Source organism: Canis lupus, chromosome 8 (genome assembly GCF_011100685.1).
Source record: "Canis lupus familiaris isolate Mischka breed German Shepherd chromosome 8, alternate assembly UU_Cfam_GSD_1.0, whole genome shotgun sequence".
NCBI classification, from domain to species: domain Eukaryota; kingdom Metazoa; phylum Chordata; class Mammalia; order Carnivora; family Canidae; genus Canis; species Canis lupus.
This window is the reverse complement of record NC_049229.1, coordinates 7,185,035-7,257,123: the sequence shown is the minus strand read 5'-3', so window position 1 is coordinate 7,257,123 and position 72,089 is coordinate 7,185,035. Positions and strand designations below refer to the sequence as shown.

At 34.8% G+C, this 72,089-nt stretch overlaps 1 protein-coding gene across 1 annotated transcript; it reads left to right on the top strand.

Annotated features, from left to right (window-relative positions):
* The first annotated feature begins 23,654 nt into the window (after window positions 1-23,654).
* LOC608853 (GTP:AMP phosphotransferase AK3, mitochondrial-like) lies at window positions 23,655-24,908 on the top strand. The gene has a single exon (XM_038544374.1). It carries the CDS (start codon window positions 23,682-23,684, stop codon window positions 24,327-24,329), a length of 648 nt encoding a protein of 215 aa, XP_038400302.1. The 5' UTR covers window positions 23,655-23,681; the 3' UTR covers window positions 24,330-24,908.
* Window positions 24,909-72,089: the final 47,181 nt, after the last annotated feature.

Sequence of the window (72,089 nt, the reverse complement as noted above, 5' to 3'; positions counted from 1 at the left end):
ACAAAGGCATGTGTTAGTAATTTTGAAATACTTCATGTGTATTTTAGGCTTGTATACACAAGTAAGTATAATATACATAATAGGATGTGATTTCTTACTGTTAGAAAAAGGAGTTATAAATAGAGAAGGGGAAAAGACTAGAATAAACTCTGGGGTTTATTGGATTATTATTTGAATTCATGGTTGGAATTATTATGAATTCATGGTTTTGTACACAAATACAGATGAGATGTAGAAACTTCTCTTCTGTGTGTGTGTAACAATAAATACATTAGGGGCTTGCAGAATTTTATTACTCAGTGGAGAAAAATTATGGAAATACAAAATTGCAGTAATTTCTAGGGTCAGTGTGGTAATGGATGAAGAGGTTGGATCCTAGATTATTTCAGATGAAATCCAACATAAGGTGAATATACCTTTCTCTATTCTAACATTAGAATTAGGCAGTGCCCAGACACCCTTGAAGTAAAGGATGGGAAAAGAGTGAAATACACAGAGTATTAACAATACCTGGGTTTCTCTGAAGGTATTTAAATCTGATAAATTTAGGAAAAGTAGGTCATCCAGAACAGTTAATTTTATCATAGTTCACTACAGTAGAAATTTGTGACAATTGATAAATTGTTTCTCCCTTGCATCTACACTTGGAACTTTACAATCTTTCCATAGTTTGTTAAGAGAAGTGAATCCTTTGTGGGTAGTTGCTATCTCAATATATGCTAATTTATAATATCTGGTATTAAATGACTATTTTAAAGCCAGCTCTTTCCAGGCCGCATTAAGGTATCAGTAACATTGTTGGTTCATGTAAATAACAGGATAATAGATTTAAAAACAGAATTACATAACTAACTGTCAGTGTCAGTCTCTCTTTTTCTATTTATTTTCCCTAGTCTATTCTTTCAATTTTATTATGGTATGTTAATATGTTTTGGTTTTGCTTTAAATGGTTGTTAAACACTATTAGCTCTGAGGTCAAATAGATGTGGATTCAAATCCCAATTTTCCCACTTATATGATGTCCTAAATTATGTTAATTTCTTCTACTGTAATGGTCAATATGAAAGGAGTGAAATGATATTACATTCTTTCTATAATTGCTTTCAAATAAGAGCTAATATTTAGTGGGAATCACTGTGTGCCAGATATTGTGATAACAATTTCAATATAAATTTTCCCAAATAATCCTCAAAATAATTTTAAACTAAGTACCATTTTCATCCCCATTAAGCAGAGGAATCCAATTATTAGAAATTGAGGTAACTTACTCAATATCAAATGTCTTGAAACTGTAACGGAGTGTGGCTCTTACTGCTTATCAGAGTAATGTATTTCCAAAATTATTAATTTATTCATGCATTCATTTACTCACTCAAAAAGAATATCATATGTTAGAATCTGTGCTAAATGCCTTCTAAAGATACATAAACTTCGTATTGTAAAAGTATTAACCCTAATAATAATAAAATTTGCAATGATGGAAAATAACATAGTAAATTTCTATAAATGAGAACATACAAATGAAAACTGTAAATACATATCCTCTTCCTCATTCTGCAAATTTCACATACCCATTAGTTAAAATCAAAGCATTTTTTGTTTTTCAGTTTCAAAGAAAAGCATTATATAATTTCTTCAATAAAATAAAATAGCAAGTTCGAGATGGGACTTAAAAAAAAAAAAAGAAACCTATTTGTGGTAATCTTTCTTTCATGCCCCAAGGATCACAAGTTCAATTTCAGAAATTTTAGAAATTGTTAAAAAGAAAGTTAATAACTGTCACTATCACAAATGGAGAGAGATCTAGATGACATTCTTTACAATTTCTGAAATGAATTTTAATGCTGTATATTCTCATGATCACCAAAAGATTGTCATTTCACTCATGTTTTTATATATGAGAGAATGTATTACTGCAATATATCCTCTGTCATTTGGCTATTGACTAAGCCATGAATTTTATGCATTTATAATAAAATTGAGATATTACTTGCACAAAGACAAGGTCAGCAGATTATTCTATTGAAGGATACTGATCCACAAGGAAAACATCTATCAAACACCACACAAAATAAGAAACTTGAGTAATGACTTTATAGTGTGCTCAAAGAACAAATGAGGAAAACAGTTAATATAGAAAATTTATGTTTATCTTAAATAATATTTTGACATGGATCTTTAACTTTTTACCATGAACAGATAATTTAAAAATAATATGAATTATGGTAAGATAAATTAAAAATGTAGACTACAGAAAAAAGAAATAGAAGGTAGAAATAGGTAAAGACAAATTTGGTAAAGAAAAAAACAAGAAAAAAAAGAAAAAAATAAGAAAATGACAGTTAAAAACACAAGAAACAATGATAAATATAAAGTTAGATATGGGGAGAAAAATTAAAAATGAAGCAAATAAAGACTTCCCTGTATCCTCAATAAAGCTTATGGCATTAGTAATTTACTCATAAAATTTCATTGAAGATTCCAAATGTAATTACTCTGTATCACTTCCCTTTAGGAAACTGCATATTTTAGTTGTTATTATACAGTTCTTCAGATATTTTTATCTAAAAACATTTGTAAATAGATTTGGAACGACTCACAGAAATTGACATTTTACACATTTATGTACTATACTGCAATGATAAATTGAGTGATTACAGAGGTGAGAAAATCCTAATTCTTTCTATAATAGAAGCAATACAAAATGAATACAAAGTTTTATATTAAGGCTCTAGCAAGTTGCTTGGCATAGATGAGTCAAAGTCTAATTTATTGCTGACTGGGAGTGAGGTAGTAGAAGACTGCCCATAGATCATCTATATGCCCAGGATGGTGTATGGAGTTAATGTTGCCACAGCCTACTGTCAGGTTAAGAGTTTGTTACTGAGATAAAAAGGCCTAGTAGTCCTTGCTAGAACCAGAGCTATCATTGTTGTTGAGTTGGATGCTAACTCCAACACCTTCAGGTCAACTAAGACATCCAGGAAGCAGAGACAGGTCCCTTGAACAGGCCCATAACGGACCACCAGGAATTTATTTGGTAAACATCCAAAGGATAAAAGTAGTCAGGGGTGGACAAGAGACTAAAACAGAAAGTAGAAATTTTACTGGCCTAGAAATACAAGCCATTCTTCCTGAATCCAATATTACAATATATGTTAACTAACTAGAATATAAATAAGAACTTGAGGAACTCCTGGGTGGCTCAGTGGCTGAGTGTCTGCCTTTGGCTCAGAGCATGATCCTGGGGTCCCAGGAAAGAGTCCCACATTGGGCCCCCTGCAGGGAGCCTGCTTCTCCCTCCGCCTGTGTCTTTGCCTCTCTCTCTGTGTCTCTCATGAATAAATAAAATCTTAAAAAAAAAAAAAAAGATTTTGAAACAAAGGAAGGAAGGAAGGAAGGAAGGAAGGAAGGAAGGAAGGAAGGAAGGAAGGAAGGAAGGAAGGAAGGAAGGAAGGAAAAAGAATGAAAGAAGGAAAGAAAGAAAAGTTATTTTAAAAAGATTTGTTCAAAAAGACAATGAAAATGCACTGATACTTGAGACATGGGGCTAACAGTGCTGTTTCAAGGAAAGGCTGCTATAGTGGTCTAAATGCAAATCACATTCCCTGGGAGGTAGACTGAGAAAGCTTGGAAGGCAAGACTGTTGCCTATAAGGTAGGCTATTGTGCCCCTTTCCCTCTCCCCACTGCCACCTTGACCTATAGCCATTTAGAAAGTCTGCACTATGAGTTGTCTGACAAAAACAGAAACTAAAAATCATGTCTTCAGGTAACTTAAAACAACAACAGCAACAACAACAAAAAACAGACTTAAAAAAACTAGATATAGGGGGAGAAAATAAAAGGTAAGTGTATAAAACAAATTACGTATAATATAGGCAATTTACAATATTGTTTATATCATATATCATATGTTGTATATGTATATGCTAGAGAAGATCACCCCACCTAAGAGCCTTTGGCTACAAAGGGCCCCTTGAGATTAACTGAGTTAACAGCAATGGGAATTCATAGTCTATACTGCTGACAATGACACCATCATTAATACTAGAGCTCAGGGGACACCTGGGTGGCTCAGCGGTTAAACAACTGCCTTCAGCTCGGGGTGTGATCCTGGAGTCCCGGGATCCAGTCCCACATCAGGCTCCCTGCATGGAGACTGCTTCTCCCTCTGCCTATGTCTCTGCCTCTCTCTCTGTCTCTCATAAATAAATAAATAAATAAATAAATAAATAAATAAATAAATACATAAATAAATAAATAAAATCTTTTAAAAAATAAAAAAAAAAAAATACTGGAGCTCAGTGGAATGTTGCTCCTTTTTGTCCCTTAGCCACGATGTCTCTGGTAAGGGATGAGATTCAAGGGTCAAAACAATTGGTCAAACTTTAGGCAGTGATCATAGCATTGGATGTTCTAGACAACAAATGGCTGTACTTTCACATTTATTCTAAACTATTGGTCTAAGAGTTACCTAAGAGTTTTTCCCTTTAGGGTAAAGAACTCAGGAATGTCTTGCCTCATACATAAAGTAAGTCTCCTAAAACATCTCCTTTTTAAAGAACAATCAAATCCACCCCTAAATGGATCTGTATCTTGCCTCAGGCATTAATGTTTCTTAATTTAAGGCCCCTTGGTGGACTCACACCTCATACCAACTGTAAAAAGTCTTCCCATAGCTCTTTCCTGTCTAGATTTAAAAAGAATACATCTGCCCTCTATGTAATATGAAGACTTACTATATAGTAGGCCTTTAAATAATATCTATTCCTATTTTTATAAATTTGCCATCTTGCCTATAACCCATAAAGGATAGAGGGTAGTTAGATACATAGTCTCCTAAGACCCTTAACTATAGATGGCACCACAGGCTACACAGCTATCTATCTATTATGAGACCCTAAGCTTGGTCTCATAAAAACAAACAAGCAAACAAATAAAAACAAACAAACAACAACAACAAAAAACCTTGGTATTTGGGTTATGAGAGATGAATAATTAATTCAAACTCCCTTTTTAATCCCCTTCAGGAAATTAAAATTGGTACTATAGGGCTATCTCTACTGAAAGTATAGACTACCAAAAGGGGAGATAGAAACCTTAGTAAAAAAAAAATCATATTCAGAGATAATAAAATCAATACCATATCTCATAATGATGAAAGCAGACAATGCCTCCTTAGCAATAATACATGCTGAAGGAACACCAACATCAAACAGCAAAAGCCTAAGAAGTGCAGCTTATCTGCTGGTCTTACTACTATTGATCTGGATGCTTTCATTGGCTTGCAATACAGAAGCCTAAACCCTCCAAGTAAGCTATTGTTTCAGCCAAAATGGCAAATGATGAGATACTTATGCCACTGAATTTGGCCAATACAAGCCCTATAATCCAAGACCTCTCTGGCTTGTGCATCACCAACAAAATTACCACATCAAGGAAAGGGCCCATACTATTGGCCAAATTAGTGGGCCTGCCTATAGGTTAATAATCCTGGAGCTCCAACTTGGGTAATATCACAGAGCCAAAAACAAAATAACAAAAAACAAAACCCATGCCAACTTGAGTGGGTACTCCCTGGGAAAGGTTCCTCAGTCTCATATCCTAGATGACATCAATCAGCTCAGGACCTCAGTGCTGGAGATGACATCACATCAGATGACACCACTCTAGCCCAGGACTTTGAGATCTACCATTGGAAATGACTTCACATTCTGTGCCAAAGACAACTCCAGACCAGACACTAAAACCTTTAACAAAACAGTGATCTACTGTCTCCTCTCTTCCCACCGCCTTACTCTCTCTGGCTTGTTCTGTCTTCTTCTTTTTATCCCCCTCTTCCACCCCATAGTCATCACTTCTGGGGAGTAAAAAACTTGACTTAGTGCCAGAAAAACAAACAAATATTGGTAACAACAGAGAAAATATCTATCAAATATACACAAAAGGGACCCAAAGGGGAAATGAAGCCTGTCACTATCAAAAACAAAAACAAAAAGACCCAAAAACCAAAAAACAAAATTAATAAAACACAAAGGAAAGCAGTAAAGAAGAAAGATACAAGGCAAAACTATGAGACAAATAGATAATAACTAACAAAATGGCAATAAGAAGTCCTTCCATCTGGATAATTATTTTAAATGTGAATGGATTAAACTCCCCAATTAAAAGACATAGATCGAATATTAAAAAAAAACAGGATCCAATTGTAATGTAAATGTATTAAATGTAATGTAATGCAAATGGATTAAACTCTCCAATTAAAAGACACAGAACAGATTAAAAAAAAAAAAAAACAAGATCCAATTACATGCTGTTCACAAGAAACTCACTTGGGATTTATGGACACTGGTTGAATCAGTTTGCGCTACCATAACAAAATACAGTCAACTGGATAGCTTAAAAAAATAGACATTTATTTCTCAAAATTCTGAAGGCTGGGGAGTCCAAGATCAAAATACTGCTGATTCTGTTCCTGGTAAGAATCTTCTTGCCCAGACAGCCAACTTCTTCCTATATCCTCACATGGTCTTTCCAAGTTGTTTGTGAAAATAGAGAGACAGAGACAAAGAAACAGAGAGAAAGCAAGCTTTCTGGTATCTCCCCTTATAAGGTCTCTAATCTCATCATGAAGGTGGAAACTTCATGACCTTATCTAAACATAATTACTTCCCAAAGGCCACATTACCAATTACCATCATATTGGGAGTTAGGGTTTCAACATTTGAATTTGAGGGGGAGAAGGATTGGGAATATTCAGTCCCTAGAAGACTCAATATGAGCTGAAAGTGAAAGGATGGGAAAAAGTATTCCATGCAAATGGTAACCAAAAGAGATCAGTGGTGGCTATAGTAATATTAATTAAAATAGACTTTAAGTCAGACTGTTAACAAAAGACCAAAAAATATATTATTTAAGGAAAGTATTTTACATACTCCCCCATACACAAATTAACATCTATTAATTTTTTTATCTTAAATTTAAGAAGTTGCAGACGATTTGATTTTCAGTTTACTTCAAATATCACATTTTAAAATAAAACAATGCCATCATTTTTTAAACGAATCCAATATATCCAATATAACAATCTGATATATTTATCCATTTGGAAATAGTGCATTGACAGGGTCTTCTTTAACATTGGAAATTTAACAATATTCCTTTTCTCTTTCAGCTTGTCTTTTCATTCTAAGAACCCAGGCAATTCTATAATACAACTCTTCTTTCTTGAAAATCCTTATTAATCATTTTGTCATTTTATCTATAACAAAATAGATATATACATCAAAATTCAAAATTTTTAAAAATAAAATTAATTTATTTTTCTGTAAACCAGCAGCTTTTATGAAGGACACACCTTGGAATGTTTCACAGAATTAATATATAATTAAAAGAACAAAGTAAACAAAAAGAAAAGATTTATTGGTGATAGCATTTTATTTATTTAAGATTTTATTTATTTATTTGACAGAGAGAGAGAATAAGCATGGGGAGTGGCAAGCAGAAGAAGAGGGAGAAGCAGGCTGCCCATAGAGGAGGGAACTTAATGCAGTACTTGATCCCAGGACCCTGGGATTATGACTTGAGCTGAAGGCAGATGCTTAATTGACTGAGCCACTCAGGCAACCAGTAATAGCATTTTAATATAAGTAAAAAATAGTAAAAAAAAAAAAAAAAAATAGTAGTTATACTGTATTAGGTAATACTATTTCCTTCATAGCACAAACAAAAGTTTTTATTACTGCAAGAAATAATGGATCCCTGGGTGGTGCAGCAGTTTGGTGCCTGCCTTTGGCCCAGGGCGTGATCCTGGAGACCCAGGATCAAATCCCACGTCAGGCTCCCAGTGCATGGAGCCTGTTTCTCCCTCTGCCTATGTCTTTGTCTCTCTCTCTCTCTGTGTGACTATCATAAATAAATAAAAATTAAAAAAAAAAAAAGAAATAAGTTCAAACCTAAAGGTTAAAGTTTTTAGTGCAAAGCTTACACTTGCTCTAGTAAGTTAAATACAATGATTTAACAATGTAAGAATTCCATTTTTTTAAACTAAATGAAGAAAATTGCAAAAGAGGAATTTTGCATTTGAAATACAGAGCATGATATAGTTAAATATAGTCTTTGGGGAGCATTGCTTCAATGTGATTAATCAACTAATCAAAACCTGTTTTGTTTTGGTTTCTTTATTAGCTCAAGATAGAGTTTTCCACATACCATCTGGATAAAGTGTCCAGGGTCAAAAGAAAAAGTTTCCTTTCTGTGAAAGATTCTTTGTCTTTGATGCCTCTTTTTGAAACAATGCTGGAGAAACTTGTATAATCCTTTACATTAAATTTTCACTTGACAAACAGAAGACTTTACAGTTTCCCTGGTTAGGACATTTGAAGGAATCTACAGCTCTTAATTGATAGACTATTAAGATTTATTATCTATGCAGAGAAGTGGAATTGTAAGCAGCTAATATAAATAGCTCAAAAAATTCTTAGAAAATGCAATATTATATGGCCTTGATTTTGGGAGGATACATTTAATGCTCTGATAAAATTATACATATATCAAACAGCTCTATATTCATCACCAATTCTTGCTTTCTAAACATTCCTATGTCACAAGTAAGTTACTATGACTCAAAAAGGGAGGAGGGAGGAGAACCACCTGGAATCCAGACTTAGCCCAGTAAGTCAGAATTCTCTTGGATTGTTGGAATGGGTAGAAGAATGAACTAAAAATTGGCCTATAGGCTGAAAGTAGAACAAAAAAAAAAGAGAGAGAGAGAGAGAGAGAGAGAGAGAGAAGAGAAGAAAGAAGAGAAGAGAAGAAGGAAGTGAGAGAGGGATGGAGGAAGAAAGGAAGGAGGGAGGAAAGAAGGAAAGGAGGGCAAGCAGAATGGAATGGATTGAAGGTTTGTGTCCCTCCAAAATTCATGTTGAAATTCTAACCCCCAAAGTGATGATATTAGCAAGTGAGGCCTTTGAGAGGTAATTAGGTGGTGAGGATGGAGCCCTCATGAATGGGATAAGTGCTCTTACAAAAGGGACCCCAGAAAGCTCTCTCATCTTCTTTGTGCCTTGTGAATTTACAGTAGGAAGATGGCCATCTGTGAGCCAGAAAACAGGCTATCACTAGACACTGAATCTACTGGCACTTTAATTTTACATTTCCCAATTCCTAGAATTGTGAGAAAGAAATGTTTGTTAATCCATGTAGTTTATGGTATTCTGTTATAGGAGCCCAAACTAAAATCAAGGAAAAGAGGAAAAGAAGAATCATTACAAGTTAGTTTTACTGTGTTTCAATCAAATTCTGTATTTCTCTTGGAAATATAGTATAATTGATTTCTAAATATTTCTGTTCATATATGTAAATTTGCTGTACTCTCCTATGGAGGCAGAAGTTATGTTTTCTTTTATTCAGAAACTTGATACTGCCTGAGGGGAAGAATTATATTTTAGGGTATATAAGAAATATGAATGCATAGACATCAAGAGAACATAACATGTCATAGTATCTATTGATCATTATTAAGAACACATGTTATATCAGGTATATTTAAAAAACTTTCCAAAATATCCACTCCTTTGTACTTCAGTTCCCTTCTTCATGTAACAGAAGTGATAAAAGAACCTATCTCAGTGTGTTAAGTGAGTTAAAAGTTAATAAAAGTGATATAGTAGAAGCATTTTCCATTTACAAATATTTTCACATTTTTTCATGTATTTCTTCAACTTGACCTTTTAATTGTGGAAAAGTTATAACTTTGTTACATACAGATTGATATACCTTTTTCCTCTGTGACACTGCAGGTATATATTATTATTTAATCAGCATAGTATTAACATTTGTTCTTTATCATTTTCTTTGCTATCTATGTATTTATTTATGTTCTTACACACAATCTTATTTTTTATATTACAAAACATAAAACTGCTATATAAAGATCTAAAATTTTGATTCTGGTACAAAGGTATTTTTGTACATTGTTAACTTTTATAGCTCTCAATCTTAATAAATCTAAGTCATAAACAACATGGACTCTGAGGAATTATGCTTAACAAATATTTTATAATTTGATCTCAATGGTATACACATTTTTAGTATACTCATAGGGCTTTGTTTACTATATGATGTTTATGATAGGTACAAGATCCAGGTAAGTATATTTAGTGGTCAGTGAGACAATAAACATTCTGTGTAGGATACTTGAAAAGATTTATTTATGTTTAACATATATAAAAATGATTTTCATATCGCTACAAATATGTTCTCATTTTTCTTCTCTTTGGTTCATTTCAAAACCTTTCAGACACCTTTTATTTTAGATATACATTTGGTGGGTAAGTTAGTATGAAGCTGGAACTAGTAAATCAATAGAATGGTGAAATATCTTTCATATTCTTGATTTATGTTCTCATCTTGTTCTTAACAGGGAGGGTGTCAGAGGTCTATTTTTATGGAAAAAGAGAGCTATTATATTGCCATCTTAATTCTTACTTACCTGCTCAAAGGATTTAAGTTTGTGGCTGACTAATACATCTTACGGCAACAGTAAATTATGCTTTTCTGTTTTTCAAGGCAAACTCAGATAGTCAGAATTTCTTGAGTTCTCAGAATACATTTCTAATTATATGGTGTGTGGAGTAAAGAATGTGGGAAAAGGACAACTATGGAATCAAACCTTGCTAATATTTAGTCTTAGTGCTATACTCCGTAAATGTCATACGATGCATATTTCTGAATATTTACTATAGTTCAGTTACTATCCTAGCCACTCAGGAAAATCTTTTAAAAAATGCCTTATTGGGACTTATATTTTAGCAAAGAAAGACAGACATTTGTCAGATAAAATGTAAAGTATTACTAGGACACTTGGGTCCTCCAAAAGCTGAAACTGAGATAGAGTTAGCAACTCAACCAGTTTTAGGGTATGCCTGTGACATAACAAGTAAGATATCACAGTTGAACAGGGAAACTTTCAGACACAATGCTAATCTGACTCCAATGATAGTGAAGAAGGAAAAAATCAAGATTGAGGTAGGATAATTTCAAATCACTAGTCAGCGATAAATAAATCAAATCCACATTGAGATATCACTTCACATCAGTCAGAATGGCTTATATCAAATAGACCAGAAATAACAAGTGTTGGAGAGGAAGTGGGGAAAAACAACCCTCATGAACCATTGCTGGGAGTGCATATTGGTGCAATTCCCACAGAATACAGTACGAATATTTTTAAAAAATTAAAAATAGAAATACAATATGATTCAGTAATTTCACTTCTGGGCATTTACCTAAGGGAGAAGATGTTTATAGCAGAAATATTTGCCCTAGACAAAATTGGGAAACAATCTAAGCATCCATTGATAGATGAATGGATAAAGAAGATTTGGTATGAGCAAAGAAATTGAATCATTAATCAAAAAACTCCCAACAAACAAAAGTTCAGGACCAAAGGTCTTCACAGGTTAATTCTACCAAACATTTAAAGAAATTAATACCTATTTTTCTCAAACTATTCCAAAAAATAAAAAAGGAAGGAAAACTTCCAAAATTCATTCTATGAGACTAGCATTACCCTAACATCAAAACCAGATAAAAACACCACAAAAAAAAGGACAACTACAGGCCAATATCTCTGATGAATGTAAATGCAAAAATCCTCAACAAAAATACTAGCAAACTGAATCCAACAACACATTTTAAAAATCACTCACCACAATCAAGTGGAATTTATTCCTGGGTTGCAATGGTGGACCAATATTTGCAAATCAATCAGTGCGATACATCACATCAATAAGAGAAAGGATAAGAACCTTGTGACCATTTCAATAGACACAGAAAAAGTTATTTGACAAAGCACAACATCCATTCATCTATTCATTATCACGAATCATGATAAAAACTCTCAACAAAGTGGATTTAGAGAGAACATACCTTAACATAATAAAGACCATATATGAAAAACCCACAACCACATGATCTTTAATGGGGAAAAACAGAGCTATTCCTCTAAGGTTAGGAAGAAGACAAGGATGCCTGCTCCCAATATTTTTATTCAATATAGTACTGGGAGTCTTAGACACAGCAATCAGACAACAGAAAGAAATAATAGGCATCCAAATCAGTAAGGAAGAAATAAAACTTCCACTATTTACAGATGAAATGATACTACACATAGAAAACCCAAAAGAATCCACCCCAAAACAAATAGAAGTGATAAATAAATTCAGTAAAATTGTAGGATACAAAATCAAAATATATAAATCTGTTGCATTTCTATACACAAATAATGAAGCACCAGAAAGAAAAAATAAGAAAACTACCCCATGTACATCTGCAACAAATATAAGCAGCATTATTTAAAATAGCTAAATTTAGGAAGCAACCCAAGTGTCTATCTAATGAATGGATAAAGAAGTGGTATATATACATGATGGAACATCATCCAGCCATAAAAAGGAAAGAAATCTTGCCATTTACAACAACATGAGAGAGCTAGAGAGTATAATGCTAAATGAAATAAGTTGGAGAAAGACCAATACCATATGATTTCACTCATATGTGTAATTTAAGAAATGAGAAGAGGAGAGAGAGAGGGAAAGAGAGAGAGAAACCACTAAACAGGCTTTTAATTATAGAGAATAAACTGATGGTTACCAGAGGAGAGGTGGGTGGGGCATGGTTTAAATAGGTGATGGGAATTAAGGAATATACCTGTTGTAAAGAGCAGTGGATGATATATAGAATTGTTGAATCACTATATTGCAAATCTGAAACCAATATAACACTATATGTTAACTGGAATTGAAATAAAAACTAAAAAAAAATAAAAGATATATGCACACACACACACACACACACATACACACTGGAATACTAATTAGACATAAAAAAGATGGAATCTTGCCATTTGTGATAATGCAGATGGACCTAGAGGGTATTATGCTAAGTAAAAGTCAAAGAAAGACAAATACCATATGATTTCACTTATATGTGCAATCCAAAAAGCAAAAGAAGTGAACAAATGGACAAAGAAACAAAAAACATAATCTTAAATACACAGAACAAACTGTTGGTTCCAAATGGGGGGTGGGGGATAGACAAAATAGATAAAAGGGATTGAAGTGCAAACTTCTATTTATAAAATCATCAAGTCATAGAGATGAAAAGTATGGCATGGAAATATAGTCAATAATACTGTATAATATTGTATGGTGGCAGATAGTGACTATGTCTATGATGAGCACTGGGTAATGCACAGAATTGTGAAATCAATATGTTGTACATCTGAAACTAATATAACATTGTATGTCAATTATGCTTTAGTAAAAAAGCTAATAGAGATTCAGTTTAAAAAATGAACAAGAAACAATACACATACAAAAGGAATGACAACAAAAAATTCAGTTTTAAAATAATTCAGAAAAGACAATATTTTCAACAAATGGAGTTGTGGCACATAAATAGATATAATAGCAAAAACGGAAATGAATGTTCCCCTATCATAGTACTATAGGATTAATGCAACTTGATTAGAATACTAAATTTGCAAACATTTGACAACATTCAGGGGCTTTTTTTTTTTAAAGATTTATTTACTTATTCATGAGAGACAGAGAGAGAGAGAGAGAGAGAGAGAGAGGCAGAGGGAGAAGCAAGCTCCCTGCAGGGAGCCTGATGTGGGACTTGATCCCAGATCCTGGGATCATGCCCTGAACTGAAGGCAGACGCTCAACCGCTGAGCCCCTCAGGCATCCCAACACTCAGGGTCTTAAAAAAAGTAAAGCACATATACCTTTGTTTTCAATCTTGGTTTATGACTTGTCTGTTACCTTATATGATTCCTGGAGGAAGTTTGAAATACCAGAAAGTAAGTGGCATATCCAAAACTCATACAACATACAAGTATAGACTGGGGCACAACCTTTAAAAAGAAATTAGCTGCCCCAATTTACAAATGAAAGCCATGATCTATGACTTATGTCATGACTATTAGCATACAGACCATTGATATTTGAATAAAGAGTTGAACCGTATCTCTCAAATTGAAGTCCAAAGCCCTTTTCATTATAAAAGGCCAAAAAGAGCTAACTACATAAGAATTTATATATGATACTGCTTGTTTAAGGAAACAATGTTAGAGGAGTCTTAACCTATTGCAGCATAACATGACTGCATATGATTTTTTTTTAAGCTTTCAATCAGATTCCAGTTAGTTAACATACAGTTTAGTTGTAATTTCAGGTGTACAATATAGTCAAAGAATGAAATCTTGTCATTTACAAAGACATGGACAGAAGTAGAGAGTGTTATGCTAAGTGAAATAAGTCAGAAAAAGACAAATATCAGATGATTTCAATCATATGTGGAATTTAAGAAACAAAACAAGTGAGCAAAGGTGTGGGGGGTGGGGGGAGAAAGAGAGAGGCAAACCAAGAAAGACTTTAAAATATAGAGAATAAACTGATGCTTTGTTCCAGAGTGGAAAGAGAGATGAGGGGATGGGTTAAATAGGTGTTAGGGGTTAAGGAGTGTACTTGTCATGAGGGTTTTTTCTTGTAACTAACACAATTTTGCTGAGTCATAAAGTTAATTCTCACTTCATTTCTTCCTAATCATCTTATCTATAGAAATAGTTCTTTTATTAGAAAAGTTTTTAAAAACCTTCATTCACATTTTCTGGTCAGCAGAAACTAACTTTGTATTTCTTATTTTGAAAATTAATCAAATTTTTAACCTAGACTATTGATAGATTTAATTTCTTATAATGAGATGCACCCAGAGTTCCAATATTGTGTACCATCAAATAGGGTTTTTATTTATTCATCATTTTCATTATGAGTACTCTTCTTGCTCAATATTTTAGTCATCTGAATAAATAGCAGAATTATACTGTACAATATCATGAAAATGAGGTTAGTCTATGTACAAGTCAAGTGAAAAGACATTGTCTCATCTCAACTGAATTTGTGAACTAATAAATAATGTAAGAGGGAAAAGATTGGCTGCTGAAAATCAATTCCACTATCTAAAGTATATTAATAAGTTGAAAATACAGAAAACTATAATAAGGCAAGTTATTGCAGAAGTGGGAGGAAAAAAAAAAACCTGCAGTAACATGTAAGCTAGAATTTCATTATATATGATATTCCACAACACATTTGGTCAAAAAATCATGATCCAAGTCAAACTTTCTAAAATAAGGCATAAATCTCCAGGAAGCATTGTTATAAATAAATTTATCAAGTAAGATTTGAAGAGTATTTAAAGATTCAATATAAACCCTCTTTAATTTTGTGTCTGGGTAGTCTTAAATTGTAATTTTATGACATATTTTTTATTACAGTGCCTCTCATATGAAAAAAATACATTGTAATACTCTCAATGAAAAACTGTTTCTCTTATTTAATATCAAAATTACTTAGAAGGAATAAAAACATCAATATTTTTTCTCAAAGCCAAAACTAATTTTTAAAAACTTAAAAATGTGTGTCTATAACAATGGCTTTCCTCAAAATTAAATATAAAAATTGTTTTAAAATTTCCAATGGAATATGGAATGTTAAAATATGTAAATTTAGAAGGAGGAAAAATTTCAGTGTCAAAGTCAAAGGTATATACTTACATGCACACACACAAACACATACACAATGAAATATTATTCAGCCATTACAAAGGGAATGGAGTTCTGATTCTCATGCTCTAATGTAGACGAACCTGGCAAAAAGTACATTCAGTGAAAGAAGCCAGACACAATGGTCACATAGTGTATGATCCCATTTTATATGAAATATCCAGTATAGGTAAATTCATAGAGACAGGAAACAACCTGGTGTTTGGTAGAGCCTAGATGGAAAGGTGGCAGGGAGGGACTGCTTAATAAGTATGGGACTTGGGATCCCCGGGTGGCGCAGCGGTTTGGCGCCTGCCTTTGGCCCAGGGCGCGATCCTGGAGACCCGGGATCGAATCCCACGTCGGGCTCCCGGTGCATGGAGCCTGTTTCTCTCTCTGCCTGTGTCTCTGCCTCTCTCTCTCTCTCTCTGTGTGACTATCATAAATAAATAAAAAAATTAAAAAAAAAATAAGTACGGGACTTTCTTTTGGGTGGATGAAAATGTTTTGGAACTATATAGACGCAGTAATTGGACAATAATATGAAAGTTCAATGCCATTCAATCATATACTTTAAAATGGCTTATGCTGTGAATTTCTATTAAAAAGCATATACAAAAAAATAAAAAGCATATACTCAATACATTTCATAAAATGAATAAAACTGTGTAACTAACATGGATGAGATAGAATATTACAGAAGTTCCCTTTAGTCCCATTAGATCAACCATCCTCTGTCCTCCCGCCTACTCCACACCTCTCTCCCTGACACATACAAATAGTTTTACAGCTGTCTTGACCACTAACATTGTAAATTAGTTTTGCCTATTGGTGAAATTTCCATAAATGAAATAAGGAAGCCTGTTGTGTTTGTGCCCACCTTCTTTCCGAAAATACTGTTTTTAAGAGTCCTCTCTGTTCTTCATGTGGTTAGACTTTAGTTCTTACTTTCATTGTGCTGTAATAATTCATTATATGAATATATACTCAATTATTCATATGACTTCTGATGAGTTATTTCCACTTAGGGGCTAGTATTTTGTTAACTAACATTTATACACACAACTTTTTGTTGAGTATGTAGTTCATTTATGGATATCGGATACATCCTAGAAGTAGAATCGTTGAGGCAGAGTATAAGCCTATATTGAGGTATACATGTAGACTGCCAGTTTTCCAATGTATGTCAATTTACATTTCCATAAGCAATGTAGGAGAGTTGAAGCTATTCCAGATGATCATTAATTCTTTCCATTTATCTTTTAAAAACAATTTAGCCATCCTGGCGGATGTGTAGCAGTTTCTAATTGTGGTTTGAATTTTCATTCCTTTTATATCTCATAGATCACCTTTTCATAAATTTATTGGCCAGTATTGGATATTCTTTTTTTCTGAGGTTTAGTTTTCAGTTCCTTTTGGCCATTTTTTATATCAATTTATCTGCCTCACTAATTGAGGTTTTCTGTATATATTCCAGATATAATTTCTTTTATTGCAAATTATTTTATTTCATTGTATTTTATTTTATTTACTTTTAAAAAATTATTGATTGATTCATGAGAAACAGAGAGAGACACACACACACACAGGCAGAGAGAGGGGGAGGCTCCCTGCAGGGAGCCCGACGTGGGACTCAATCCAGGCCTCCAAGGATCACACCCTGGGCCAAAGGCAAATGCTTAACCACTGAGCCACCCAGGCATTCCAACAAATAATTTATTTTAGAGTGAGATTTATCTTCTAATGCTGTTCGTAATGTGCTTTGAAAAATGAAAGTTTTAAATTTCAATGTAAACCAATTTACCAATTTTTACTTTTTTGTGTCTTTTTAAAAATAATACTGTCCACAAGGTTGTGAAAATAATATGTTCCCTCACTTTTTACATTAGGTCTATTATATAGACTGAAACTGATTTTTATGTGTGATGTGAAGCAGAGGTTAAAATTTAATTTTTCACATATCGAATTAAAACAGCACCAAATTTGAAAAGACCTTTTCTCATCTTTTTATTAATATCTGGCAATGCCATATTTATAGTCATTTTTATTATGTTATATGTGTGACTGTTTCTGGACTCTCTACTGTTCTATTGACTACTTTATCTCTCCATAAACAAGTATAATATTATCATAGGATTTGTTTTGATACATCCTTCATTTTTTATCTTTTCAATATCACTTTTATTTTTGCCATATGAATTACTACATGCAGCTTGGAATCATCTATCTATCTCCCTAAACTAGCAAAGTCCACTGTAATTTTGATCAGATTTGAACTCCACTTGGTTTATATATCAATTAGGGAAGAATTGATACCTAAAAGTATTAAGTCTTCTAATTCATATACATGATACATCCCTCCACTTACTTAGATTCCCATTACTATAAATGTTTTCCAGTTTTCACTGTAGAGATCTTGTACTTTTAATTTTGTGGTGGTGGTTATTATTTTGTTACAGAAATAAGATTTATTTTCAATAATAACATTGTGGGCAACCCTGGTGGTGCAGTGGTTTAGTGCTGCCTGCAGCCCAGGGTGTGATCTTGGAGACCCGGGATCGACTACCACATCAGGCTCCCCGCATGGACCCTGCTTCTCCCTGTGCCTGTGTCTCTGCTTCTCTCTCTTTATGAATAAATAAATAAATCTTAAAAAAAAATAGCATTGTAAAATAGTTTATATTTATTGTAAAGGAAATTTATTTTCACATATGTATTATAATTTTAGACTCTTAATGCATCTACCTTGTCATGTTTTTAGTACTTCATTTATTATTGTAGTAAGAACACCCTCAACAAATTTTTAGGTGAGCAGTATACTATTGTTAACTATATACACAATGTTGGATTGCAGATCTCTGGAGCTTATTCATCTTTCATAACTGAAACTTTATACCAATTGAAGAGCAATTCTGTATTTCTCCTAACCCCCATCATCTAGCAATCACCATTCTACTGTCTATTTTTATGAGTTTGACTATTTTGAATTCCTCATATAAATTTTATGATATATCATAAGTGTAATCATGTAGTATGTATCCTTCCATGATAGGCATAGTGTTCTCCAGGCTCATCCATGATGCATATGGTAGAACTTCCCTCTTTCTTAGAGCTGAATAATATTTCATTACATATCTATCAAAATACTACCAAAATACTACCAATATTTTTCAGAGTTATAACAATTTTTTCCCCTAGAATTCGTATGGAACTACAAAAGACCCAGAATAGCCAAAGCAATTTTGAAAAACAAAACAAAACAAAAACAAAAGCAAAGCTGGAAGCATCACAATTCTGGACTTCAACTTGTACTACAAAGGTGGAGTGATCACAACAGTATGGTACTGGCACAAAAACAGACACATAGATCAAAAGAACAGAATAGAAAACCCAGAAATGAACCCCACTATGTGATCAATTAACCTTTGACAAAGCAGGAAAGAATATACAATGGAAAAAAGTCTCTTCAACAAATAATGTTGGGAAAACTGAACAACAACATGCAAAAGAATGAAACTGGACCCACTTTCTTATGCAACATTAAAAATAAATTCAAAATTAAAAAAAGACCTAAATGTAGGACAGGAAACCACAAATATCCTAGAGGAGAACGCAGGTAACAACCTCTTTGATATCAGCCATAGCAACTTCTTACTTGATAAGTCTCCATTATATATCTATATCACAGTTTCACCCATCTGTTGATAGACATTTAGGTTGCATCTATACTGTGGCTATGAGACTTTAATAAATATTTGAGTGCATCTATCTCTTTGAAATCCTGATTTCAATTATTTTGAATGTATGCCCAGAAGTGGGATTGCTGGATCTTATGAACTCAATCTTTAAATTTTTGACGAACCTCCATGTTCTTTTCCATAGCAGCTGCCCCATTTTAGATTCCCTCCAAAAGTCTGCAAAGTTCTAATTTCTCCACATCTTGGTCAATACTTTAGTTGTTGTTGAATAGCCATCCTAACAGGTATGAGATATCTCTCTATAGCTTTGATTTACATTCCCCTAATAATTAGTGATGTTGAGCATCATGTCATATACCTGTTGGTCATTTTTAAGTATTCTTTGGAACATATATTTAAGTTCTTTGCCCATTTTCAAAATCAATTTCTTCTTAACAATTAAATGATAAAAGATCCTTATATATATTTTGGTTATTAACTCCTTATCAGATACATGGTTTGTAAATATTTTCTCTCATTTTATACTTTGCCTTTACACTTGTTTCCTTTGCTGTGCAGGAACTTTTTAGTTTGATCTAATGCATTTGTCTCATTTTGCTGTTGTTACTTGTGCTTTTGGTATCACATCCAAGAAATCATTGTCAACCCTAACATTATGAAACTTTTCCCCTTTTTTTCTTATAGTAGTTTTATAGTATCAGGTCTTCCATTGAAATCTTTACTCCAGGGACACCTGGGTGGCTCAGCGGAGGAGTGTTTGCCTTCGACTCAGGGCGTGATCCCAGAGTTCCGGGATCAAGTCCCACATCCCGCTCCCTGTGAGGAGCCTGCTTCTCCCTGTGCCTATGTTTCTGCCTTCTCTCTGTGTCTTTCATAAATAAATAAATAAAATCTTAAAAATAAAAGGTATCTTTACTCCACTTTGAGTTGATTTTTGTGTATGATGTAAGATAAGGTTTTAATTTCATCCTTTTGTATATGGAACCATACTCCCCAACATAATTTATTGAAGTAATTGTCCTCTCCTCATTGTGTATTTTTGGCACTCTTGTCAAAGATCAGTTGACTGTTTATGAGTAGGTTTATTTCTGGCCTTCTATTTGGTTCATTGGTCTGTTCATATGCCTATTTTTTTTTGCTAGTCCAATACTGTTTTCACTACAGCAAGCTTTGTGATATAATTTGAAATAAGGAAGCATGATGTTCCATGCTTAGTCTTTCTTTCCCAAAATTTATTTCATTATTTGTGGTCCACAAGAATTTTGGAATTTTTTTTTCTATTTTTGTTAAAAAACTATCTGGGATTTTGACAGGGATTGCATTGAATCTGTAGACTACTTTTGGTAGTATTGGCATTTTAATGATATTTTGTCTTTCAATTCATGAATATAGAGTGTCTATGTATTTGTTTCTTTAAATTGCTTTCATCAATGATTAGTAGTTTTCAGATAAAAGTATTTTACCTTTTTAAGTTTATTCCTAAAGACTATACATAGTTTCATTCTTTCATAGCTGTTTGGTATTTTTGATCCTCCTATAAGAGGTATCTTTTATTTTTACAAAAAAGAAAAGTCTGTTTTGTATTTGATTAGTTTTTACACTTTATGGAATGTTACACTTAACATACTGCAATAACATATACAAACAGCATTCTAATAGCACAAAATTTTTATTCAAATTTTAGTATGGTATAACACATGAACTAAGACTATACAAATCTCACTTTAGCTCAATGAATTTGACGTATTTACACAAATATGTAAGCTCTACCAAATCAAGACACAGAAATTGCCTAGAAATCAAGAAAGTTACCTAAATTACCTTCCCTTAATTATCCTACCCTTAAATGCAACAACTTTTCACCATTTCTTTTCTTTTACACCTACCTTATTTACTATTACTGTTAAATATTTTGCTATGACATATTTTATAAACTTTGCAATTATTGTCTCTTTAAACTGTTGATAGCCTTTTATATTTACCAAACTATGTTATTTTCTGGTACTCTCCATTCCTTCTTACTCTTCTCTGTCTTCTATTGGGGTACTTTACTTTCAGCCCATTCAAATTCCTTTTATTATTTATTGCAGTGTCTCTGGTGAGACAAAATCTCTCAGTTTTTTACTGTTCTGAGAACTTGTTTTTTATTTGCTCTCATTTTAGGATAAAGTTAAGCAAAGCAATAAACATTTGGGAGCAGAGAAGTCCATAAAATTGAATATTAGATAGAAGCTAACTAAATTTTGATCATGTAGGTAGCAAAAAAAATAGTTATTTGGATTGATTAACTATGATTCATTGTCTACTTTGTTTTATGAACAATACACTTTTTTCATATGTCCAAGGAATATTTATTAATATGTATTTCATATTATAATCATTAGATAATATATATATTTCTCCATGCCACTTTTCTTGAGTGAGTCACAGTAAAGTTATTTATGAATAATAACATTTTAGTTTAAAATATACCATATGAAGAATAAAGTTGTACTTGGTTCTATTATGGACTGTTTATTTTCCTCAAAATTCATATATTGAAGCAAGGCCTAACACACAACGTGATGGTATTTGGAGTTAGGGCCTTTGAGAGTTCATTTTGTTTAGTTGGATCAGGTGGAGAGAGCCCCCATGATGAGATGTCCTTATTAATTTCTATATAATAATCAGACAGACCAGAGCTCTCTTTCTACCATGCAAGAACTCACTGAGAAAATGGTTATCTGAAAGCTAGGAAGAAGGAAATAATCAGGAAGCGAATTGGCTATCACCTTGATCTCAGACTTCTCAGCCTTCAGAACTGTAAGAAATAAGTGCTTATTGTTTAAACCACCCAATCTATAGTATTTTATTACAGCGGCCTGAGCTAAGACAACTGCCTCTAGTTATAATAAAAATCAAACAGATAATGCATACAATACTTAGCACAATATCTAGAACACAGTAATTGTGAAATAAAAGCTATTAGTAGTGACAGTGTTTATAACATGTGGTAGCCTGAGGGAAAAGTGTCCCAACTCTTTCATGATCCTCCTTATCCATAATCTTAGTAAAGGAGACTTCTAGTGAGAAGTAGAGTCTCACCCAAAATTCTGAAACTAGACTGGCTTCATTATTTGCTTTAAAACAACATAACATGGATAAAGTGAGTTTTTCCACTTCCAGGCCCAAGTCTCAAAAGGCTTTACAGGCTTTTTCTCTGCCTCTATCTCTCTGTCTCTCTCAACATTGCCTTCCCCAAAAGGACAAGTTTCATCTTCCTTGATGGATTCTCAGAACAAACTGAGAAGAATTGAGTCATTTCAGCAAGGTGTCAACCATGCAAAAACACTGAGTCAAGTCAATAGAGCCACTTATCTTACCAGAAGCTGACCACAGATGTATGATTGAAGCCATCTTAGTAAGGATGCTTAGAATTAATAATTAGTTAATAGCTAATGAATAATAATTAAATAAATAAATTAAATAATCATTTCAAAGAATAAAGAAAGAATGATATGTAATCTTCACAATAGGAATAGAAAAGCATTTGAATAAATTCAGCTATTCATGATTTTAAAAAAGTCACAGCAAACTAAGAACAAAAGGCAATATCTATAGAGAATAGCTTTTTCTAAAAACCTTCAATTATCTTAGTTAATGACTAAATTTTGTAAGTGTTCTTATGATTGAATAGAGAAGAGTACTTTTATGACTATATATATTCAAAATTATATTAAGATTATTGAAAACCAGATTGATATTCAATAATTAATTATACATTGATGTGCTAGTAACAAATTAATTGAAATAAAAAAATAATAGCAGTAAAGAACATCAAATAAAATTGATGAAATAGAAAACTCTCATAATAAAATCTCCCCATAGCATGAGATGTTTAAGAAGATATATAAAAGCAGGGATGCCTGGGTGGCTCATTGATTAAGCATCTGCCTTTGGCTCAGGGCATGATCCTGAGCTCCTGGATCAAGTCCCGCATTGGGCTCCCTGTGGGGAGTCTGCTTTTCCTTCTACCTATGTCTCTGCCTCTCTCTCATGAATAAATGAATAAATCTTAAAAGAAAAAAAGAAAGAAGACATACAAAAACAAAAGGAAAAATCAGGTCCATGGTTGACATAACAAAGTTAAAAGGTTGTGAAGGTACACCAAACACTTTTTATTCCAACAAAAATTATTGCTTCATTTTTGTGTGTGTGTGGAAATTTACAAGCTACCTAGAAAATTATTATAGAAATACCTAATGTAGGCTGTCGGCCCGCCGGGGCGCCCCGCACGGCGCAGCCCCGCGAGCGCGCAGCCAGGCCGGAGCCCCCGCGCCCCGGCTCCCTGCGGCCAGGGGGGCGTCCGCGCGGCTGCTGCGCGCCGTGATCATGGGGGCGCCGGGCTCCGGCAAGGGCACCGTGTCGTCGCGCATCACCAGGCACTTCGCGCTGAAGCACCTCTCCAGCGGCGACCTGCTCCGGGACGACATGCTTCGGGGCACAGAAATCGGTGTGTTAGCCAAGACTTTCATTGACCAAGGGAAGCTCACCCAGGATGAGGTCATGACTCGGCTGGCCCTTCATGAGCTGAAAAACCTCACCCAATATAGCTGGCTATTGGATGGTTTTCCAAGGACACTTCCACAGGCAGAAGCCCTGCACGGAGCTTATCAGATAGACACAGCGATTAATCTGAACGTGCCCTTCGAAGTCATTAAGCAGCGTCTCACCGCGCGCTGGATTCATCCGGCCAGCGGCCGAGTCCACAACATCGAATTCAACCCTCCCAAAGCCGTGGGCATTGATGACCTGACAGGGGAGCCTCTCATTCAGCGGGATGATGACCAGCCAGAGACGGTTGTCAAGAGACTCAAGGCTTATGAAGTCCAAACACAGCCGGTCCTGGAATATTACCGGAAAAAGGGAGTATTGGAAAGCTTCTCTGGAACAGAAACCAACAAAATCTGGCCCCATGTGTATGCTTTCCTACAAACAAAAGTTCCACAAATAGACCAGAAAGCATCAGTTACTCCATGAGGAAAAGTGTACATCACCAGTAAGATGAGCAGAGACTCCTCGCCTGTGCATTTAGAAGCTCCGTGTTCTGAGACTGGCATGTATGAATTCTTTGAAAATTATATTAGTTTCACTTCTACTGATTTCATTCTGGAAATTAAGAATGGGCCAAATGAGTCCGATACTAAGATTCATCTTTTTGTCTACCCAGGGTATCTTCTATGGGTATGTAATTTAAAAACATCAGATGTCCTAATTAAAAGAGCAATTGGTAGTAATATTAACTTTTGTTCAGAAGACTAAGTGGTTGATAAAAAATTTTCTTATTCTTTGGAGAAGCTAAAAACATTTCCATGTCACTCGGTAAAGTATCTCATCAGAGAAATGTGTTGTAGACTGATGCCAAAACCCAGCATCGTTAGCACTGTGGTACATGGTTTTGTGAAACACTATCAAATTCTAGAAAACAAGCAACCAGATATGCAGATTAGTTTCAGGATGCAAATTCACTGTTGCCTTTATAGTAAGAAACTTAAAAACTTAACCGTATATACTGTATTTATTATGTCCTAAACAAACTTTCAGTTTATTCAGAATTTTCAGTCTGCTATAAAATTGTGTTAAATTAGCATATAGAGGGGATCCCTGAGTGGCGCAGCGGTTTGGTGCCTGCCTTTGGCCCAGGGCGCGATCCTGGAGACCCAGGATCGAATCCCGCATCAGGCTCCCGGTGCATGGAGCCTGCTTCTCCCTCTGCCTGTGTCTCTGCCTCTCTTTCTCTCTGTAACTATCATAAATAAATAAAAATTAAAAAAAAAAAATTAGCATATAGGAAAATATTACTTTCCTATGACAGGTTTTGAGAACGTGTGTATTGAAAAAAATGATTTATTAGAAATTGACATTGAAAGTTCTTACAAAAGCACTGAGGTTGAATTATCAACAGAAAATGTAATTAGTCTTGTGTTTTCAGATTATTACTCAGGTTAAGAAGTGTAAGTATGTGCTTTAGGATCTACTTGCCAGTTTCTCTTTTTGATCACTATGTAAAATCTGCTGTGATGAGTGACAAATTAAAATACAAGAAGAAAAGCAAACCCATGGCCCTACATAAAAGCAAGCATACTGGGTCCTCAGGAAGTAGAAATAGATCAGTTATGCCTGGGGAGAATTTCCCTGACACGCTTAACAATCATAATTAGTAAACAATCAAAATTAGTAAACTAATCAAATTAGTAGCAATTAAAAGGATTTACATGAGAGGTTAAAAAGGACCAGGAAGGTAACTGAGTTTGTTGAAGGACTTTATTCCTAGTGAAAGCAGTGGGCAGCTGCTGGCTTTCCCTGCCACCGTCAGCAGGGCAAGAACTCCACCTGTGTGTGTAGCCTGAATAAGTAGCCCTTTAAAAGCGAAGAGATTTTGATTTCTTCGTAGGGCAACAAGGATGCGTGCTTATGTCCTGTGGCCTGGCAGGAAGAGTGGGGCGATGAGAGGTGGATGAAAAAATCAGCTACATCTTCAATGGGATATTTACTCTTACTTGGTGCTAAATCAGATGCAACGAGTCCTGGTACAACCTGTTATGAACTGCCTTTGAACACCGGCCTGTTATCCCAGGCACTCAAAATATAAATGCCAGCAAGTGGTTCTTCATGTATTTTTGTGGGAAAAAACTTCTTTTTTGATTTTTAAAAATTCAATGTTGATCTTTCAGAATGGACCAAGACTCTTTTTAAAAAGGATTGCAGGACACATTTAATTCTTTACAAAACTTTCTGTAATGCCTTATTTGAATGTATTATGTGCTTTCTAAAACTGTGGTGAACTACTAAGCTTATGAATAATTACTGGCTTTCCTGGCATACATGACTCTTAATGTACTACAATAAAATTAAATTCTAGAAAAAAAAAAAAAAAGAAATACCTAATGTAAAAGTAGCAATCACAATCTTGACAAAGGAAAACAAAGCTAGAGTACTTGTACTATCAGATATCAAGATATATTATAAAACTATATTAATTATAAAATGTGATATTGATACAAGGACAGATAGATTAGTTAAATAGAAAATCCAGAAACAGATCTTTAAAAATATTGATGCCACTGCAATGCCATAAAGGAAGGATTATTTATGGAACCTAGGTGGTTATACCTATTAAAAAAAAAATCAGAACTTGATCCCTATTTCTTGCCTACACAAATATTAGTTCTAAACAGTCTAAGATGTAAGTGCCCATAGTATAATAATAAAATCAAATAAAAAGAAAGGCATAGAAGAATATAGTCTCAATATGAGGTATGCAAAGATTTCTTAAATAAAAAAAAAAGAGATATATAGGACAGGGATTTTTATTTATTTATTTTGTATTATCACAATTTTTCCCAATTCCTTAAACAGTGTCTTACATAGAATTTGTTCAACAAATATGTTGTCCAATAAAATAATCAATAAATATCAACCTAAATATTAATCAGGGAAAGTACACTGAAACTAAAGTAAAATACTCTTCTATACAAAGTAGACCACCAATAAATAAAAAGACTGACAGTAACAAGTATTAGGCATATAAGGGGAGAAACACAGGTCATATACATAGATAGGAAAACCAATACAAAATAAATCTATTCTAATAATGATTTTTTTTATCTAGTACATTTGAATATATGCATAACTTAAGGTCCAGAAATTCCAGTTAAAAAGTATATATATCCAGGTAGAACTATATGTTTGTTTTTTTAATTGGAGGGGGGAGGGAGAGGGAGAAAGAGTATGAAGTAGACTCTGTGCTGGGCAGAAACCTGAAATAAAATAATTATCATGAGACTAATCCATGAGATCATGACCTGAGCTGAAACCAAGAGCCAGAGGCTTAACTGACTGAGCCACCCAAGTACCCCTAGAGCTATATGTCTATAGCTATTATATAAATTTTTTCACTGCTAATATTCTATTATATGAATATATCTTCAATTAATTTTTCTATGGATATACTGATGATTATTTGGTTGCTTCTAGTTTTTTTGCTATTACAATGATTATTTTAAAACAATGCTCATTGCAAAAGAAATTTTTGTAAGGATTAGATGAATTAATACACATTTACAGCATGCTGTTACATTAGTACTTAATTAATGTTATTATCAATGAGTGGTTGTTGACATAATGAACCTCCTAGAACACAAAGAAAAACTCTGCTTATGCCTTGTCCTAGGTGTGAGGGTTGGGGGAGAAATGAAAAACTTAATGATCCTCTTTGCTTGCATGATATAAAGGAATTCCTTAATATTCATATTATTTTCTAATACAGTGCCATACTATTTTTCAATAACATTTCCTACCCTATATCACTCTAAATGTCTAATTTTTGAGTACCGCAATGTTACTCCTTTTTCCTAAAGTATGAATTTACCCACCCCTGTGCTTTTGCTGACATTACTACCCTTGTCTCACATATTCTTTCTGAACTTTTGAGATCTAAAAAATCATTTCCCTACAACACCAAGGGCTTGATCTATGTAAGAAGATATTGATAAGCTGAAGATCATTAAAATTAAAAAATTTCTGGGCAGCCCGGGTGACTCAGTGGTCTAGCACTGCCTTCAACCCAGGGCCTGATCCTGGAGATCCAGGATGGAGTCTCATGTTGGGCTCCCTGCCTGGAGCCTACTTCTCCCTTTGCCTGTGTCTCTGCTTCTCTCTCTCTCTGTGTGTCTCTCATGAATCAATAAATAAAATCTTTTTTAAAAAATTTAAAAATTTCTGCTCTGCAAGAGATACTGTCAAGAGAATGAAAATACAAGCCACAGATTGGAAGAAAATATTTGCAATAGACATATTTGATAAAGGACTGTCATCCAAAATATACAAAAAAACCCTCTTAACTTCACCTGATTTAAAAATGGGCAATAATATGAACAGATACTTCACCAAAGAAGTATATACATGGAAAATAAACATGTAAAAGAATGCTGCACATCATGCTATTAGGGACATTGTCAAACTTTGGAAACAACTAGGATGCTGTTTAGATGGTGAAGGGATAAACTATAGTATATCCAAACAATGGAATATTACTCAGCACTAAGAGAAATCAGCTATCAAATATTGAAAAGACATAGAAAAAACTTAAATAAATAGTACAGAAGCCAATCTGAAGAGTAGTAGGTTTTGTATGATTCCAACCATGTGACATTCTGTAAAAAGCAAAACTATGGACATCATAAAACATCAGTGGTTGCCAAGGGTTGGTAAAACACAGAAGACTTTTTAGAGCAGTGTAAATTATCTGTTTGGTATTATCATGTGGGATACATTTCATTATACATTTGTCAAAAGCCACAGAACATATAATACCAAGAGTAAACTTGGTATAAGCTATAAGTAAACTTGGTAATATAAGCTATGGCTTTTGAGTTATAAGGGTTTGTCAATATAGGTTCATCAATTATAACAAATGCACCACTGTAGCAGATGTTGAGAGGGAAGCTGTATGAGTGTGGAGATAGGGAGCATATGTGGAATCTCTGTACCCCTGCTTAATTTTTCTGTCAACCTAAAACTGTCCTTTTTTTAAAAAAAAGGTCTTTTTAAAGTTTCCTTATTTCTGCAATATTACAGCCTTTTTCTATGCTTCAAATTCCTATTTAATTATACCTGTATGCATTCTTTTTTGTTTTCATTACTTGATTTTACATAGTTGGTAGTTTCAATACATCTTGAAAATTTGGTATGTACTGCAATGTGTGGAATAGGATTTTTATGCAACAGGCAATTAAAACATGATTTTAAAATGGAATTATAAAGTACTATAATGAATGAGAAAGTTTATTCTGTGTTGCCAGATATTTGATAATGTATTAGATTAAGTGCCCATTTTTTTCCCTCTAAGTACAGAATACATACACAATATAATTTCCATTGATAAAAGTTTTTTTGGTTAAACATCTGACTCTTATTACTTTGGGCTCAGGTTATGATCTCAGGGTCCTGTTTTAGGGTCATGAGATCAATCCCCAGATCATGCTGTGTGCTCAGTGTGGAATTTGCTTGAGATTCTCTCTCCCTCTTCCCCTGCCCCTCTTGCTTGTGCTCTCTCTCTTTCCAAAAAAATAAGTAAACAAATCATTAAAAAATTCTTTTGGTTCTGAAGCCACCGAATTTGTTCTCTTTTTCTCATTTATGAACAGTTTTCTAAGTCAAATATATTATTTCTTCCTTGTGTTCTTCCTTCTTTCATCTGTAGTTGTGCAGTAATTTTTTGGAAATTTCTTTGTTCTGCTCAGAGAAACCGTATTCTATTGTTGCATAACTAACCTCTTTTAAAAATTCACAATTATCTATGAAAGTGTTTTCATATGCTGTAAAATTTAAAGATAGTAGAGGCTTTGATCACCTTTCTACATTTGACTGTGAATTTTTGTATCTATTTATCTCTTCCTGTATGGTATTTAGAAGTTGTTGCCATGCCTCAAGGGTTTTGTTTTGGGAAATTAAATAAGTGCTTGAACTGTTCAGTAGTACTTTAATCAGGAGAGGAAATAGCAAAGCACAGAAATGAGAAGAATGCTGTATCCCAGTATCTGCATAAAACACTTCCTAAAAAATTAATTTAAGAAACAAAAAATTAAACCATTTAAATTCTATTTTAATACCATGGTTCCTGGGCTACCAGGACATATCAAATATCAATAGTAGAAATAAGATCTGATTGCATATCAAGGATGTGTAACTCTAATAGTTGTCTGGCCTTTTAGAAATCTAGATTGTCTTAAAGATAAACAGTGATAATTTTGTTGTAGTTTATGATCCATTCATATGACTTTGCATAAGAATAAAAAGCCAATAAAATAGGTCTCAAAGGAACATTATAGAATCTATGAAACAGAAAACAAATAGCATTTTGTGCCACATGTAACATTTCGATCCAGTTAATGGTACTGCAATTGAAGATCATAGGTCATAAAATATTTTAAATTAGAAAATTCAAACAAATTACCTACAATAAAAACAATATGATGCTTTTTGTTTATTTCATCATGTATTTATGTGCTGAATAAACAAGCTTGAATGGAAAGGGACTGTCTTCATTTGTCTCTAGTTGTTGATCATTTTGGATTAAATACTATTAGGAGGTGAAAAAAAAAACCTGTGATAATTCTTCCAGAAGTTCAATGGTCAACTGTTTATATTATATTATTCTTATCAAAACAACAAATTCTGAAACTATCAGCTAAAACTGCTTTAATATTTGATTGATAATTGGCTTGTGCTAAGTATATATGAATTTGACAAAAACATTTGCAATATAGGAATAAGAAAATATACTTGCAATACAACCAAAACTAAATAGATTTTTAAATAATATTTCAGAACCTAAATTCTGCCAGATATTTAATTAATGTTCTGAGCAATTATAGCTAACTAATTCCTTTGTGCTATTAAATTATTTGACTATGGAAAGCAGCCCAGTTGAAGGATAACTATATTAATATTATTAACAATATCAATAAACTATCTAAGATTTAAGAGATAATATGCCTCTGGCATAAAGAGCTGAAAGATATTCAAAGGGAATCTGGTCTGACTCAACACTTTAAAGTATGTTTTATTAAAAATACTATGAAGATAGAAGTAATAATTTAGGAAAAATAACTTTAAAAAATATAATTTAAACTTGCTTTAAAGTTAGGAAATGTATTTATTAATTTATTTATTTATCTATTGATTTATTTATAATTGAATGATTTTAAATAAAATCGGAGAAGCGGGACAGCTGGCTGGCTCAGTGGTTGAATGTCTGCCTTTGGCTCAGGTCATGACCCCAGGGTCCCAGGATTGAGTCCCATATCGGGCTCCCCACAGGGAGCCTCTCCTCGGTCTGGGTTTCTGCCTCTCTCTCTCTGTCTCTCCTGAATAAATAAATAAAATCTTTAAAAAAAAAATCAGAGAAGATATTTCAGGCCTAAAGAAGACCAAATATTAAGGAAGGCCTGGAAACAGAGATATAGCTAGCAGTGAACTCATAGATGTTTTATGAAAATAGAATTATTTCATAAGCGATCTTTATAAGTTCCAGTTTCTACTTAATAAAATTTTAAGAATGCTACTATTATATGCCACAAGTTATCATATGTTGTTTATCTATAATAACATAATTTCAGGTACATTTTTTCCAAATTTTGTATAAAATACAGAACACATTAAATAATCTTATGGATGAATCATTACAAATAAGCCTAAATGTTTCTTTAGAACTGACCTAGAATATGGGCCAATGTTTTGAATTTAATGCTTTTGATCTGCACTGCCATAATGTATAATACAGACTGAAGGAACACCTGGGTGGCTGTCAGTTGAGCTCTGCCTTTGACTTGGGTCATGATCTCGGGGTTCTGGGATGGAGCCTGGCATCAAGATGCATGAGGCCCACATGTGGCTCCCTGCTCAGTGGGGAGCCTGCTTCTCCCTCTCCCTCTGCTGCTCCCCCTGCTTGCGGTCTGTCAAATAAATAAATTCTTTAAATAATGCTGACTGAAGAGTATTAAAAATACTAAGTTTTTCCATATATATTATTGTCAACATATGCATATATGTATATATGTATATATTCATATCTTTACCAGTATTTCTATCCTTATTTAAAATAATAAATATTAAAAGTATTTAAAGGAAAGCCAATTCATACACAGTGCTAATAACTAGGGCATGAATAGACACAAACACTTCAAAAACTATTGTGACAACTACTTTAAGTGAAAGCTGCATGAAACCTATAATTCAGAAAATCCACTCATTTGTGTGTGTGTGTGTGTGTGTGTGTGTGTGTGATTGCGCATGTGTGTATATCTACTACAAGAAATATATGTGTAAAAGTAGTGAGGGACAAACCAATTAGCAGACTTGTTTCTGATAGTAATAAATCAGAAACTACCTAAACATCTTTCAATAGGAGAATGGTTAAACAACAACATGGACATCTACTATAATCATGTACAGTAGTAAAAGTAACAATATGAATAAATTTACAACATTCATTTTTTAAAAAGATTTTACTTATTCATCTGAGAGAAAAAGAGTGTGAGCAGAGATAGGGGAGAAAGGGATAAGCAGGCTCCTTACTCAGCGGGGCTCAATCCCAGGATATGGGGCTTAATCCCAGGACTCTGGGATCATGATCTGAGCCAAAGGCAGATACTTAACTCTCTGAGTTACCCAGGTGCCCCTACAACTTTCATTTTTATCAAAAAAAGCAAGTTGCTGAAATATACATAAAGTAGGTTTCTTTTATAAAAGTATGAAATATTCAAATCAATGATATATATTACCTAAGAACCATACATATATTAAGGATGTAGTTAAAACTCATGGAGATGATAACAGCCAAATTCAGGATATTTGTTTCACTGAAACAGAAAGGGGGAAAAGAATAGATTCATTGGAAATTCAAATAAATTTATAAAACTCTTCATTCCTTAAGCTCTGTTTCTTCAATAGCTAACATTTTCATCGTAATATACTTGTACTTTTGCACAGCTAAACATCAATTTTTTTAAAAAAAAGTAAATTTTAATAACAAATGGTATAGAGAGGCTATCCTTTATTCATTGTGTATTCTTGGCACCCTTGTATAAGATCAGTTGACTGTATATGTTTGTTTATTGGTATATAATGTGATGCTTTGATATATGTATATATTGTAAAATGATTACCACAAACATGCTAATTAATATTTGCATCTCCTAAAATAGCTGCATTTTGTGCAAATGTAATGAAAGTACCGAGGATCTACTCTCTAAGAAAATTTTAAGCCTAAAATTCAGTATTATTAACTATTGTTACCATTCTACTCTGCTTTTATGTTTTCAATCTTTTTTATATTCTTCCTTTTTTCCTTTTTATATTCTACATATAAATAAAATCATGCAATATTTGTCCTTTTGTGTCTTATTTATTTCACTTAGTATAATGTTCCCCAGTTTTATTCATGTTGTTATAAATCTTAAGATTTCCTTTTCTAAGGTTGAATAATATTCCAATATGCATGCAGACACACAGTTTCTTTACCTATTCATTCATTTGATGGACACATTTTATTTATTTATTTATTTATTTATTTATTTATTTATTTATTTATTTATTTATTCATAAGAAACACAGAGAGACAGAGAGAGGCAGAGACACAGGCAGAGGGAGAAGCAGGCTCCATGCAGGGAGCCCAAAGTGGGACTCCATCCTGGGACTCCAGGATCACTCCCTGGGCTGAAGGCAGGTGCTAAACCTGTGAGCCACCCAGGGATCCCTAGACACATTTTTAAAAATATATTATTTATTTATTCATGAGAGGCACAAAGAGAGAGGCAGAGACACAGGCAGAGGGAGAAGCAGGTTCCATGCAGGCGGCCCGATGGGGGACTCCATCCTGGGACTCCAGGATCACTCCCTGGGCTGAAGGCACGTGCTAAACCTCTGAGCCACGCAGGGATCCCTGGACACATTTTTTTTTTAAAGATATTATTTATTTATTCATGAGAGGCACAAAGAGAGGCAGAGACATAGGCAGAAGGAGAAGCAGGATCCCTGCAGGGAATCTGATGAGGGACTCAATCTCAGGCCCCCGGGGTCAAGACCAGAACAAATGCAGACAGTCAACCACTGAACCACCCAGATGCCACACTCATTTATGGACACTTAGGTTGTTTCCATATATTGATTATTGTGAATAATGCTATAAAAGTACGGGTATATCTTGTAGATAATGATTTTAATTCTTTTTAGTATATACTCAGTAGTGGGATTGCTATATCATATGGTAGTTCTATTTCCATTTATTGGGGTATCTCCATACTATTTCTATAATGGCTGTACCAATTTACAGTATCGTCAACAGAGTATCATAGATTCCTTTACTCCACACCCTTGCCATTACTTGTAGTAGTTTATCATTTTGATGATAACTATTGTACCGATGCAAAACAATATTTCATCTTGATTTGCATTTTTCATTTGCATTTTCCTAAAGACTAGTGATGTTGAGCATCTTTTTATTGAGGTATTGGCCATTTGTACATCTTCTTTGGAGTAATGTCTATTCAGATTTTTTCCCCATTTTTTAATCAGTTTATTTGTTTTTTGGCTTTTGATTCATTTGTGTTCCATATATATTTTGGAACCCCTTATCAGACATATGATTTACAAATATTTTCTGTCATTCTTTATATTGACTTTTCATTTTGTTGATTATTTCCTTTGCTAATGCAGAAGCTTTTCAGTTTGATGAATGTAGTTCAATTTTGCTTTTATTGCCTGTGCTTCTGGAGTCATATCCATAAATCATGGCCCAAACAAATGTCAAGAAGATTTGTCCTATGTTTTCTTCTAGTAGTTTGTTTCGGTCTTATGTTTTAGTATTTAATCCATTTTGAGTTGATTTTTGTATATAGTGTAAGAAGATACAGGTCCAATTTCTTTCTTCCATATGTACATTTTGTTACTTCTCAATGCCATTTACTGAAGAGACTATCTTTTTCCTCATTGTATGTTCTTGGAAACACAGTCGAAGATCAGTTGACCATAGATGGGTAGACTTATTTCTGGACTCTCTGTTCCACTGGTCTGTATATGTTTCCATAGTATCATTCATTTTGATTACTGTAGATTTATATTTCAAAATCAGCAAAGGTGATGTCTATGGCTTTGTTCTTATCCAAAACTGCTTTGGTTATTCAAGGTCTTTTGTAGTTCCCTAGGGCTTTTGGGATTGTTTTTCTTCTATTTATCTGAAAAATGACATTGAAATCTTGATAGAGATCGCATTGATTCTATAGATCACTTCGGGCAGTATGGATATTTTAACAGTATTAATTCTTCAAGCCATGAAGATAGCATATTCTTCAACATCTTTCATCAATGCTTTGACTTTTTCTGTGTACATATCTTTCACTTCTGTGGGTTAATTTATTCTTAAGTACTTTATTCTTTTATATGCTATCGTAAATGGGACCATTTTTTCATTCTTTTGTTAATTCTACTTCACTATTAGTATACAGAAGTACAATACCTTATGTGTATCTGCAACTCTGATGAATTCTTTTGTTCTAACCATTGTTTGGTGATGTCTAAAGGTTTTCTACATATAAGATTAGGTAATATGCAAACAAACAATTATACTTTTTCCTTTCTAACCTAGATTTTTCCTTTCCTTTCCTTTTATTTCTTTTTCTTACCAAAGTGATCTTTCCAGGAATTCCAGTACTATGTTGAATAGAAGTGGTGAGTGTGGGTATCTTTGTCTTGTTCCTGATATTAAAGGATACATTTTCAGTTTTTTACCATTGAGTATCATGTTAGCTGCAGGCTTTTAATATATGACTATATTATGCTGGTATAGAGGTACATTCCTCTATACCTAGTTTGGCACATGTTTTTATTACGAAAGGATGTTTAAAGTTTGTCAAATGGTTTTTCTGAATCTTTTGAAATGATCATGTGATTTCTATCCTCCATTCTGTTAATGTGGTGTATCATGTTTACCAATTTGCACATGCTGAATTATCCTTGTATCCTATGTATAAATCCCCCTTGATTATCTTCTACTATCTTTTGAATGTGCTGTTAAATTTGATTTGCAAGTATTTTTTGAGGAGTTTTGTATCTATTGGCCTTTACTATATTGTTTTTTTTTTCTTTTGTTTCTTATAGCATCTCTGACTTTGATATTAGGGTAATGAAGGCAAATGTTATTTGAGAAGTATTTCAAGAATACACAATGGGGAAAACAGTCACTTCAACAAATGATGTTGGGAATATTGGATATTCACATGCAAAAATTGTAATTGGACCCTTACAACCATACATAAAAATCAATACAAAATTGATTAAAAGTTTTAATGTAAAATATGAAACTCTAAAATGCCTGGAAGAAAACATAAGAGGAAAAGCCTCATGATATTGCTCTAGGCAACTATTTTCTGGAAATGCAGCAAAAGCAACAGAAACAAAATAGACAAGTGAGACTATATAAAACTAAAAAAAAAAGTGTACAGCAAAGGAAACAATCAAAAGAGTGAAGAGGCAATCTTCATAATGGGAGAAGATATTTGCAAACAATAAGGTACACTTATAACTCAAAAGCAAAAACTCCACATTTTCTTTACTTTTAAATTTTTCCCAAACTTTCCCAAGATTTTACTTATTTTTATTTTTTATTTTTCAGAATTTGTTTAAATACTAGTTAGTTAACATATAGTGTAATATTGGTTTCAGGAGCAAAGGACCTGGGATTGAGTCCCACATCAGGCTCCCTGCATTCAACCTGCTTCTCCCTCTGCCTGTGTCTGACTCTCTCTCTCTCTCTCTCTCTCTCATGAATAGATAAGTAAAATCTTAAAAAAACAAAAAACAAAAAAAATTGGTATGCATAAGCCAGTTCGAATCAGTATTTTTGTATCCTTTGAGTAAATACCTAGTAATGCAATTGCTAGGCTGTAGGGTAGCTCTACTTTTAACATTTTGAGGAACTTCCATTCTGTTTCCAGAATGGCTGCACCAGTTTGCATTCCAACCAAAAGTGTAAGAGGGTTCTCTTTCTTCACATCCTTCCCAACATCTGTTATTTCCCGTGCTGTTAACTTTCGGCATTCTGACAGTAAGAAGTGGTATCTCATTGTGGCTTTGATTTGTATTTCCCTGATGACAAGCAATATTGAGCATCTCTTCATCTTTTAATGTGTCTATTGGCCATCTAGATGTCTTTGAAAAAATGTCTATTCATGTCTTCTAATTCTATTTTTTTTAAATATTTTTTTTCTTTTATTTATTTATGATAGTCACAGAGAGAGAGAGGCAGATTCACAGGCAGAGGGAGAAGCAGGCTCCATGCACCGGGAGCCCAATGTGGGATTCGATCCCGGGTCTCCAGGATCACGCCCTGGGCCGAAGGCAGGCGCCAAACTGCTATGCCACCCAGGGATCCCATGTCTTCTAATTCTAAAGTGGATTCTTTGTCTTTTGGGTGTTGAGTTTGATAAGCTCTATAAAATATATTTATATAAAATATATAAATATTTTGGACACTAACCCTTTATCAGATATGTCATTTGCAAATATCTTCTTCCATTCATTGCCTTTGGTTTTGCTGTTTCCTTTGCTGTGCAGAAGCTTTTTATCTTGATTAAGTCCCAAAAATTCATTTTTGCTTTTGTTTCCCTTGCCTTCAGAGATGTATCTTCCACAAACTTGCTGTGGCCAAGTTCAAAAAGGGTGTTGCCTTTGTTCTCCTCTAGGATTTTGATAGATTCTTGTCTCACATTTACATCTTTCATCCATTTTGAGTTTATCTTTGTGTATGGTGTAAGAGAATGGTCTAGTTTCATTCTTATGCATGTGAATGATTTTCCAATTTTCCCAGCACCATTTATTGAAGAGACTGTCCTTTCTCCAGTGGATAGTCTTTCCTGCTTTGTCGAGTATTAGTTGACCATACAGTTGAGGGTCCACTTCTGGATTCTCTATTCTGTTCCATAGATCTATGTGTCTGTTTTTGTGCCAGTACCACACTGTCTTGATGATCACAGCTTTGTATTACAACTTGAAATCCAACATTGTGATTCCCCTGGCTTTGGCTTTCTTTTTTCAATATTCCCCTGGCTATTTGGGGTCTGATTCCACACAAATCTTAAGATGATTTGTTCCAACTCTGTGAAGAAAGTCCATGGTATTTTGATACAGATTGCACTGAACATGTAAATTGCCCTGAGTAGCAAAGACATTTTCACAATGTTAATTCTTCCAATCCATGAGCATGGAATATTTTTCCATTCTTTGTGTCTTCCTCAATTTCTTTCAGAAGTGTTCTGTAGTTTTTAGGGTATAGATCCCTTACCTCTTTGGTTAGGTTTATTCCGAGGTATCTTAGGCTTTTGGGTGCAATTGTAAATGGGATTGACTCGTTAATTTCTCTTTCTTCAATATCATTGTTACTGTATGGAAATGCCACTGATTTCTGGGCATTGATTTTGTATCCTGCCACACTGCCAAATTGCTGTATGAGTTCTAGCAATCTTGAGGGGGAGTCTTTTGGGTTTTCTATGTACAGTGTCATGTCATCTGCAAACAGGGAGAGTTTGACTTCTTTTTTTGTCAATTAGAATGACTTTTATTTCTTTTTGTTGTCAGATTGCTGAGGCTAGGACTTCCAGTACTATGTTGAATAGCAGTGGTGAGAGTGGACATCCCTGTTGTGTTCCTGATCTTAGGGGGAAGGCTCCCCATGTTTCCCCATTAAGAATGATATTTGCTGTGGGCTTTTCGTAGATGGCTTTTAAGATGCTGAGGAATGTTCTCTCTATCCCTACACTCTGAAGAGTTTTGATCAGGAATGAATGCTATTTTGTCACATGCTTTCTCTGCATCTATTGAGAGGAACATATGGTTCTTGTTTTTCCTCTCGTTGATATGATCTATCACGCTGATTGCTTTACAAGTGTTGAACCAACCTTGCATCCTGGGGATAAATCCCACTTGGTCATGGTGAATAATCTTCTTAATGTATTTTTTTTTAATTTTTTTTTTAAAGATTTTATTTATTTATTCATGAGTGAGAGAGAGAGAGGCAGAGACACAGGCAGAGGGAGAAGCAGGCTCCATACAGGGAGCCCGATGTGGGACTTGATCCTGGGTCTCCAGGATCAGGCCCTGGGCTGACGGCGGTGCTAAACCGCTGAGCCACTGGGGCTGCCCTCTTCTTAATGTATTGTTGGATCCTATTGGCTAGTATCTTGGTTTGATATTTGCACCCATGTTCATCAGAGATATTGGTCTATAATTTTCCTTTTTGGTGGGGTCTTTGTCTGGTTTTGGAATCAAGGTGATGCTGGCCTCATAAAATAAGTTTGGAAGTATTCTGTCACTTTCTACCCTTGGAACAGCTTGAGTAGAATAGGTATTATTTCTTCTTTAAACATTTGATAGAATTGCCCTGAGAAGCCATCTGGCCCTGGACTTTTGTGTCTTGGGAGGTTTGTGATGACTGCTTCAATTTCCCCCCTGGCTATTGGCCTGTTCAGGTTTCCTATTTATTCTGTTCCAGTTTTGGTAGTTTGTGGTTTTCCAGAAATGCATCCATTTCTTCTAGATTGCCCAATTTATTGGCATATAGCTGCTCATAATATGTTTTTAAAATCGTTTGTATTTCCTTGGTATTGGTTGTGATCTTTCCTTTTTCATTCATGATTTTATTGATTTGAGTATTTTCTCTTATGTTTTTAATAAAGGCTGGCTAATGGTTTATCTCTCTTATTAATCCTTTCAAAGAACCACATCCTGCTTTTGTTGATCTGTTCTACAGTTCTTCTGGTCTCTATTTCATTGAGTTCTGCTCGTATCTTTATTATCTCCCTTCTTCTGCCTGGTGTAGGTTTTATTTGCTGTTCTTTCTCCAGTTCCTTTAGGTGCAAGGTTAGCTGGGGTTTGAGTTTTTCCAGTTTTTTGAGGGAGGCTTGTATTGTGATTTATTCCCTCTCAAGACTGCTTTGCTGTATCCCAAAGATTTTGAATGGTTGTATCTTCATTCTCATTAGTTTCCATGAATCTTTTTAATTCTTCTCTAATTTCCTGGTTGACCCTTTCATCTTTTAGCAGGATGGTCCTTAACTTCCACGTGTTTGAATTTCTTCCAAATTTCTTCTTGTGATTGAGTTCTAGTTTCAAAGCTTTATGATCTGAAAATATGCAGGGGACAATCCAATCTTTTGGTATCAGTGGAGACCTGATTTGTGACCCAATATGTAGTCTATTATGGTGAAAGTTCCATGTACACTTGAGAAGAATGTGTAGTCAGTAGCATTTGGATGTAAAGTTCTGTAAATATCTGTGAAATCCATCTGATCCATTGTATCATTTAAAGCTCTTGTTTCTCTGGAGATGTGGTGCTTAGAAAATCTGTCATTTGCAGAAAGCACCGTGTTGAAGTCTCCCAGTATTAGTGTATTATAAGTATGTCTTTACTTGGTTATTAATTGATTGATATACTTGGCAGCTCCCACATTAGGGGCATAAATATTCATGATTAGGTCCTCTTGTTGGATAGGTCCTTTAAGTATGATATAGTGTCCCTCTTCATCTCTTACTACAGTGTTGGAATAAACTTTATCTGATATGAGGATTGCTACCCCTGCTTTCTTTTGAGGACCATTCGAATGGTAAATGGTTCTCCAACCTTTTGGTTTCAGGCTGTAGGTGTCCTTAGGTCTAAAATGAGTCTCTTGTAGACAGCAAATAGATGGGTCTTCTTTTTTATCCAGTCTGAAACCCTGCATCTTTTGATGGGATCATTAAGCCCATTCACATTCAGAGTTACTATTGAAAGATATGAATTTAGTGTCATCATAATACCTATTCAGTCCCTGTTTTTGTGGATTGTTTCCTTGGACTTCCTCTTTCTTTTACGGAGTCCCCCTTAATATTTGTTGCAGAGCTGGTTTGGTGGTCACATATTCTTTCAGTTTCTGCCTATCTTGGAAGCTCTTTATCTCTCCTATTCTGAATGAGAGCCTTGCTGGATAAAGTATTCTTGGCTGCATGTTCTTCTCATTTAGGACCCTGAATATATCCTGCCAGCCCTTTTTGGCCTGCCAGGTCTCTGTGGAGAGGTCAGCTGTTAATCTAATATTTCTCCCCATATAAGTTAGGGATCTCTTGTCTCTTGCTGCTTTAAGGATTTTCTCTTTATCTTTGAAATTTGCAAGTTTCACTATTAAATGTTGAGGTGTTGAACGGTTTTTATTGATTTTAGGGTGGGATCTCTCTATCCCCTGGATCTGAATGCCTGCTTCCCTCCCCAAGTAAGGGAGGTTCTCAGCTATGATTTATTCAAATACGCTTTCTGGTCCTCTATCCCTTTTGGCGCACTCTGGAACCCCAGTTAAACTTAGATTTTTCCTTTTGAGGATGTCATTTATTTCCCTTTAGCTTTCCTCATGATCTTTTGTTTTCTCTTCTTTCCTCAGCTTTCTTCCTTGCCATCAGATTGTCTTCTAAGTCACTCACTCGTTCTTCTACCTCATTAACCCTCATCGTTAGGACCTCCAGTTTGGATTGCATCTCATTTAATTTTTAATTTAGGCCTGATTAGATTTAAATTCTGTAGTCATGAAGTCTCTTGAATCCTTTATGCTTTTTTCCAGAGCCACCAGTAGCTTTATAATTGTGGTTCTGCATTGGCTTTCTGACATTGTATTGTAATCCAAATTCTGTAACTCTGTGGGAGAGAGCACGGTTTCTGATTCTTTCTTTTGTCATGAGTTCTTCTTTCTAGTCATTTTGCTCAGTGTAGAATGGCTAAAAATGTGTTGTGGAAACTGGAAAAAGGAAGAAAAAAATAAAAAAAATAAAAAACAAACAAACAAAACAAAGTCAGGGTATCCTCTGGTTCTATATACTGTAAATCTCTCGACTTCCTCTGGAGCTTTCCAGCGCTGCTGGGTCAAGAACTTGCTCTTCCCCTGTCCTTCCAGCTGGTCTTCTGGGTAAGGGGCCTGCTGTGCTGATTCTCAGGTGTGTGTACCTGGGGGAGCTGCCCTGCCCCCTACCAGGTGCACGGTTCAGTGGGAGCTGTTTACCCTGTGAGGCGTCTGTTCCCTGGTGGCTCCCCTCCATCCCAGGCATAGAGTGACACCAGGAGGAACAACCCCACTGGTGGCGGCCATCTCTCCAACCTTAGAATCTGCTCCCGCAGGAACTAGCACAGCTCCCAGTCTGCACTGGCCTGGATACTCCCGCGGCTGGGGGCACTGATCTGCACAGCTCAGGGGCGCCGTGAAGCAGGAGCATCTTCAGTGTCCTGGGACCCACGGCCTCCACCTGTCCCAAGGGGAGTGCAGGATCCTGGGCTGCATCCTCTGGTGCCCTGGGATCTGGGGCCTGTGCTGCTGGAATTGCACTCCCGGCCGTGCAGCCCCTCTGTCTGGAGCTTCTCCAGAGGCCCTGCCAGGTGGGCACTCCAGCCCTTTACCACACTAGGCCTGTGGTCTGTGGCGTGCTCTCCCCCCGGGGTAACCGACTCTGTTAGTGACCCCAGGAACCTGGGGGCTCCACTGCCCCTCCTGGGATCCTGCCTGACTTCCTGAGAATGCCTTTCCCTCGGGGAAGAATCCAGTGTGGACTTTTAACGTTCCTGCTTTTCCGGGGCTAGGCTTTCCTGTCCTGGTAACTTTTGGTGCCCCCCTTAGCCCAGCTCCTCTTGGGGTCCCTCCCCCACGTGATTCTTATTATTTATTTATTTATTTATTTATTTATTTATTTATTTATTTCCATCTTCCTACTTTGTCAGAAGCACAAACTTTTCTCTCTGTAGCGTTCCAGCCATTCTCTTTAAATCTCAGGCCAAATTCGTAGGTTTTCAGGATGATTTAAAGTTATCTAGGTAAGCTGGTGGGGACAGGTGAGTTGGTGTTCCCACTCTTCTGCCATCTTGCCGAAATTTAAGAATTTTAATACTCATGAATAAAAATCTATTAAGAATTATTCAACTTGTTTGGATCTTCATAACATAAATAAAGAATCAAATTTTAGGGAAAATATATTTTGGATAATAATATAAAATAAGAAGTTTTGGAGTCTAAGAAACCTAAGGCTTCCTGCTTCCTAAGGATGATTTCTCAGATAATTTTAAAAAATAAAATTCACATTTTCTTATTCTTCTGCTTCCCATTAACGTTTTTTCTGTAATTTGTATATAAGCTTATTTAATTTTTTCTGATTTTACAGTTCCTTTGTCACGTATATTTGGAAAGTTTTTGACTTGTCTTGAACTAAGTCACAATGAATCCAAAAATAGAATTTTTATCAGACACATGTTATAAAGAGTTTATGAAAGTAGGACCAGCTTGGGTAGATTTGATTTGAGTGAATCAAGTAATAATTTATGATCAGAGCTGGTGAAGTTCTACAAATAAACCCTTGTCCTCAAAGTCTGTTAACTAACTTGGCAGGAAATAACAACCTTTTGTTGTAGGCTAGGGATTTTCCACTCCTCTATTAAGATTCTTAGAGTCTTCTTTTGCTAAATAATAATTCCAATCATGTCTATGTGTGTGGATGGGTGTGTATGTATGTTTTATGCTCACAAGGACAGTTGTTCATTCTGAGTTCTACATTTAATTTCTAACATTTCTCATTGGCTTAAATTATCTATCACATTTCCTTTCTTGTGGAAGAGAAAATATACAGAATTATTTCAGTATTCTTTTTTGTTCATTAACCAATTGTACCATTTTGAAAAGCATAAAGCATTATTCTGACAATTAAATTAAAAAAAAAAAAAAACTTGGTCCATTTGGAGCTTGCTTTCTGGCATTGTTATGGTAGATACAAAACAGCCTTTATTCTGGGGCAAGACTTTTCTAAGGACATCGTGCAATATCCTTAGTAGGAGATCTTTCCAAGCTGCCTACTATGGACTCTTGGGAATTGTTTGACTTATTTTCCATTGGCTCTTTCCTCAGGCTTGTGGACTTCCATGCCATGCATGTACACATTTAATGCAACCGAAGACTCAAATAAATTTTTTTGCACCTCTTAGTACCCCATTCTCTGTACCGCTCCCTATTCTATACTGCTCTGCCAAATTCTAGTCACCTCAGTTTTCTTGAACTCTGATCTTTACCTCCTCAACTAAGTAAAAGAGCGAAAGGATGTGAGTTCATTCTCTGTACTGAGCCTTGGAGACTGTCCCATAGCAATAAGATGGCAAAATTTTAGACTTCATCTCATTTGTTTCTCTTCTATCGGGAATACAGTCTTGTAATGACTACTCTCTAATATCTGAAAAATTATTGTTTCATTTTCCCCCCTTCTGGCTTTTTAATTGCTTATAACAGAACAACATTCCTTTGGCAGGTATTCATGAGCTGAAACATAACAGTTTAGCAATTTCTGGTGAAATCAAGCATGAGTTTAACATATAAAATAACAAAATTCCAGTCCTAGGTATTTACCAAAGAGAAATTAAATAATATGTATGGAAAGCAGTCTATACACAAATATTCATAGTAGCTTTATTTATAATAGCTGCAATTTTAAATAATCCCAAAGCACAACAAACTTGAGTGTATTAATAGGTTTTCCTGTATTCGTACAATGCACTATTACTGAAAAATATAAGAACATATAACTGATATGTACTACATGAAAGAATTTCAATACCATTTTGCTAAAAATAAGGAACTTGATCAAAAAAAGAGTGCATACTCTCTGATACCATTCATGTGAAGTTCTAGAATGAACAAAACTAATCTAGAGTGATAGAAATTGGACTGGTTTTAGCTTAGGGTTAGGGTTGAGAAATTGAACACTAAGAGCCATGGGGGATCTTTTTAGAGGGGTGGAAAGTTTTCTTATCTTGACTGATATAGTGACCACACACACATTCTATAAGTTCAACTTAAATACATTTTTCATAAAAGGTAAGTTAGGCCAGTATGGCAGCAATGGAGATGGAATGAACAGTATGCATTTGGATAGTTTTAGATATTTAAAAGAGACAGGATTTAATGATGGAAATTACAGTGAAAGAGGATGGATAGGAAGTTTTTCAAGAGTAACTCTGAGGTTTCTGGCTTGGGTGGGGGTACATTCACTGCAGCAGGAGACCCTGGGCAAGAACTAGACTGAAAAAAGCTGAGAGTAGCAGGAAGAGGGCTATAGTTCCAACTTAAGTTGGAAGTGCCTTTGATATATGCAAGTAAAAATGTCATGCAATAAATGGATTTATAGGATTGGAACTAAGAGGCATGTAGAGAATCTGCCTGCCATTGGCGTTTAGGAGTAATTGAACTATAGATCTAGATCAAGCCACCTGAAAGAACGAGAAGAGAAATGGACTTTCAGGAATTGCAACTTCTACTTGTATGGCTAAGAGGATGCAGATAAAGGATAGATTTATTCACACTTCGGATTTATTCATTGATTCAGCAGATAATTTACTGTGCCTTCTTTTTGCCAGATACTATTTATTATAAATGCATAAGTCCTACACTTATGATCACTGATTTTGAATGGAACCAGTTTGATCCACTATGTAATTTTTCCAGTAGTTCATTCATTCACTATTGGTGCATAATCAACATATTAATATATTATATTGATTCATGATTGGACTTTTATCTCTGATATTCTAAACATCAACAGAAGTTAACAGACTGGCAACATGATTTGAAGACCATGGAATCTGGATGATAGATAAGAAATTGATATAAAAATAAGGAAATTGTGTGTTATGATTAGCAAGATTATTCTTTCAGAAAGCAAAAATAGTAAAGGATAATTAAGATGTCTTCTGAAGTCTTGGATATAGCATGTATGCTCCTAACTATGGTCCTAACAATGCACTAAACTTTGTTTTGTCCATATGCAAAGGCTCCATTTGGAGTCCTTTTTATTTCATACAGAAGCTGGCTACACACACATACACATCAAGTTGCTGTGCAGAGCTTAATATACTTTCATGCTCTTCTTCTGCATTTTTAAAAAATTAATGGATAAGTGAATTACCAAACATTCAAATAAACTATCTTTCTACAAAAGAAAAAAATACTTTATAGGAAATTAAAATGAAGATCAGGATAGTTTTACTCTCCAGCTATCTCAAGGAATGAATACTTCAAAGGCAACCAAAGAACATAATATGAACATTTAGAATATGTAAGCACATCATTTACCAAAAGCAGTTAAATAAATACACAGAAATTTTTTAAAGTTACTAAATATTACAATTATATTTAAGAAAGTAAAATGTTTATTATGGCATTAAATTAAAATTGAGCCTGTTGAAGTGGCAGATACTTTCTGCAAGCAAAATAATAGGAGGCATTCATTAATCATAGAGCCAGAGCAACAGCTAATAGAAAAGACACACACCCAACCATGCAAATTATCCTCTTCTATCAGAAAACTGTGCTCCATTGACAAACATCTCTTGCCAATTTCTTGACATATTTACAATTCTAAGTTTATTAAAAATACTTGTACAACTGTTCTAAGGAGTCAATATTAAATTCAATTTTTTTAAAATGATATATTTATATTTTAGTGAAGGTGGGGAGAGAGAGAGAGAATGAGCAGAGGAGCAGAGGGAAAGGAGAATCCTGAAACAGACTCCCCACTAAATGCAGAGCCTGATGCAGGGCTCAATCTCACCACCCTGAGATCATGACTTGAGCTGAAACCAAGAGTCAGATGCTTAGCCTACTAAGCCACCCAGGCACCTTGCTTTGAATTATTAAGTAGTTATAAGACTTAATTTACTTGATATAAAATTATTTTTGCTATTCTACTACTAGCTCCCTTGGTTTGCATTTGTTCAACTAAAATATACCTCACCATGACTACCATATGTCAATTCAGACACAGATCTGTATCCAAACACGTACAATTTTTTATTATTGTTCCTTTGTCCCTTTCAAAAAATAGCCGTGTTGATAATGTTTTTTCTTTGTGCAATGAAAGATTCCATTCATCTCTTCCTGGAGTCTATATCCTATCTTTCATTTGCAGGGATCATCATTTGCAACTTATTTTGCCAAATTATTGAATGTAGGATGTGAGCCATTTGATACAATGATAAATATCATAAGTTGGAGTCAGTTGCCTGCATTTAATTTCTAGTTTCATGGTCTAGTAAATGTATGACCTAGAATAACTGTTTGTTACCTACTAACCTCAACTTCATTATCTGTAAAATGGAGAGGATAGTAGTATATGCTATTACTGAGCACATATAATATGCTAGGCAAAGTTTTAAAATTAATGTACTAACTCATAAATCCCCTCAATAACTCTATGAGATTATTATCATCAGTATTTAGTTTAAGATGGGAAGTTTTAAAAAGTGAATAAATAAATAATATATCCAATGCTATACACTTTGAATTAGGCAATGGTGAGCTTATTTAATCATAAACATGGAACAGTGTCAATTCCCATAACCCCACATGAGACCTATCACTTATTAGAATGTCTATTTCATGGTATGAGTTCAAAAATCTATCCTCCCATTTGTTGTGAGGGATTGGTTGACTCAGCACAGTCAGGTAATGAGAGTGCTAGCTTTGGCAGCTCATATAATGAGATAGTAGGCACCGTTTCTTCCTTGCCTGTGAAGCTTGCCTCCCTCAAGCTTTGTATATAGCCAAAATGCCAAAAATATAGAACTAAAGAGTAAAGTATTAAAGTTCATTTACCCCCTCCTCCCAGTTTCAACCCAAATACAGTCATTATTAATGATTTAGAGTGTTTCTATTCCCTACTCACATATACATAGGTCATACGCAAATACCTTATGTTAAGTATTTTGCTTATTACACAAGAGATTATACTATATACTCTTCAAAAAATGTTATTCAATATATTTAAACAAAAAAAATCGGTTCACCTATTCCTTCCATGCCCTGCACCTGGCCATAGATGTGACACAAAAGCCTCTGCTCACATTCTACTGACCAGAAATACTCACAGGGCCACTCCTGTAATGTCTTCTGTAATTATGAGATTCTTTTTTTAAGATCCACATATAAGAGACATCATAAGGTATTTGTCTCACTCTGTCTGATTTATTTCACTTAGAATATACCCTTGAGTTCCATTTATATGTATACTATTTTTTATCTTATTTAAATCTTATTTTGGTCAGCAGATACCCTGCTTAGATATAGCCTATAGATTCTGATGGCCCTCAGAAGCTGCAGTGAAGGTCTGGCTGTGGGTTGATAAGGTACAGCTGTTGTAGGGGAAGGGATGGCATAGCCTGGCAGGGCCTCGTTGGTGATGCTGCCACAGAAAAATGGGCATAGGCTGCTGTTAGGTATGGATCTTAATGCCAAGTATTTGTTGCCCAACCCTTTTCCAGATCCCTTGGTCAAGGAGATCAGGCTTTTCTTGCTTTTTTAAATTTCTTTTCATTTTTGTTGTTGCTTTATCATTCATTTTTGTTTGTTTATTTTCCTGTTCAGAGTTGGAGGACTTTCTGAAACCAAATTAGACATGTATGGGTTATAAAAATGAAACCCAGGTATTTCACAGCTGTCCCTCTTTTAGTCTTATGGTCCCTAACCAATCTACCTTCTTTCTTTTGACTCTTTAGAGTCCCTTTATTATTGTCTTTTGGATATTTTCCATGGTATTTAGTTGAATTTAGAAAGAAAGACCAGAAAAAAAAAAAAAAAGAAAAGAAAAAGAGAAGGGAAGAATAGGGAAAATTGGTTCTACATTATTTTATCCCACAACTGGAAGCTCAAAACATCTATCTTTTAATTGTCCTTGGTCATGAATTTTGCTTTTAATTTTATTAAATCCTTTCTTCCACAATATTTTAGTTTATTGCATTGCTCTTTTAAATTACTGGCTTTAATTTCTAGTAAATTCAGCTAAATCTTGTTTTCTAATAAAGTTGGCATTGCTAATTTTTATTTTGCGTAGAAAATAAACAAGTTCACATCCCAGGAATTTTTATGTGTAGTGCTTTCAATGTCTTTTGAAAAAGAGAAGTCTGGTTCACCAAGTTAAATGCAAGTACCATTTCCCATAGGTGGAGTTGACACTGGAAGGGAGCACCAGCCAGGAATTGCCTTCATACTCCTTTTTCTTCCAGGGGTGGCCTCGTGACTATTTCTGGTCAACAGAATGTGAGCACAGGCTTTTGTATCGCATCTATGTCTAGTCAGTATAAATTTCCAGCACTTGGAAAAAAACAGTGCAGAGCCTGTTAGCCCAATTCTTGTAACTCTTTGAAAGTTGCCTTTCTTTGTTTATAAACTTAGTGGTTACCTGAAAAAGAAATTAACTTAAATTCTATATATCCCTACATATACATGTTTAGATCTATAATGTGTAAAACTTGTTTGCAGACTGAACAATTCTTTCATTTGCCAATGAGTTATTCAGAAGAGTCTTGAAGTTTAACTAAAAGATTTAATTTTTTGATTAGTACTTCAGTATTATTTTCTAATTGCATTTATTGCATTTAAAAATATAATGTTAAAAATCTACTCTTTGGGATTTATTGTTACACTCTTTATGAATCCATATACCATTACTTTTATTAATATTTCATAGGTTTTAGGAAAAAATTAATCTATGTAACTAGAGTACGTATTCATTATTCATCTATTAGACCAAGTTTACTGATAGGCAATTTATTCAGCCTGTCTGTATCCTTACTAATATTATTTCCATTTGTCCTATTGATTTCCATTTGTCCTATTTATTTCCAAAAGGAATATGTTAAATTTTCCAAATACAAGTATGTATTTGATCATTTCAATTTTGTTTATATATTTCAAAGTAGTGGTTAAATATATTAAAGTTCACATGTATATCATTAATGTGTTTTTATCTTTAGTATTATATTTTCTCTTATTCATTTTCTCAAATAACACTATTTTATTTAATATTAATAAAGTAATACTTGCTATATTTTATGGCATTTAAAAATTATTGTCCTAACAGTTTATAGTGAGAGATCTACTCAATCAATTTTAAAGTTCTTAATACAGTGTTGTTAACTCTAGGCACAATTTTTGTAGAGCAGATTCCTAGAACCTATTAATCTTATGTAACTGAAACTTTAAGCTCATTGTAAAGCAACCACCTCCCTTAACCCCCAGCAGACACCATGCCACTCTTCATGTTTATGTATTTGACTGTTTTAGATACCACATATAGTGGAATCATGCAGCATTTGTCCTTCTATGGCTGGTTTTATTCGCTTAGCATAATGTATCTGAGGCTCATTAATGTTTTTGCATATGGAAATATTTTATTTTTTTAAGGCTCAAAAATCATCCATTCTGTATATATGTATTATTTGTTTTTGTGTGTGGGGGTGTGTGTAATCACATTTGTTTATTCATCAGTCAATGGACATTTAGGTTGTTTCCATATCTTGGCTATTGTGAATTAATGCTTCAATGAATATGGGAATGCATACCTCTCTTCAGGATCCTGGTATCAATTATTTGGGTTTTAAACCCAGAAGTGGGATTGATCATATGATCATCCTGTTTTGAATTGTTTTTAAGTAAAATCCATTCTGATTTCTATAGTGGTTGTACTATTTTACATTCCCACCAACACTATACAAAGGTTCCATTTTAGCCACATCTTCTCTTATGCTTTTTTATTTTGTCTTCTTTATAATAATTGTCCTAACATTGTAAGATGATATATCATTTTGGTTTCAATTTGAGTCTCACTGATGATTAGTGATGTTGAGCATCTTTTCATTTACCTGCTAGTACTTGTATGTCTTCTTTGGAGAAATATCTCTTTAAATCCTTTGTTTTGTTTGTTTGTTTTTTGTTTTTTTGGTAAGTCAGACCATCCAAAAATTTTTATGGAAATTTTTATGGAAATTTTTATGGTCTTTTGTGAAAGACCCTAAATAGCCAAAGCAATTTTGAAAAGCAAAGCTGCAGGCCTCACAATTCTGGACTTCAAGCTCTATTACAAAGCTGTAGTCATCAAGACAGTATGGTACTGGCACAAAAAGAGATACACAGATTAATGGAACAGAATAGAAAACCCAGAAATGGACCCATAAGTATATGGTCAACTAATCTTCAACAAAGCAGGAAAGAGTATACAATGGAAAAAGGACAATCTCTTCAACAAATGGTGTTGGGAAATCGGACAGCCACATGCAAAAGGATGAAACTGGACCACTTTCTTACACCACACACAAAAATAAATTCAAAATGGATGAAAGACCTAAATGTGTGATAGGAAACCATCAAAATCCTAGAGGAGAACACAGGCAAGAAATCTCTTTGACATTGGCCCTAACACTTCTTCCTAGATATGTCTCTGGAGGCAAGGAAAACAAAGGTGAAAATTAATTATTAGGACTTCATCAAGATAAAAAGCTTCTGGGAGGGAAGGGCAAGATGGCAGAAGTGTAGGGGTCCTCAATTCACCTGGCTCCACAAACTTACCTATATAAATTTCAAAACATCCTGAACACCTATGAATTCAACATGAGATTTAAAGAGACAACAGCTGGAATGCGTCAGAGAGAAAAGTAAGTATTCACTTCTAACAAGGTAGGAAGGTGAAAAAAATAAAAATAAAAAAGAATAAAGTGAGGGAAGGGAACTGCGAGTAACCAGACTAAAGTGGAGTGGCAAAAGCCTCCAGGGCAGGAGAGCCCAGCTCTGGAGAAACAGGAACTTTAAAAATCCATGCTGGAGATTTCCCTGATGGACAAGTGCTTAGCAGGGAAACTGGACAGAATCGCAGTAGGGGCAGTGAAGCCTCAAGATTCCCAGAGTCACTACAAGAGGAGAGGCACCTGGGGGAAAGCTCACCACAAACCTTGGTCCAATATCAGTAAAGGGCTGGAGCACTGCAGCCCTCTGGGGTATTTGGGAGAAGCCAATCAGTTAGGTGGGCTGGATCCAGACAGAGGTGGGTGTATCCTGTTCCCTTCAGGAGAGGCAGTCCCTGGGAGCACGAGTCCACCAGCACAGGGCCTCAGATCCCAAGGCGCCCAAGCAGACAAAGCCAGTGATCCTCCATGCCCCCTGAGAGAGGTGGAAGCGGGGAGGGCACAGGAAAGCAAGAACTCTCCTGCTGCTGGGTGCCCTGCAAGCTGTGCAGTTCAGTGAACCTGCACCTGCCCTCAGGAGCATCTAGGCTAGTGTGGACTAGTAGACTGTGGTTAGTTACTCCAGCTTGACTCCAGAGCTGGAAATCTGGCTGCCACCAATTGTTATTCCTCTGTTTCACCTTGTACCTGGGAGAGGCAGGGCCTCTAGGGAACAAAGAACTCACAGGATAAACAGCTCATACTGAGCTCAGCACCTGGCAAGGGGTGGGGCATCTCTGCCCAGACACAGACACCTGAGAATCAGACAGCAGACCCCTCCCCCAGAAGAACTGTTGGAAGTTCAAGGGAAAAGCAAGTTTACTGAACAAGAAGCACTGAAAAGCTCCAGGACTGAGGGAAAATAGTATATAGGACTAAAGGGTCCCCATTGTGTTTCCTTTTTCCATTACAATTCACTTTTGTATCAGACCAAAATTTCCAACATTTTTTTGCCATTGAGGATGGTATTAGCCATGTGTTTTTCACTTCTATACATCAATAATGAATCAGCAGAAGGAGAAATCAAGGCATCAGTACCATTTGCAATTATACCAAAACCAGAAAGATACACAGAAAACCTAACCAAAGAGGTAAAAGATCTGTACTCTGTACACTATAGAACACTGATGAAAGAAATCAAAGATGACACAAAAAAATGGAAAAGCATTCTAAGCTCATGAATTGAAAGAACAAACATTGTTAAAATGTCTATACTTCCCAAAGCAATTCACACATTTAATGAATTTCTATCAAAATACTATCAGCATTTTTTACATATTAATACACAAAACAATCCTACAATTCATATGAAAGTTAGAGGCAACACAATTCCAGACTTCAACCTATATAACAAAGCTATAGTCATCAAAACAGTATGGTACTGGCACAAAAATAGACACATAGATCAAAAGAACAGAATAGAAAACCCAGAAATGAAACCACAACTATATGGTCCATGAATCTTCAACAAAGCAGGAAAGAATATCCAATGGGAAAAAGTTTCTTGATCAAATAGTGTTGGGAAAACTACACAGCAACATGCAAAAGAATGAAATTGGACCACTTTTTTACACCATATACAAAAATAAATTCAAAATGGACGAAAGACCTAAATGTGAGGTAGGAAACCATAAAAATCCTAGAGAACACAGGGAGTAACCACTTTGATATCAGCCATAGCAATTTCTTTCTACATATGTCTCCTGAGGCAAGGGGAAGAACAGCAAGAATAAAATATTGGGATTTATCAAATTAAAAGCTTCTGCACAGGAAAGGAAACAACAAAACTAAAAGGCAATCTATGGAATGGGAGAAGATATTCACAAATGACATATCTGATAAAGGGTTAGTATCTAAAATCTATAAAGAACTTATTAAACTCAATACCCAAAAAGCAAATAATCCAAATAAAAAATGGGCAGAAGACATGAATAGGTATTTTTCCAAAGAAGACATTGAAATGGCCAACAGACACAGGAAAAGAGGCTGAACATCACTCATCATCAGGTAACTACAAACCAAAACTACAAGGAGCTATCACCTCATATTATAGTTAGAATGACTAAAATTAACAATACAAGAAACAACAAATGTTGGTGAGGATGTGGAGAAAGGGAAACCCTCTTGCACTATTGGTGGGAATGCAAACTGTTGCCACTCTGGAAAACAGTATGGAGGTTCTTCAAAAGTTAAACGTAGAGCTACCCTACAATCCAGCAATGGCACTACTAGGTATTTACCCAAAGAATACAAAAATACTAACTCAAAGGGATACATGTACCCAGATATTTACAGAAGCATTATCTACAACAGCCAAATTATGGAAATAGCCCAAATGTCCACCAACTATAAATGGATAAAGAGTTGGTATATATATTCAGTGGACTATTAGTCATAAAGAAGAATGAAATCTTGCCATGTGCAAGGATGTGGAAGAAGCCAGAGTGTATTATGTTAAGTGAAATAAGTTAGTTAGAGAAAGACAAGTATCATATGATTTCACTCCTATGTGGAATTTAAGAAACAAATGAACAAAAGGAAAAAAAGAGAGTAGCAAACCAAGAAATAGATTCTTAACTATAGAGAACAAAGGATGATTACCAGAGGGGAGTTGGGGGAGGCGATAGGTAAGATACTTGTTGGGGAGTAAGGAGTCCCCTTGCTATGACAAGCACCAGGTATTGTATGCACTGTTGAATCACTATATTGTACAATTGAAACTAATATTACACTCTTTGTTAACTGGCTGTAATGAAAAACTTAAAAGAATTCTCTGTATATAATTTTGAATAAAATTGAAACAAAGACACTATGATATTAGATAGGGCAATCTTTTTAGTTATCAGTAATTATGGAAAATAATTATTCAGATATCAAATGTGTAGATGAAAAGGTTCTATATAAATTTGTTAGGGAATATCTAGCTAGCACAGACTTCAAATACTTTGTAATAGTTCATTTTATTTATTTATTTATTTATTTATTTATTTATTTATTTATTTATTTTAAAGATTTATTTATTTATTCATGACAGAGAGGCAGAGACACAGGCAGAAGGAGAAGCAGGCTTCACGCCAGGAGCCCGACGCAGGACTGGATCCCCGGTCTCCAGGATCACGCCCTGGGCCAAAGGCAGGTGCTAAACCACTGAGCCACCCAGGGATCCCCCAAAACTAAACCATCTAATATTGAAATAAATTCTCCAAATTATAATTTTGAAATATATGTATATATAAATATATAGAAATAAAACTGTGTATTAAATTTATTTCTAGTGTCATTTAATTTGCTAATAACTGTAATGATAGGAGCAAGATAATTTTTTATTGATGTAAAATTACCTTCACAAATAGTAATTATTTAATAAATGCTCTATAATCAAAGAAAAAAATGAAAATAAAATCACAACAAAATAAAAATATGTATCTTAAGGGAATAATGGAATTCACTAGCTCCCAGAAATGCTCTCAAAATTCTACATGCTGTTTATTACAGATTTCTATGAAAAAATGTATCTTTACTACTATCTGTTATGTCCCTTGACATAAATGGATGTTCAACTTTATTGATTGTAAGAGCTTCTGTCCAGCTAGAATCTACATCAATGTTTCAAACATTTCTATTGTACTGATTCATAACTATTGGACCTTTAGAGCCAATTTGAAGAATACTGAAAGAACTAATGATATTTCTTTTTCTTTTTTTTATTTCTTTTCTTCTATTATTATCCTAAAATAGTACTTGTTTGAAATATTATCTGTAAATAATTTCCTTCTGATATATGTAGAAAGTTATCGCTACAATAAGTGTTCCACATGTGGTAAACAATGAATTACAATTCAGTTCACAGTTTTAGTTTTAACTAAATATACATTTATAGTGTCTACTTTATTCCTGGAATGGTGCTAGGTTCTATAATATAAGGAAAAAGAATAATTTTTTAATAGTAACACATTCAGGGGGCAGTCCAGGTGGCTCAGCGTTTAGTGCCACCTTCAGCCCAAGGCCTGATCCTGGAGACCCAGAATGAAGTCCCACGTCGGGCTCCCTACATGAAGCCTGCTTCTCCCTCTGCCTGTGTCTGCCTTTCTCTCTCTCTTTGTGTCTCTCATGAATAAAAAAATAAAATCTTAAAAAAAATAGGTAACACATTTGTTGATTCAAAATTCAAAAACACACTAAGGTACACCATGAAACAATCAAACAATTGCCCTGAACAGGAACAGCCAATGTTGGCAGTGTCTCATTTGTTAAGAGAGGCAATAACTGCATATGTAAATGAAATGCATATATGTTTCAAATTACACTCCTTTTTTAAAAAATTAATTATTGGGGATCCGTGGGTGGCTCAGTGGTTTGGCGCCTGCCTTTGGCCCAGGGTGCGATCCTGGAGTTCCGGGATCGAGTCCCACGGCAGGTTCCCAGTATGGAGCCTGCTTCTCCCTCCTCCTGTGTCTCTGCCTCTCTCTCTCTCTTTCTCTATGTCTATCATAAATAAATAAACAAACAAATAAATAAATAAATAAATAAATAAATAAATCTTTTAAAAAATTAATTATTGAGGTATGATTTAGAAAGAATAAAATCACCCAGTTAAACATACAGTTTAATTAAATATGACAAATATACAGTGTGAGTACCACCAAAATCAACATATAGAATATTTCTGTCTCTGCCAAAGTGTATCTGGATCTTTTTATAATCAATATCTATACCTTCTCGTCATACCAAGAAATCACTGATCTTTTTTTGCCATGAGAGTTGGCTTTTCCATTTCTAGAATTTCACATAAATGGAATCAAAAGGCATACTTATGTACCTGATATTTTTTTTCTGCTTTCACAATATTTCTGAGCTTTATCTATATAGTTTTTATGCACTGGTAGTTTATTTATTCCCTTTTTATTAACTATATTATATTGCATGGATATAACATATTTTATTTATCTGTTCACCTACTGATGCATATACATATTATTTTGGGGTTTTGGCTTTTATGAATAAAATTGCCATGAGCAATGGCCTGTAAGTTTTCTGCACAAATATGTTTTCATCTCCTTTGGATAAATTTATAGTAGTAGAACTGCTTAGCCTTATAGTAAATATACAATAAACTCTGTAAGAAATTGCCAACATTTTCCAAAGTGGTTGTATCATTTAAAGTCACAGAAGTAATGGATGTAGCAGAAATTATGCATTGGATCAAGCCTCAGGTTTACGAACTAGCAATTATCTTCTTTAGGCCCTACCTCTAGATACAGTCATATTGAGAGTTAAGGCTTCAACATATGGATCTGGAGTGACAGTTCAGTTGATTTTTCTATTGTGTTTTTTGCTTTTTGCATTTTATATAAGGAATGACTGCCTATCCTAATTTAATAAACATTTTCTATTAATATTTCTGCTTAAATTTTAAACTTTTAGCTTAAATACTTATAACGTGTGTCCAATTCCAAACTGATTTTGATTATGGTGATTTTTAATTAGGGTTTGGGTTTTAGTTCCATATACATCTGAAAATTCCAATACCATCCGATGAAAACACTATTGGGTTCAAGATCTCTATGGTATACCAGCAGACTCCATGACCTGCTATAAGGACTCACAGGTCTCGGAAAAGCCGTTCTACTCATGGTTATAGTTTATAATAGTGAAAAGATACAGATTAAAATTAGCAAAGGGAAAAGGCACATGGGGTAAAATCCAGGAGAAGTCAGGCATAAGCTTATCAGGTATTTCCTCCTAATGAGTCACATGTGGATTTGCTAACTCTTTTAGCAATGAGGTATGACAACAGTTGTGTAGTTCTGCCAACCAGGGAACTTACTCAAACCTTGCTTTGCAGAAGTTTTATTGAAAGTCAGTCATGTAGGCATACAGTGCCCACTTGGCCTGGGTTTCTCAAAGCCTGCACACCTATTCTTCTCTCACTGAATTACATTGGCATTTCTGTCAAAAATCACATAGGGACACCTACGTGGCTCAGTCTGGTAAGCATTTGACCCTTGATTTCAGCTCAGGTCATTATCTCTGGGTCATGAGATCAAGCCCCACATTGGGTGCTGCACTCAGTGGGAAGCTGCTTGAGACTTTTTCTCTCCCTTTTCTTCTGCCCCTCCCGAACTCCATGCTCATGTGCACTCTCTCCTTCTCTCAAATACATAAATAAATATTTTTAAAAAAATCAATTGACCATATATGTAATTGTTTACGTGTGTGCTTTCTTTACATTGATCTCAATGTATACTTACATTAATACCAGTTTGTTATAAGTCTTAGAGCAGTGTCATGGTAAGGACTGTCTAAGTGCAATAATGGTGACTAGATAGTTCTGCAACCCAAAAGTACTGCATTTGCTTAGGACAGTCAACTGGATCCTCAGTTTCAAATCTTTTTTTTTTTTTTTAAACATTTATTTATTTATTTATGATAGTCACACACAGAGAGAGAGAGAGGCAGAGACACAGGCAGAGGGAGAAGCAGGCTCCATGCACCAGGAGCCCGACGTGGGATTCGATCCTGGGTCTCCAGGATCACGCCCTGGGCCAAAGGCAGGCGCCAAACCGCTGCGCCACCCAGGGATCCCTAGATCCTAAGTTTCTTATTAGAAATGTACTGACAAAACAGAAAAATAATCAGAGAACAAATTATTTTAACAGAATTATTCATGGCCTCTAACATACTATTATGAATCTATGTCATCTAATGACTATTTTTCTATTCTGTTCTTTTACTTCTTGTCATGCTTCCTTTTATTGATCATAGATATATCAATTATATTAACTGATTTTAAAGATACATTTTTTTGTTGAATTTTGTATTCATTCTTTCAGTCATTTTTTTTCTACAGAAAGTAAAACTAATACATGTTTGTTCCCACAAAATGGGAACTATATATTCACAGAACTATTAACATAGGGAGATAATGATTTATATACTTTTTAAAGATTTTATTTATTTGAGAGAAAAAAAGAAAGGAAGGGGAAGAGAGGGAAGGATAGGGATAAGCAGATTCTACAGAGAGTGCAGAGCCCAAAGTGGGGCTTGGATCTCATGACCCTAAGATCATGAATTGAGCCAAAATCAAGAGTCCAATGCTCAACAGACTAAACCACTAAGGTGACCCCTCGTTTATATTTTTAAGACTTATACCCACTGACTAAGTGGTTCTTTGAATTTTCTGGAACTTAGTATTTCCTCATATAAAGAATACAGTAAAATCTTTATTGTTTCAAAATAATTAGAAATAAATCATTAATAAACTTGGTAAAATATCTTTGGAATTATAATCAGAACAGAAAGAAACACCAAAGAAAATATATTTTATAAACTGATTGTACTGCTAACCAATAAAATGCAAAATCCTAAACTATACTATAGTTTATTTATGAATTACCATTAAACATAGATCCAAATACTATACATAGAAAAATGAATCTTTGTTAATGCTTTGTTTGTATATGTGTGAGTGGAAATAGTAGTACCTGACTGATTTCATTTTTAATGTGAAAATGCTATATGTGGCTCCGTAACACCAATTAAAACTACCTTTTTTTAGTTTCTCCAAAAACAAATGGGAGGTGGGGTCAATAAAAATGTTTCATCCTGCTTCATGATACCTTGCAAATACAAAAAGAAAACTGTTGTTTTTAGAAGAGGAGAAAACTGTTTTTATTTATTTATTTTTTAATTTTTATTTACTTATGATAGTCACACAGAGAGAGAGAGAGAGAGGCAGAGACACAGGCAGAGAGAGAAGCAGGCTCCATGCACCAGGAGCCCGATGCGGGATTCGATCCCGGGACTCCAGGATCGCGCCCTGGGCCAAAGGCAGGCGCCAAACCGCTGCGCCACCCAGGGATCCCAAAACTGTTGTTTTTAGAAGAGGACAAATATCCAAGGAAAGTCTAAAGCAATAGTTCTCAAGCTCCTTTAATACATAATTTAAATGTGTATGCATTTTGTACTTAAATGTGGATATGCATTTATTAAGCTGTGTGGAGAAAAGGAATAGTAAAATCACTCTGTTCTGTTCACATTGTCCACTTGAAATTAGACAAGTAAAATATCCCACATTTTATAGATACAAATAAGTTATTTGGAAGGAGGAGTTAATTAAAGGCTTTAGCAAAGGATCTACAGTGGTAAGGGAAAAAAACACACATTTTTATTCTCTTTTGATTGACCTAGGCTTTGAAATAAGACAAAGGCAAGGAGAAAGATGGTGAAAGATGGAGGGATGAAACTGCAAAATAGTCTTTCTCCTGATTCATTCAAAAGCTTAAGGATTTGGTATGGATTATACACATGTCTGAAGGCTGACTTCAGCAATATTCAACAGTGTATCTCCCCACATCTTTGTCCTTGAATGTTATGAAACTCATAACATAAATAATAATATAAGAATTTGATAACTTCAGACAAATGCAGATAATTCTACCTTAACTTCTACATCTGCTTTTTCTCCCCAATTTATTTTTCACATTTATAATTTATATCTCACTCTCATTATAAGACTTCTGTGGGTGGATAGTTATAACCGTTTTATTGTTGATAAAATAAACATTATTTAGGATGTAGTGCTATTTATTTCTTTTAGAACATATAGTTTGAACACTGGGCATATATGAGACAGTACAGAGAATGGGGTGGGAGGATAAAATAATATTCAAAATAGATTCTTGTTCTAAAAAGTATGTGATATTCTAGGATAGAAGATATTATGTCAAAATACAAAAAAAAAAAAAGTGTACAAACACCCTATGAAAAGTATAGGAAAATCTCTCTGGAATTCAGCAAAATAAAGATTATTTTAGCTATAATTATTTTATTTTGATTTTATGAATACAGCAAAATTTGAGCTAAGATTTGATGATATAGTATATGCCAAAATGGGAGTAAGAAAGGATACCACATCTTATTATAATCATCCACTAGGTACTACTTGTTGAGCAAGGCTTACTCTACGTCAAGTCTTACGCTTAGTACTTTCAATATACTAGTTAGCTCATATTATCACATCAGCCCTATGAGACAGAAAGCATAAATATTCCTTTATGTATGTGGATGTGGAAATTATGTTAGAGCTTTTAAAGTATATCTAAGTCATATAGCTAATAAGCAATCCAGGATTTAAGTCTACACTGACATAATAAGAGACATTCATTTGTTCTTGGATTTTCAAATCTAATAATTACCTAGTCCTGCTGATTCTAGCTCAATAGTCTGATAGAGAGAAAGAGATCACACTCTGAAGATGACAGAAGCATTAGCTAAGCAATATGGGTAGGAGCTTAGGGATTACCTGTAAGATTAAAATTTGGGAGTGTTTCATCAAAGTGGCCAGAAGTTATACTACATGTTAAAAATGTATTAATTTGGGGGCATTTTCTGAAGATATAAGATGCAATACTTGACAAGGACTCCAGCAATAGGGCAAACTTGCTGCTAGATGACTCTAGAAGCCTCTGGTAAGAATGACCCACAGTAAGTGAAATAGAAATGCCTAAGGTTTTTTCCTTCAAGATGGTAGAAAAAGAAGTAAGATCCAGAGAAGTGAGCATACTGGAAAGGATACATGATGGTAAGGCCAGAAGACCCAGGATGATGTTTCATAGGAGACCCCAGAGGACACATCATCCACCCAAAACAATCAGCACTGTGCTACTGAAAGGAGCACTTACATCAGTAAATTTAGAGGTCCCTTTCCACTGCAGTCCAGGAATAACTTAGCCATCACTGAGCACATCTCAATATAAACAGGGACACTAGGGAACTGAAATAATAGAGGCCAGACGGTGATTCTTAAACCATAAGAATCTAGGAGGTTACAGTTACTATAAAGAAAGGTGGGCAAGGATGGAAAGGCAGCTAATAGGAATGAATCCTCAGGAAGATATAAACAATGCTAAGGAAAAAATACAGTTAGCCAGTGAGAATGCTTAACATCCATAATAAAAGGCAAGAATGGAAATGTAGGAATATGTGTAATTGTGTGGATAAAATATAATAGACTGCTCACTTCCCAGATCTGAGTCAGTATTTAGATCACCATGATAGATATTTCCCTGTTCATTCCCAAAGTTATCTATGGTCATTTACTCAGGTAACCGTGCAAAAGAAAAAAGGAGAGTGTTCAGATATTTTGAGGACTATTGGGTTCAGTAGCTGAGTTGATGCAGGTGTCCAGAGACCAGAAGTGTCCCCCAGTTAGAATGGAACATATATGGGGACATACAGAATCTAGTGGTAAATAAAAGGAGCAAGTATTAAGCCTTGCTTAGCTATACTCTGGTTTAAAATGCATCCACTAGGGATGTCTGGGTGGCTCAGTGGTTGAGCATCTGCCTTTGGCTCAGGTCATGATCCTGGGGTCCTGGGTTCAAATCCTGATCAGGTTCCCTGCACTGAGCCTGCTTCTCTCCCTCTGCCTATGTTTCTGCCTCTCTCTGTGCATCTCTCATGAATAAATAAATACAATCTTTAAAAAAATAAAATAAAATGCATCCACTGGATCCACGACTTTCCCAGTGTGCCACTTTCCCACTCTGAGGGCAAATGTTGATAAATATACTTAGAAGTTGACATTTATTCATCTCCTTTTATTTACATAAGAAAAAGTATTTCTGCACTGAATAAACAAATAACTATAATCCCTAACTCAAGTGGCATTCTCTATAAATCTAGAGTTCCAAGGAATTTCTCACTCTTAGCACTTGGATAATTTCAGAAGAAAAATTAAGCTTTGAACTGTGTCCATTGGTTTGTTTCTATCCTGACATAGGTTCAATAAAGCTCAAATTTATAATATAAAGCATTAGCAAAATAATTATCAAAGAAGGCAGGAGTCACTCAATGGTCCCCTCAGGGTCAGGGAGAACACAGATAAATCAAATATATAATAATACTAAAATATCATATCCATTAAATAATATCCATTAACATTGCTGGTAGTATGATAAAACAACTATTGTGATTACCAATACTGATTGGGTACTCAGTATGTTCCAACACTCAATAAATTTCAGCATCTGAATTCTCCAACCAGTACTATTATATGGTAGTATTATTTCCTCCAATTAACAGACACAAAAAAAAAGAAAGAAAGAAAAGAAAAAAAAAGCCTCTGAAAAATCAGACCACTTGGCTAAAGCTAATTGGCTATCAGTGAAAGACCAGTTTCAGACCCACATATGTCTGGGCTTTTAGATGCTTCAAGTTTTTCCCTTTCTTGCATTTCAAGGCTAAAATGAGAATTCTGTGAATGTTAGATCCACTTAACATGTGTTTTAGGGAGTGTCTGTGGGGAGAGCATCTTCTCACATAACAACTTTCAGGATCAAATAAATTTACAAAACACTGCCTACACTGTTTTTTGCTTAGGGAATTCAAAATGTACCTTAGCATATTAAAAGCTTAGTAAAGTTCTGCAGTAAACAAAACAAAAACAAGCTAAAATTAACCCTCCAAACAAATAATATTAATATTGTTAATTCTAGTGTTTCCCAGAGTTGTTTGACTATTCATTAGTTAGGATGCTAGCTAGAAGTAATAGTAAATTCAACTCAAAGTGGTTTAACCAGTGTGGCCATTTATCATCTCTCATAACAAGAAAACATAAGTAAAATAGCTTCTGAATTGGATAATTCAATGGGTCAATACAATTAGGAAACACTCTGGAGATCTTCCTTCTCTTCACTCTGCCAGCATCAATTTTTAAATTATTTTTTTAGTGTCAGACCATAAAATTTTATATCAAAATATGCTTGGAAACACTTTCCCTGGCATGCTAACTGATCTATGTAACTTTGTAAGGTGATATTAAAGGAAATTTTCTATTTAAAAACATGGGCTTCATTTAGACACGTCTTAATTTTCAAACTTTTAATATGATTCTAATTTCTCCTAATTCAAGCAAATATAAAGTTAATTTTGCTTAAGAATTTTAAAATATACCATGTCAGCAGTACATGAAATGAATAACATTTCTAAATGACCAAGGGGCAAGCATTACTTAAACATTTAGTGGTGGGATTTATTTTCTATCTAGATTAAAAATTTACAACTAATTTTGCATTTCTTAGAACACAGCAGAACCATGAGATCAATAGCTTCATAATTAATATCTGTGTTTTGAGAATTCTATCATAACTGACAGTTTTAGGTTCTTTTTATTTATTTTTTTCAAAAAAGTTAAAGAATGATGGCATTCTAGCCATATCATTTAGAACCTCATTAGGCAGCAGGTACCTAAATAATATTAACTTAATCAAACTGTCATTTATTTATCCACCATATATGTTCGATACAGATATAAAGGCAGAATGTAAGACAGGGATAGTGCTAACCACACTAGTCTCTTTTAATTAAGAAAGAAACAGTTCCAGAGACATTTGTAACAAACTAGTACTTTACTGTCCAGGATTGGGGTTTTGGTAAGAAAGGAGAAGTAGGGTTTTGGCAAGATAGGAGAAATTTGGGGATCTTGTCTTGACAGCATTATAACACCTCCCTACTTTCAGATGCTATGATGCTTATAGGAAAAAACATATGAATAGACTTTTGAGTTTGAATCTGTTTCTTGCCTCTATTAGTGATGAGACCTAGGGGTGCCTGGGTGGCTCAGTTGGTTAAACGTCGGACTCTTGGACCCTTGGTTTTGGCTCAGATCTAGATCTCATAGTCATGTGATTTGAGCCCACTGGGTGGGCTCCATGCTTAGGAGTCCGCTTGAAGATTCTCTTCCTTTGCCCCTCCTCCTACTTGTGTGCATATGTGCACCTTCTCCCCTCTCATTCAAATAAATAATCTTTATTAGTTTATTAGTGATGAAACCTTGAGCAAATTATAAAAAATATAAGAATACTTCAGGAATTGAAACAATTAGATGAAAGATTTCAAGACTTCCACAACTCTATGTTCTTACCTACCTTCATGTATACCCACAATACCCTAAGTAACCTGACAACATGTATGGATTATTTGTGCTCCTATCTAAATCCATCTCACTATTTATACCTTATCTCTTAGTCATTCTTACCTGTTCAAAGATATTACTTCAGCACTCCTCCCCATATCTCTTCTGTACCATTAATTTTCCTTCTCTACTGGATCTTTCTCATCAGCTTTCCTATTTTTTCTTCCACCTTCTTCACTTTTCTTATAAGTTTCCACCCACTTCTTTGTTCTCCTTTGCAGCCATTCTTGAAAGAGCTGCCTATATCAATATAAAATTTAAAAATCTATTTTAGAGTTGCAACAATTGTAAAGATGATACTTAGATATAACAAAAATCAAAGGGATCATCTTTTCTTCTGTGTCTTAGAGGTAAGAGTACATTTCTCCTCATTCATCACTTCCAGAATTGCATCACATAATGATGACAAAGGGACCCCCATAACTGTATTAAACTAATCTTGGGTAAGCCTCTCTGAAAGAAGTTTGACTCATGTGGGCAAACGAGAGTGGACATTTGGAGAAAATCTAGTTAGTATAGAAGGATGGATATTGAATATATAACTACCAGTGTTTGTGTCACCCATTGTCCTTCCAATGACCTAGCCAATTAGGCAATAAATATCAGATATCTATGAAAACCCAGAATGGACATCATTTCTGATAAGATATTTGTTCCTTTTTGGAATAAAAGCAGTTAATATACCACAAGACACTTGTTTTCTGTGAAACACAATTTGGAGAGAGCCAGTATAGAGAAATGACACAGTATAAAATGAGGGAGAAAGAGATATAAATGACTTGGTTAAATCTCTAAACACTAATCAGTGTAAGTTAAACACGAGACTATTCAGAATGGAAAATGCAGTGAATACTCAAAACAAGTAACATGCTCTAGGAAGAAAATACATTAAAAAATAGCAGAGATTATTCTGAGAAGCAGCTTCATGGCCTTTGGAAAGTAACTCCTAAACAGTCAGCTTTGACATGTTATTTAAAATAACAATAACAGAGGTGCCTGGGTGGCTCAATCTGTTATGCATCTGCCTTCAGCTTAGGTCATGATCCTGGAGCCCTGGAATTGAATCCTGGGTGGGGCTCTCCACTCAGTGGGGAGTCTGCTTCTCCCTTTGCCCCTCACCCTGCTCCTCCTCGCTATCTCTTTCAGATAAGTAAATAAAATCTTTAAAAATATAATAATAACAATTTTTGAAGTATGCAAAAAAGATAATCATAGATTCATACCAAAGTAGTTAATAATTTATTTGTTTTTAGCCTTACAATGAGATGTAATTTGCCTGTACCGTCATCCTTCTCAAATCTTAATTCATACAGAACTAGCTAAAAGAGAAGAACAGGGATGCCTGGGTGACCCAGCAGTTGAGCATCTGTCTTTGGCTCAGGACTTGATCCTGGGTCCAGGGATTGAGTTTCGCATCTGGTGCCCTGCAAGGAGTATGCTTCTCCCTCTGCCTATGTCTCTTTCTCTCTGTGTGTGTGTCTCTCACGAATAAATAATAATAATAATAAAAAAGAGAGGGACAGTTACAGCATAAATGAAATTTTAACCAAAAGGGAAATAATACTATGATGTCTGTTTCTGGCTTGATCAGAGATAAGACTTATTAACAAGTTTCCGATTTCTTTGAGCTATAAACAAGCTAGATGGCATATACTCACCTAACAAGAAATAAAAAAAGAAAAATAGATGAGCAAAGAACCAGAACCTTTTATTAGCAATCCTCCTCATGAATGTTGATGACGTGGACTCCATGACTGCCTAGATCTATGACACTTCCTTCCTGTTTAACCTACCTCAAAGAATGTATCTTAGTGAGATATCACACAGCAGAGTAAAAACTGAAAATAGGAAACTGAGCTCAAAATTCCTCCAAAGTTTCTGTTGGTGACTGTTGCTCTCAGGTAGGAATCTTCATTGAGGAAGATTACAAATCTTGACCTTCCGCAATATAATTTGGCTAGTATTTTCCAGAAAAAATGTGGAATACTATGGGAGAAAGCTAGAGTAGTTACAGACAATCCATTCTCTTCCCGATGTCCTGATTGGGAGATCATATAAGATGGCTATTAAAACAGAGTATGAGCCTTATTTCCGGAAAATCAGATAAAATATGGGAAAGACTGAGTAAGGGGGAGGCAGGGCTAGGTTAGGGAAAGAGAGGTAAGGGGCCATGGAATCAGGCTCACAAAAATCCCAAAAATGTAAAGATGAAAGGAAACTGAGATAAACCAGGGCATCCTGTCCTAGGTGTCAAAAGGTGTCAATAGCTACTTGTGACCAACACCAATTACAGGACCCTAAAAAGGAAGTAAACCATTGAAGGTGTTATTACTAGTGTATTCAGTGGTGAAATCAATAGATATGTTAAAAAGATTTAGGTTCCCTGGTTGGCTGTCAATAAAAAACAAAACCCCACAGGCCCTGTGGCAAACCTGTCCAGACCCCTCTCACTCCTGAGATCTTTTTCTGCATCCTTGCTTAATAAATTTCACTTTACTCATTTTTTGTCCAAGAGATTTATTCTTCGATTCCATGAGACAAGAACTTAGCTCTCTCACTTCAAGACCAGGTTCAAAAGTAGAGTTTCTTATTCGCTGGTACTCAGAACTGAAGATAAGTTAGAATGCAGAGCAAGAGCAAGAGCCACCATCAAACTAGGTGCATATTATTTCATGGAAACTGGACTCTGAAAGATATGTTTATCCTACTTAAGGGAATTCTAAAGTAGGGAAAAAAGAAAGAAAAAATGAAAGGTGGGCAGGAAGAAAAAAGAAAGAAGAAGGGAAAGGAAGGAAGGGCAGAAGGAATGGACAAACAAAATGTCTCTCAGTAGAATATGACCTCCATGGAGGATCTTTGTTTTGCTCTATTTCAAGTTCCTGACACATAGAGGGTGCTCAATAATTATTTATTGAGTAAACTTCACAAAATTATCACCAACCATGCACATACATCTTTGAGGTGTGCAAGGGTCAGATCTGTTAGCTAAACAAAAAATTCTGTTCCTTAATTGAATATTAAAGAATATTCTGCAAATTTCCATTTCAATGATTAAGTGGCATATATACTTTTTCTAACTGAGGGCTAATTCTCTTTCTAGTTAACTCCAACTTCCAAAGTGTGTCCTCTGGCAGCAGATATTCACAATTCGATGTTAGCACAGAATGAGCATGTGCTGCACCTGGAAACAATTAAGCGCCAAGACCATTTGAGTAGTGCAGGTGTTCTGGCAAGCCGAAAACTTCCATTCTCTGTAACCAGCTGAAGATCCTGATTAATTGACTTGATTTTAACCTCAAGTAATGTCCACTGAGTTGCTAAGAGAAATGAGATGACAATGAACCTTAGTTACAAGGGGAGAAAAATCATTACATGTTTGTGTGAAAAATAAACCTAATTCGTCTTAGCACTATATTAAAAAGATGTTAGTATTAATAATTCTTTGTATTTTATGGATGCTTTTCTGATTCTTAGTAGAGTTTAATGAAATAATGGACCTTATGGCAAAGTGGTGAAAATTCTATTTATTTGAGGGGAATGTAATGATTTCAATAATCTCCTCTTGAGGTATTTATTTTCCTATACCCTAGAATTGAGTTTCTGCTTTTTTTCTTGTTTCTTATTCTAAGGAATTGGGAATAGTGCTTCCAGGGAAAGGAGATTAACACAAATGTGTGAAATCAGTGCATCACCAATGCCAAAACAATTATTTCTCTTTCTGGACCACGTTCTTGCTTAGACTAATTACACACGTTAAAAATAGTGGCATTCCAAATTTGGAATCTGTGGTTAGTGGTATAGCTAGCAGAGGCAGAGGCAAAATCTTTAGTAACATAATGCATGACAGTTGATTGATCACAAATGCAAAATCTGAATTTTTTATTTGTTTTTAATTTTTATGCTAATAGATCTAGATCTGATTGCTTTTCAGAGCTGTTAGTACCAGCAGGAATCAGCTTCTGCAAATTAATTCATATGCATCTTTTCACATACTTTAAAAATATATTCAAGAGCTGCTTGCCATTTTTCTCCTCTCCCTTTTCCTCCAATGGTCAACTACCTTTTAAACAATAATATTCAACTCTTGTTTTGAATAATTTAGATGTTTATTTCATGTTACCACCTAGCAACTAGGCAAGGTTATGGTAGAAAGATGTTTCAGAGCATAAAAACAAAATTTATTCAAAAAAGTTTGTCTATTTACTTGAAATAAAGGTGTTATGTAAGTTCTAGAAAACAATAAAGACTACAGCTATGCCTCTATTAGCCTAGAGATGCATTCTAATAACAATTCTATTTGCTGTGACTTCACCTCTAGAATTTAAAAATGTATAGACAGACTTTTCTGCCTAAAGTAAGGGAGTAGATATAGCAAGAAAATTCTTTATACAAAAAAGGGGTACCTGGGTAGCTCAGTCGGTTAAGCGTCCAACTCTTGATTTCGGTTCAAGTCATGATCTTAGGGTTGTGAAATCAAGCCCTGCACTGAGCTCAGGGGGAAGTCGGCTTGAGATTCCTTCTTTCCCTTTGACTCTCCCTCTTTGTGTGTGTGTGTGTGTGTGCATGCACGCGTGCACACAATCTCTAAAAATAAATAAATGAATAAATAAAATCTTTTAAAAAATAGATAGGAGGGATTCCTGGGTGGCTCAGCGGTTTAGCGCCTGCCTTTGGCCCAGGGCGTGGTCCTGGAGACCCGGGATCGAGTCCCACATCGGGCTCCCGGTGCATGGAGCCTGCTTCTCCCTCTGCCTGTGTCTCTGCCTCTCTCTCTCTCTCTGTGACTATCATAAAAAAATAAAAAAAATTAAAAAAAATCTGTTGATCTGCCTTATTTAAAAATAAAAAAATAAAAATAAAAAATAAAAAATAGATATGAAAGATGTAAGGTCTTCAATAATAAAAGCTTCTAATTTGTTTTTTATATTGGTCTTGTGTGTCTTTATTTTTACTGAGCCATCTCAGTTTACTCAGATGCTACATATTTCTTTTCTGCTACCCATATTCCATGTCACCCTTCTTACACATATTCCTTTTTAAATTACTACATATTTTCTATGTATTTTATCATTCTTTTATTGCTTCTTACCTTTGAATTTGAATCGAAGTTTCAGGACCTACAACAGATGGTAAGAATAGGAAATAAATACATGTTTCATGTATAAGTAAATGCATGAATGAAGATATTTCAAAGGCAATAAATAGCTCAATGTTAATACTGTTATTTGATAGTTATACAGTAATCAACAAGTCACTTAATGCTTTTGAATCACAACATAAGCGCAGGGAAGAAAGGGTAAAGGGAAACAAAATGGAGAGATTTAGTCACTTTCCTTCCAATCCTTGATAATAAGATATAGGTCCTCAAGAGTGATTGGTGCTTAAAAAAATAATTGTGAGGAGCTGACCAAGTCTTTGAAGCTTATCAGCAACCACGTGGTGTCATGAAAATATCAGAATGGTACTATAGAGACTAAAATTTATTCTGGAGTCCAGGTTTGCAATAATTTACATACAATTAATTTTTGCTTATACTGTTTACAATTATTAAGCATTTTTAAAAATATTTCACTTATTTATTTACTTAGAGTGTGGGCAGGGAGAGGGGCAGAGTGAGAGAGGGAAGGTGGGAAGAAGAGAGAATACCAACCAAACTCTGCACTGAGCATGGAGCCACACACACGGCTTGATCCCATGACCCTGAGATCATGATCTGAGCCGAAACCAAAGTTGAATACTTACCCAACTGAGCTATCCAGGCACCCCAATCATTAACCATTTTTATGAAGGAGCTTTATATTACCCATTCATTGAGGCTTTTGTGCAATTCCTTGAATTACATTTACTTTATAATCTTTATTATGTATGAGAAGTATGAATTTTTATTGGGTTTAAAGTCATAGAGAATATCTGGAGCAAGAAAATGAAAAAAATAGTATCATAATATAGTTTCAGACATTTAAAAATATATTTTTTAAAGATATTATTTATTTGAGGGGGGGGGAGGGAGGGAGGGAGATAGTGGGAAAGAGCATGAGCAGTGGGGAGATGGAGAAGCAGGCTCCTTGCTGATCAGGGAACCCAACTTGGGGCTCCATCCTAGGACCCTGGTATCATGACCTGAGCCAAAGGTAGATACATGCTTAACTGACTGAGCCCTCTAGGCACCCCTAAAAATATTTTTAAAAATTATAGCAATGTTAAGATTTACAGAACAATTACAAAGATAGTACAGAGTTCTCAGGTAAGCCACATCCAGTTTCTCCTCTAATTAGCATCTCATCTGTTTTTGATTCAAGGATCTCATGCAGGATACCACACTACCTTTAGTTGTAATATTTCCTTAAGCTCTTCGTAATTGTGAAAGTTTCTCGGAATTTCCACATTTTTAATGATGTTCACAGTTTTGAGGAACACTGGCCAGGTATTTTATAGAATGTCGCACAATTAGGATTTATCTGATGTTTTTTCTCATGATTAGAGTGGGGTTAAATATTTTGTGAGAGGAAGTCCATAAAACTAAAATGTCTCTTTCATCACATCATATCAAGGGTACATACTATTGGCATGACTTAACATTGTTGATACTGACCTTCATCACCTGAATGAGGTAGTGTTTGTTTGGGTTTCTCACTATAAAATTACTTTTTTCCCCTTCTTTCAATACTGCACACTTTGGTAGGAAGTCTCTATGCACACATCACTTTTAAGGAATAGGAAGTAAATGTTCCACCTCCATAAGGGAAGAGTATTTACATGAACCATTTGGAATTTTCTGCATTGGAGATTTGTCTATTCTCTCCATTTTATTTCTTAATATGTATTAATATGTATGAATTTATTGGTCCCTATTCTTTTTGTGGCAAAGATTTTATTTGATTTCACTTAAATATATAGGCTGTATTTTCACTGGGAATCTTCTTATCCTTTCTCCTCTAAAAACATCATACCCTTAAAACTGAGGTCAGTAGACTTTTTTTTTTCCCTGCAGGGGGTCAGATATTAAATATTTTTGGCTTTATTAGATCATTTGGGCCTTATGGTTTCTGTTATAACTTTGTAAAAGCACCCACAGGTAACATGTTATAAATAATTAACTGTGGCTGTATCTAATAAAACTTTATTTATATTATAAAAGCAAGTGGGACAGATTTGGGTAAGAGGCCAGAGATTGCTGACCCCTGCCTTAGAACATTAATTTATGTCTCTAAGACCTTTACTCCCAGGTCCTCTTTATGCTCTAATGACCTTGTTCCAGCAGTAACTTCTGAGTGTGGAGGTTCTTAATCATCTTACTTGCAAAAATATATTTTTAAATTTTTATATGTAATTTAAACCTTTGATGGAAGAGAATTGGGACATAAGTAAAGGAATACTAGCCCTGAATTCAAGAATTTGGAGAAGAAAGAATATTTGTACTTTTTCTTCATGGACTTTGCCTTAAGACACAGCAAAACATTCTGGTGCAAGAAATGTGGCCCTATTTGTTACAAACATGTCTTTATGTTTTCCTAAGCCATGGATATGGTGATCATTTGGAGTTGAGGATATGAAGAGGGGAAAATGGAAGACAAGGTATCTCTGAATTGAGTAACTTGGTCAATTCCTTATAGGCTAAATGACTTTTAAACACCATTTTTCAGGGGTGTACACCACATTATGACACATA

Coding starts and splice junctions, on each gene's coding strand:
- LOC608853 (XM_038544374.1), top strand. CDS start 23,682: ATGGGGGCGCCGGGCTCCGGCAAGGGCACCGTGTCGTCGCGCATCACC.